This window comes from Chiloscyllium punctatum, chromosome 18 (genome assembly GCF_047496795.1).
Source record: "Chiloscyllium punctatum isolate Juve2018m chromosome 18, sChiPun1.3, whole genome shotgun sequence".
NCBI lineage: Eukaryota > Metazoa > Chordata > Chondrichthyes > Orectolobiformes > Hemiscylliidae > Chiloscyllium > Chiloscyllium punctatum.
This window is the reverse complement of record NC_092756.1, coordinates 77,448,742-77,520,830: the sequence shown is the minus strand read 5'-3', so window position 1 is coordinate 77,520,830 and position 72,089 is coordinate 77,448,742. Positions and strand designations below refer to the sequence as shown.

The 72,089-nt window shown below is 42.7% G+C and overlaps 2 protein-coding genes across 4 annotated transcripts in view; both read right to left on the bottom strand.

Annotated features, from left to right (window-relative positions):
• LOC140489208 (sterol regulatory element-binding protein 2-like) overlaps positions 1-23,552 on the bottom strand; it is a 73,590-nt gene extending 50,038 nt beyond the window's left edge. Inside the window, exons 1-5 of the mRNA XM_072588501.1 lie at positions 23,306-23,552; positions 20,792-21,163; positions 17,956-18,146; positions 10,817-10,960; positions 4,372-4,596 (exon numbers count right to left, since the gene is read on the bottom strand). Of these exons, the coding sequence (XP_072444602.1) occupies positions 4,372-4,596; positions 10,817-10,960; positions 17,956-18,146; positions 20,792-21,163; positions 23,306-23,390 (1,017 nt within the window). The 5' untranslated portion in view covers positions 23,391-23,552. The remainder of the gene's footprint in view (positions 1-4,371; positions 4,597-10,816; positions 10,961-17,955; positions 18,147-20,791; positions 21,164-23,305) is intronic.
• A 15,241-nt stretch (positions 23,553-38,793) lies between these two features.
• LOC140489206 (coiled-coil domain-containing protein 134-like) lies at positions 38,794-67,569 on the bottom strand. 3 transcript variants are annotated; one of them, XM_072588498.1, is made up of 7 exons: positions 67,396-67,569; positions 60,166-60,292; positions 59,807-59,928; positions 57,670-57,754; positions 49,856-50,037; positions 45,069-45,140; positions 38,794-39,384 (listed from the first exon to the last, which is right to left on the bottom strand). In XM_072588498.1, exons 1-7 carry the CDS (start codon positions 67,552-67,554, stop codon positions 39,259-39,261), a joined length of 873 nt encoding a protein of 290 aa, XP_072444599.1. In that variant the 5' UTR covers positions 67,555-67,569; the 3' UTR covers positions 38,794-39,258. The 3 variants fall into 3 exon arrangements, with proteins under 3 accessions (XP_072444599.1, XP_072444600.1, XP_072444601.1); XM_072588499.1 differs by having other exon boundaries at positions 60,166-60,274; XM_072588500.1 differs by having other exon boundaries at positions 60,166-60,274; positions 67,425-67,496.
• Positions 67,570-72,089: the final 4,520 nt, after the last annotated feature.

The window sequence follows — 72,089 nt, the reverse complement described above, 5'->3', positions numbered from 1 at the left end:
ACACTACTAAAAGTAACTTAGCACCATTTCGCTTTCCTTAAAAATGCTTTAACAAAACGATCAAAATTATAGCTGCCGTATAGACAATCACCACTGCAGACTGGTATAGTTAACTTGACCATTCATTTCATTGCCAACTTATTTTTTTAAACAATGAAATTTGTGCTCTCTCCGTGCACTGATGTGTTAATAAATTTAAAAGCCTTGATCATGTAACTTGTATTGATGTTTACATACAGATGGAATGTGGGATAAATCAAAAGAGAAATATTAAAAGCAAGGTTCCACATACCACAAACATAAAAACAGCCATTCCTTTGTATCACTGGGTCAAAATTCTGGAACTGCCTCCATAATCAGCACAGTAGATTCGCATTCACTACAGAATATAGCAAGTCAGGCAAGCGTTCACCAATTTCTCAAGAGCAATAAACACGAGCCTTACCAGTGACATCCACATAGAGTCATAGTCATAGAGATGTACAACAGGGAAAGAGACCCTTCAGTCCAACTTGTCCATGCCCACCAGATATCCTAACCCAATCTAGTCCCACCTGCCAGCACCCGGCCCATATCCCTCCAAACCCTTTCTATTCATATACCTATCCAGATGCCTTTTAAATGTTGTAAATGTACTAGCTTCCACCACTTCCTCTAGCAGCTCTTTCCACACACTTATGAAAAAGTTGCCCCTTAGGTCTCTTTTACATCTTTCCCCTCTCACCCTAAACCTATGCCCTCTAGTTCTGGACTCCCGCCCCCCCTCCAGGGAAAGGACTTTGTCTATTTATCCTATCCATGCCCCTCATAATTTTGTAAACCTCTATAAAGGTCACTCCTCAGCCTCCAATGCTCCAGGGAAAAAAGCCCCAGCCTGTTCAGCCTCTCCCTGTCGTTCAAATCCTCCAACCCTGGCAACATCCTTGTAAATCTTTTCTGAATCCATTCAAGTTTCACAACATCTTTCCGATAGGAAGGAGACCAGAATTGCACGCAATATTCCAACAGTGGCCTAACCAATGTCCTGTACAGCCGCAACATGACCTCCCAACTCCTGTACTCAATACTCTGACCAATAAATGAAAGCATACCAAACGCCTTCTTCACTATCCTATCTACTTGCAACTCCACTTTCAAAGAGCTTTGAACCTGCAGTCAAAGGTCCTTTTTTTTCAGCAACACTCCCGAGGACCTTACCGTTAAGGTATATAAGTCCTGCTAAGATTTGCTTTCCCAAAATGCAGCACTTCACATTTATCTAAATTAAACTCCATCTGCCACTTCTGTAATAGGGACATTTTTCAAGGTGTCACCATCTACTTCCCTACATTCTATATCTTCCATGTCCTTTTCCACAGTAAATACTGATGCAAAATACTCGTTTAGTATACCCCATCTCCTGCGGTTCCCCACAATGGCTGCCTTGCTGATCTTTGAGGAGCCAGATTCTTTCCCTAGTTACCATTTTGTCCTTCATGTATTTGTAAAAACCCTTTGATTCTCCTCAATTCTATTTGCCAAAGCTATCTCATGTCCCCTTTTTGCCCTCCTGATTTCCTTCTTAAGTATAGTCCTACTGTCTTTATACTCTAAGGATTCACTCCATCTATCCTGTCTATACCCGACATATGCTTCCTTCCTTTTCTTAACCAAGCTCTCAATTTCTTTAGTCATCCAGCATTCCCTATAATTACCAGCCTTTCTTTTCACCCTGACAGGAATATACTTTCTCTGGACTCTCGTTATCTCATTTCTGAAGGCTTCCCATTTTCTAGCCGTCCCTTTACCTGCAAATATCTGCCCCCAATCAGCTTTTGAAAGTTCTTGCCAAATACCATCAAAATTGGCCTTTCTCCAAATTTAGAACTTCAACTTTTAGATCTGGTCTATCCTTTTCCATCGCTATTTTAAAACTAATAGAATTATGGTCGCTGGCCCCAAAGTGCTCCCCCACTGACACCTCGGTCACCTGCCCTGCCTTATTTCCCAAGAGTAGGTCAAGTTTTGCACCTTCTCTAGTAGGTACTTCCACATACTGAATCTGAAAATTTCCTCATACACACTTAATTTCCTCTTCATCTAAGCCCTTAACACTACGACAATCACAGTCTACGTTTGGAAAGTTAAAATCCCCTACGATAACCACTATTATTCTTACAGATAACTGAGATCTCCTTACAAGTTTGTTTCTCAATTTCCTGCTGACTATTAGGGGGGGTCTACAATACAAGCCCAATAAGGTGATTATCCCTTTCTTATTTCTCAGTTCCACCCAAATAACTTCCCTGGATGTATTTCCAGGAATATCTTCCTTTAGTACAGCTGTAATGCTATCCCTTATCAAAAAGGCCACTCCCCCTCCACTCTTGCCTCCCTTTCTATCCTTCCTGGAAAACTAAGCTGCCAGTCCTTTCCATCCCTGAGCCATGTTTCTGTATTCGCTACGATATCCCAGTCCCAAGTTCCTAACCATACCCTGAGTTCAATGTCTTCCCTGTTAGGCCTCTTGCATTGAAATAAATGCAGTTTAATTTACCTTGTTCTCTGCTTTGTCCCTGCCTGCCCTGACAGTTTGACTCGCCTTTGTTCTCAACTGTACCAGTCTCAGATTAATCTCTTTCCTCACTATCTCCCTAGAACCATTTTCATGAATCTTCACTGCAATTGCTCTGAAGCCTTTTCACCTTTCCTAAAATGTGGTTCCTGGAAAGGGACATGTTACTCCAGATGAGGCAGAGCCAGTGTTATATAAAAGTTTTTCATAACTTCCCTGATTTTGTACACTCTGCCTCTATTCATAAAGCCCAGGATCTTACGTGCTTTTTAAATTGCTTTCTCAATCTGCAGTTATCTTCAACAATTGTGCACATTCACTCAGGTCTCTGTTTCTAAGTTAAGCAGGCACAGGTCTGCCAATTGCACTTGCCTGTCGGTGTCACTGACAGATTTGGAAATTTGTGCCTTGCGCGCTAAGTCTAGTTAACTAATATAGATTAAGAATAGCAGTGAGCAAGCCCTGTAATTGAACTTTAGGTTTTTATTGCTTGCCTCACTGTCAGAAGTTACTGCCTCTTGCTCAGCACTGATAGGCTACCTGAAATATGCCAAAGAAGCTGTGTGAACATAAATATGAGGGAATATCAATTATAAGTGGATCTGACATGATCACTGCTAACATTGGTCTGGTTATTGCTGAATAGGGCAGGAGGTCAGGCAGCATCCAAGGAGCAGGAGAATCGACGTTTCGGGCATGAGCCCTTCTTCAGGAATGAGGAAAGTGTCGATTCTCCTGCTCCTTGGATGCTGCCTGACCTGCTGCGCTTTTTCAGCAACACATTTTCAGCTCTGATCTCCAGCATCTGCAGTCCTCACTTTCTCCTTATTGCTGAATATACTCGCATACAAGCTTTGATAATTTCTGAATCAAGGTTCGACTTGTCACCTCTAAATGCTGAGGTGAATTACATTATCAATTGTCCTTCAAAAACCAAATAACCTAATCACCAAATATGAAAATTAGAGATTAAACCCCAAACTTCCTGAGTTTTTAAAAAATGCCTACAGCACTCTCTTCCAGATGTCTACTGAAACCAAAAGGATAAATAAACAAATTAATAAATAAAGTTAATTCGAACAATGAATGAAACACAAACCACTGAGTAGAATATGTTGTGAACCAGGCCAGAACCCCTCAAAATATTTTATGAGGATAGCCTAACTCTTTCTTATTTTAACTGCAGCTGTGAAGTGGATATGCCAGGTGTGACACAGCAGGCATTTGGTTTTAAGCAAAAGAGAATTTATTGAAAAACTACAGTTGAAACACAAACAAAAATAAAAAAAATTAGAATAACTTTACTGGAAAACTTAACTGACCCAATATAACAACTTAACTAAGGAACTGTTCCAATCCAGCAACATTCCCTAAACACACCCCTCGGCAAAATGGTAAATTAAAACAGATTCTTATAGGCAGGATGGAACAAAATCCAAAGATATTTCAGAGAGGATGCCAGCGAGGGATCATTCACTGAAGCCTGCAATATTCCTAGACTCCAGCATCTTGTGACTGCCACAACTAAACCAAATCTAGAAAAAAAAACCCGAACTGGGAGAACTAGCCACTCCATTGCCACTGTTAAACTAGGCTCTTCTGAGACCCCTCAGTACCTTTGCCTTTATAAATTCTCCCCAAAAAAACCTCAAGGACAAAATAACCTCGTTAAGGCGACAGCATCATCAAAAATATATCGGACTGTCACTTGCAGTATACTATTTTCTTCCTCGAACTCTTATGAGCAGTGACCTTCAGAAATGTAACACACCATTACACAGAACATTCTGAATGAAAAAAAATTATAGGTGACTTACTTTAGCTTCTGTTCCCATCACAAGATCCTTGAGCTCTATGATCTTATCATTAATGGATGATCGATATCGCTTCTCAATGATATTATGAGTTGTTCTCTTCTCGCCCTCCTTCAGCCCCTCCACTGGGGCTTTTCCATTCCCAACAATTTGCTTGATTGGAACCTTATCAGGCCCAACCATCATTGGCACAGTTGTCAAGATAGTTCCATTACTGCTTACCAATGTCTGAAAGAGAAAACAATAAATAAATTCTCTACTGATCCATTTGTACAAATTTTCCAGGTTTTTTTTGCAAAAAAACTTTTATAAAACCACCACTTCTGGTCTCCATTTTAGGTCTCTCCCACAAAACTTGACATTTCACCCAATAGGCATTTTGATCCCAATCTTTTGCTTTCAGAAAACAATCAGGATGAATAGAAAGGGTAGCTCGAGAAAATATGCTTCCATAGTGCAATCTGACATGGGAAAATATGTTAAAAGGATTTTGAGCTGTGTTGGATCACGAAAGCACTCTGAATAGTGCTCCACCCATTACAAAAGATCAAAAATAGGCAAAGCTACTTTTTTAAAAATTGCTAAATAAAATTCAGTCAGTGTCATACAGGCAGAAGGCACTTGTGCCATTGACCTACCTAAACAAAACCCATTTTCCTGTACTTGGCCCATAGGCTTGAACATCATGACATTCTAGTGCTCAACAAAATACTTTTTAAAAGATTGTGAGGTTTCTTGCCTTTACAACCCCCCACCCCCCCACCAGGCAATGCATTCTGGATTCTCACCATACTCTGGGTAAAAATAGTTTTCCTCAAATACCCTCTAAATCTCCTGGTCTGTATCTTAAAATCATGTGGTCTCATTACTGACCCTTCAATTGAGAGGAACAGCTGTTTTCTATCCAATTTGTCTGTGTTTCTCAATCTTACACACCTCATTCAGGTGCTGCCACACTTTTGCTGCTCTTAAGAAAACAATCCAAGCCACTCCTAGTCTCTCGTACAGTTCCAATCCAGGCAACGTTCTGTTCTATCTCCTCTGCACCCCTCCAAAGCTTAGCAATTCAATTTCTAGCAATTCCATCGACCTACTTGAACCTTCATCGTTTGTATCTAAACAACATTATTGTTAGCTTTTAAGCTTAAAAAAAAAGTTTGCATCCTTTGTTCTCCCAATGCTGCATCATTAATCTACGACAACAAATTATTTTTCCGGATCCTCAACAATATGGAACTCCACAACTCTCAATCTTCCCTAGTTGCTAGAACATTCCACCAAGCTTCTAGTCACGTAATGACTACTTCCTGAGCTTCACAAACTTCTCTTTTAAATTCAGGTCATCTTAGTTCTTTAGTTCAACATCTCAGTGACAAAAAAAAGTGGCTCGGCTCGAAGATGCCACCAGCCTAATGATTTGAAATGTTCAAAAAGGAGGACATTTTAAAAATTACCCCCACCACCAGCATTGAAGTAATACAGTATTGTTTCTTAAACAGCATTAAACTCATCCCTTCAAACACATAACCATTACTATGTAGAAGCATTAGGGCAGTGGATGCAGATGAACACTACCATCTCCAATTCACACATCATTTGGATTTGAACACTTGTATCCAATTCGTTCATCCCCAGGTCAAAATTTCTAGAACACCCTCCATCACCTATGCTGCACAGACTACAGTACTTCAATAGAGGCTGAAAAACTGCAGATACTGGAACCCAAAGTAGACAAGCAGGATGCTGGAAGAACACTGCAAGCCAGGCACCATCAGGTGGTGGAGAACTCAACTTCTCTTGATGCAGCCTGGCTTGCAGTATTCTTCCAGCCTCCCGCTTGTCTACTGCAGTACTTCAATAAGCTGGCTGGTCACCACCTTGAGGACAATTAGAAGTAAACAATAAAATGCTGGGTGGTCCTGAGATTACCACATCCCATGAAAATATATAGAAAAAGAACAAAAAATTTTCCACTTCAAATTTTAACATAGATATATGTGATGGAAATTAATTAATTTCAGCTTCTCCTTTTAAAATGAGATCTTGCCCATGTTCTGACTAGAGGATGATCAGGTTCCATAATGCACCGCTTGCCAGTTAAGGCAGGAAACCTCACAACCTTTAAAGTACTTAGATTATACGCTTCAAGGCTATGGTCTTAGGGCAGTACAGACTTGATGAGCCAAAGGGCCTCTTCTGTACCCTTTAATTTGATGATTCCAGGATTGAGCATAAAATGGCATTGTGGTCCTATTGATACCTCAAAATAAACATTGCAGCTAGCATGACACCCTCAGTGGGCTGTAGTCTTGGGACAAAAGACACATCCAGCATACCTGGTGAAGTGGGAAAAGGAAACTGGGGAGAAACCTAAACAGGTACAACAGTTCGGATGAATGAACAACATGGACAATGTTACAGTCACATGCATTGTGTGGGGCTGAGGTATAAAAGATTCACTAAAAACAAAAAAAAAGGAAGGCAACAGAGAATTGCACACCCTGAAGAAGACCAGATTCCTTCATCTTGCCATCCAAAGATCAGATAACATCCAAACTTTGCACTTATGAACTAGGAATCGCAGAACGATACAGCAGAAGAGCTGATCATTCAGCCCACTGTGACAATGACAGCTGTATGAAAGACCCAATTAGTTCTAGTAGCATAACTGTAATATACTGGAACAGTAATCCAGAGACCTGGATTAATATTCTACCAGCGCAGCTGGAGGAACTTAAAAATGCTATCAATCAATAAATCTGGAATAAAATGCTAATCTTACAGAGTGATTGTAAAAATTATTGAATTGACTAAAAATCAAATCAGGTTCATCAATATCCTTTAGTGAAAGAGATCTGCCTTTACCTGTTCAAATATAATCAGGAATGAAAGACAGAAACTGGTCTTACCAGTGATACACACAACACAAATACAAAAACAAATAATTATCCTAATAAAATGAACATGGTAACCCTCAACAAATATTTATTAGCATAGAAAGTATAGCAAAAAGTATATTTTCTTTAAAAATACTTATTATAGATGTGAGGTTTCGAGCCTTGGGAAAGAAGAAGCAATCAACAGCTTCAAAATGGGGACTCGACAAAGATCTTCAGAGCAAGATGGGTGAGGCAGGAACTAATAAAGAGCTGAACAAGGTCAGAAGAGGAAGAAAATTGTAAAATAATATTTTTTTTAAAACTCAAAAGGAGTCTTTTGGACATGTTATTCATGCAAAATGATTGGCATGCCCAGCCATAGAAGGTAAAATGAGCAAGAGGCCAACTTTCTCTATTTTTAAAATTTAAAATTCAGTCGTCGAGTGAAAAGATAAATAAGGTAGCTCACTCAGCTGACTGAGGGACACTTACCAGTCAATTACCTGAAGCAGGCCTTAAAAGGAGCTGATACTATTGAAGCTCAAGTACTGTTCCTATCCTAGACCCTATCATTCTGACTATCACAGCCTTAAATATATTCAATGACGCAGACTCCACTACTCTCTCTGGGTAAGAGAATTCCACAGGCTAATCACTCAAGAGAAATCAATTTTCATCTCCAATTAAATTGAAGACATCTGATCTTTAAACTCTGGACCCTAATTCCATTTCATGCTACAAGAAGGTCAGCATACATCCTGTCAAGTCCCCTCAGGATCTTATGTGTTTCAATTAAATCACATCATACTCTTCTGAACTCCAGTATGTTAGACCCTCAATATTAACTTTTTCAAAACATGTACAACACAACGCAGAAACACAAAATAGGAGTAGGCCAATAGTCCTTCAATTGTGCTCTGCCATTCAAAATGATCATGGCTGATCATCCAACTTGGTACCATGTCCCCACTTTTTCCCCATATCCTTTGATCCCTCTAGCCCTAAGAACCGTATCTCACTTCTTGAAAACATTCAATGTTAGCAAGATTTGAAAAGATTGCAGCTCAGGTTGAGGTTCTTGATCTGAGTTTGCTCGTTGAGCTGGACAGTTCGATTTCAGATGTCTCATTGCCATTCTAGGTTACATCATCAGTGAGCCTCTGGTGAAGCACTGGTGTTATGTCCTGCTTTCTATTAATGTGCTTAGGTTTCCTTGGATTGGCGATGTCATTTCCAGTTCTTTTTCTCAGAGGTTGGTAGATAGGGTCCAAATTGATCTGTTTGTTGATAGAGTTCCAATTGGACTGCCATGTTTCTAGAAACTCTTGTGCATGCCTTTGGCTTGTCCTCGGATGGATGTGTTGTCCCAAAGTGGTGTCCTTCCTCGTCTGTATGTAAGGATACTAGTGATACTGAGCGAAAGAGGAAAACAACAAACTGCCATTCCTAGATGTCACAGTACAGCAAACAATTAATAGGGAACTTCAAACCAGCGTCTACAGGAAAACAACACATACGGACCAAATACTTAACTATAGAAGCAATCATCGCAACACCCACAAATGAAGCTGCATTAGGTCGTTATTTCAAATGAGCCAACACACACTGCAGCACTGAAGAACCATGAAGAGCAGAAGAAAATTACCTATACAACGTATTTAAGAAGAACAGGTATCTAATAAATGCAGACCACCGATTTCTCAGCAACAAACACAAACAAGCAGACAAAACGTGCCCCGAAACCCTAGCCACTTTACCTTACAACGAAGACATCTGAAATGACTGCCAGACTACTCAGACCTCCCTGCATCTTGGTAGCCCACAAACCAACCAACACACAAACAGTAGCTAATGAACTTAAAAAGACCCTATACAGACAACAAGCAAAAGAAACACTATTTACAAAATGCCGTGCAAGGACTGTAACAAACACTACATTGGACAAACAGGCAGAAAACCAGTCACCAGGATACAATAACATCAACTAGCCAGAAAAAGACATGACCCACAATCACTAGTATCCATACATACAGATGAGGAAAGACACCACTTTGATTAGGATAACACATCCATCTTAGGACAAGCCAAACAGAGACACACACAAGAATTCTAAGAAGCAAAGCATCCCAACCGGAACTCTTCCAACAAACAGATTAATTTGGACCCCATCTACCATCCTCTGAGAAAAAGAACCGGAGGTGACATCACCAACCTAAAGAAACTTAAACACATGAACAGAAAGCAGAATGAAACACCATTGCTTCACCAGAGGCACACTGATGATGTTACCTCGAATGGTGGTGAAACGTCTGAAACCGACCTTCCAGCTCAGCGAGCAAACTCTCATCAAGAACATCTGATGTTTTAGCCTCAACTACTTTATGTAGAAGAGAATTCCACAAGCTCACCACCTTGTACAAAGAAATCCCACCTCATCTCAGTTCTAAATGGCTTCTCCTGTATGTTTAAACCATTGACTCTTGGTTCTGGAATCCCCATTTATTGGGAACATCATTCCTGTGGTTAATCCAGTCTAGACCTATTAAGATTTTACAAGTTTCTACAATAAGCCATCATTTTTCTCAACACTAGTAAATATAGCATTAACCGATCCAGTGCCTCTTCATACATCTGTGCACTCCCTCCATGGGCAGAACATCCATCCTCAAATAAGGAAACTAAAACTGCACACAATTCTCCAGGTATGGTCTCACCTAGGTCCTATACGATTTCAGTAAAACAAGCTCCTGTACTCAAAGCTTCTCACTGAAAGCCAACATACCATTTGTCTTCTTCACCAGCTGCTGCTAATTTTAGCCACTGATATATAAAGTTACATGAGTCTTGTTGCACCTCCCTTTCCCAATCTATTGCCATTCAGATGATAATCTGTCTTCCTATTTTTGCTACCAACATGGATAACTTTACATTTATTTTTCCACACATAATGTCATGCATTTGCCCACTCATTCAATTTGCCTAAATTACAATGAAACATCTCTTCACACTCCTCACATTTCACCCTCCCATCCAGCTTTGTGTCATCTACAAACTTTGAGATATTAGATTTAGTTTCCTCATCTAAATCATTAACATATTGCAAATAGCTGAGATCCAAGCACTGATCCCTGTGGTACTCTACTAGTCACTGTTTGAAAAAAGTTCCATCTATTCCTATTCTTTGTTTCTTGTTTGCCAACCAGTTCCCTATCCATGTTAGTACACTAACTCCAATTCCACGTGCTTTACTGAAATATGAATGAGCTGTCAAAGCTTATGAAGCTGACTAGTCACCTTGTTCACCCAACTGAGACCAATTAACTCAATAACTGGAAAGTGATTCTTCAAATCAGTCCATCGACTACATCACTGGTGACCTCAAGTAGAAAACTTCTTTCCGAACAAATTATTTGGGCCATTGGAACTCCGACATTTAGTTATGGTTCCATATTAGTCAGAATGTAGATATACGTGTTAAAAGTAAGGTTCTAAGGCAAACCATGCATTAAAAGAAACAACCCTTTTATTTGAACTTGCATTAACAACTCATCTCTTTGAGTAGAACATACTGGGACTTGTAAAGCTGTTTGTACTGGAGTGGCCAGTGTTGTGATGGTTGGATTCTGCACTGCTGCGATGACTGGGCTGCGATCAGCTTTCAAAGTTGTTAGGACCAAGGAGTCAGTCTTTATGAGTTGCGGCTGCACCAGTACCTAGAATAGAATAAAAGGGACCCAATTGTCACAAAAATGAAGTCAACAATATGATTAATAACTGAAATACTTGTTCAAAAGTAAAGAGAAATAAAGCTGATTTCACAAATGAGAACAGAATCTAATACCTGGTTTTAAAAAAAAATTAAGTAACCAGTTGCAGTTTAACAGTTAAGTGATGGACTGACTCTTCTTGCCAAATTTAGGACACACTGCCAACTAAGGAAAATTTGATGGACTATTTATTTCGTTATACAGAAAAATATGAAATCCCCTAAGTTGTGGAAGATTTTGAACCTTGTACTCTCTCTATGATAAACTTGTTCGATTCCAAACTCTGCAACAATAAACACAATCAGCTTTGGCAAGTTAAAGGTACTCAGGATTTTACAGGAGACGGATGTGGTTTAAATAGTAAAATTTATTCTGGAGGTGGGAATCCAGCTTTTACGAATTCAAAGTGGCAGAGGTGAGGATTGGGGAAGAGCAGCATTTTAAAACACTACATTTCTGGACACTATAAAAACAGAACCCTGCAGTATATTTTTAAAGACATAATTTGCATTGTGATAAACAGAAAACTGCAGAAGCACTTGCATCACAAACCCTTGTGTCAAGTCTTGAAGATACAATAAAACAGAAAATCAAAGCAGTGTTCACTTATTTTCATCGGCAACAATCTCACATACTAATCAGATAGTCTCGGTTTAAGTTCCACATCAAGACTTCTATTCAAGCAGTCACCAAACTTTTAGTCTCACAGGCTTCAATTTTGCTAGCCAGTTTATTATTACATAACATTTGAACCACCACCTTTTGAATGTGCACATTCACGAGGTCAACTGCATCATCTGGAGAAGAACACAAAAATTAGCAGGCTATTCCACCTATCAAGCTGCTTCCTCTGTTCTTGACTGACAAGGGCAAAGGGAACCGGGGTAAATAGGAAAGTAAAAGCTACAATCTTATCAAATAGCTGAGCAGATTCAACTTCGTAGTCTATAAGACAATTACACAGCTCAACACCAGTTACCTGTTCCCCATTACTCTTGACCCCATGTGGATTAACGAATCAGTCTATCTCAGCCTTGAATATATTCAATTGTCCAACCCCCATTGCTCCCTGTGGCAAGAAATCCACAGAGTACACACTTAAGGGGGAAAGAAACATCTGTCTAAAGTTTTAAGCTGTGCATCACTAGTTCTAGACTTTCTCCACAAGGGGAAACATCATCTCAGCAACCAGTCTAGGTGCATAAGAATCTTTTAGGTTTCAAATAAGATAATCTCTCATTCTTTTAAACTCACAAATACAGCCCAACTTGCTTTACACAACTTTTACAGGAGCCTTTTTCACAACTAAACCACTGGTGAGTTGCAGGAGCAAATTTTTAATCTCAAACATGAATCTCATCAGTTGAACTCTTAACAGTTATTTGAGGTATTAATTTGCATACTCTCTCATCCTAGACAAATCGTCTTGGATTCAAATTCCACTCCAAGACCTAAATTCAAGTTGCCACCAACCATTGCATTTTAGACTAATTAGCAAAACTGAAGCTTTTCATGTGACACTTCAAATATCTTTTGAATGACCACATCCACTACATCTGTACTCCCTACACAAGAACTAGAATTTAGAGCAGGAATAGGACAGACTTAAAAAGTAACAAAAGCTCCATTTGATAAAAAAAGTCACTCAAATATCATTTTGCAAAAGTAAATTTATGAGCTCAGCAGTATCTAATTGTAGATCGTACCTTGGAGCTAAAGGGTTCTTATGGTGCAGTGATAGCATCCCTAGCTCTTAATCTGAGCCTCCTGACTCAATTCCCAACTGCTCCAGAGGTGTGTAATAACATCTTTGAACACCTCTGGTTAGAAACATCTACCCTGTTGCTGATTTTAATGCATCAGATACCTGCTGTTAAAGGCCATCCCCACATTATTCACTACAATATTAAACATCTACAATGTAACAGCAGAGCACCACTGCATGTAAAGAATTTTTATTCTTGGTAGCTGAGCAAACTATAGCATTGTCAAACTAAGGGAAACAGTAATAATTGAAGTATTAAAAGGCAACTGAACTTAATATACACAGAACAACTTAAAGATCTTAAATCAGAAAACAGGTTTCACAGTATTTTGCTTCTCTTCCAAGAAGATCCATCCTAAAACTCTGTTCGCCTCTTATTTTGGTTCGGTCATATGCCATTACTTCCCTTCTTGTGTTTGATCAAGTTTGACCCAAACTTGCTATCAAGTGTTACAAGTGAATGATCATACAAGTGAAGCTTGCTAGGTGTTACAAGTACTGCACTGACGGATCATAATCTCAGTGCCCTTGTTTGGCAGTACACCAGTCTCCTGCCTTCCTCAGAAGTATTCTCAATTAGGCTCTGAAAGCAGGTCAGAATCTATGAGTCGTGCAGCACGTTATTCATCTCCAGACTCCTCAGTTTTCCATTATCTACAAGGCACAAGTCAGGAGTGAGAGATGGAATACAGCATGAGTGCAGCTCAAACAACATTCAAGCAGCTTGATACCATTCAGTACAAAACAACTGACATCACATCCACAAATTTTCAGTCCCTCCACTATCGATGCTCAGCAACAGCAGAGCATACCATCCACAAGATACACCGCAGAAATTCACCAAGTGTCTGAGACAACATCTTCCAAACGTATGACCATCATTGTCTAGAAGGACAAAAAAAGCAGCAGATTCAGGGGAACACCACTAGCTGCAGGTTCCTCTTCAAGAGACAGATCATCTTGACTTGTTGCTGGGTCAAAATCCTGGAACTCCCACACTAACCACATCATGGGTTAGAAAATGGACAGCAGTGGTTCCAGAAGGCAGCTCACAATTTTTTTCCTTTTAAGAGATTCATTTTGTGGTTCTGTATATATTTGTTCAACAATGCTCCTGTGAAGCACCCTGGAACGTTTCAATAGGTTGAGGTTACTCTAAAGGGCAATTCGGAATGCAAACTAAGTTCTGACTCAACCTGAAACATGAAAATTTTTTAAAAATTCCTTGATATGGTCCACCTCAGGATCTCTCTTCTCATCTCCTTAGAGATAAATGATTCTAAATTTCTTTGAACAAGTTGCCATCTTGGGTTATCAATTCATTTCTGTATGCCCAATAGTCTCTTGTATCAACAACTTCATGCTTGAAGCTCTCAGGCCACCGTTTCAGCACTTCTTCCAACTGCACTTAGAGAGCTGCATCATTTTGCATAGATTCCTTGACTAGAGCAAGATGCTTGTCTTTTAGATTCAACATCTCTAGGTTGATAATTTCCACTGCGTGTTCAGTTGTTGCTTCTTGTAGGGTTTTTATGATAATAATAGTTGTCAAGGTCACTGACAGCTAATGGAAAGTGAAACAAGGCAACTGAAACATGGTAATAGAGAAAAACAAAAAACCCATTGGATTCTAGCCACACATTAGTGCCATCAATAGAACTGCTTTTCAAATTAATGTCATCTGCAGTTCATCTGCTACCTCGTACAAGCCTTTATTATCTCTTGGCTGGACTCTTCCATTGTAAGCCTACCTGATCTCCCACATCCTACTATTTGAAGAGTTACGGTCACCAAATCTCTGCTGTTCCTGTCTTAATTTACACCAAATTCCATTCACTTATCACCCGCGTGATTTTTCACATAGTGGCTCCTAGACAAGCTATGTGTTAATTTTGAAATTCTCACCCATTTTCAAATCTGTCCCTGGCCTCATCCCTTCATTTCTCTGGGACATTCTTCAACTCCACAACCCTCCAAGATATCTGCATTGCTCAAATTGTGACCGCTGGGGCAATCCGCTAATTGTTACACCATTGATATCTCAGCTACGTTGGCCCCAAGACTTGGAATCCTCTCCTCAAATTCTGGATTAGAGTGGTGCTGGAAAGGCACAGCAGTTCAGGCAGCATCCAAGGAGCAAGAAAATCAACGTTTTGGGCAAAAGCCCTTCATCAGGAATACAGGCAGAGTGATAAATGAGAGGAGGGTGGGGGTGGGGAGGAAGTAGCATAGAGTACAATAGGTGATTGGGGGTGGGGATGAAGGTGATAGGTCAGGGAGGAGGGTGGGGTGGATAGGTGGAAAAGAAGATAGGTAGGACAAGTCATGGGGACAGTGCTGAGCTGGAAGTTTGGAACTGGGGTGAGGTGGGGGAAGGGGAAATGAGGAAACTGGTGAAGTCCACATTGATGCCCTGGGGTTGAAGTGTTCCGAGGCAGAAGATGAAGTGTTCTTCCTCCAGGCGTCTGGTGGTGAGGGAGCGGTGGTGAAGGAGGCCCAGAACCTCCATGTCCTCGTCTGAATTGGGGGGGGGGGGGGGAAAGAGTTGAAATGTTGGGCCACAGGACGGTGTGGCTGATTGGTGTGGGTGTCCCAGAGATGTTCCCTAAAGCGCTCTGTTAGGAGGCGTCCAGTCTCCCTAGTGTACAGGAGACCGCATCGGGTGCAATGGATACAATACATGATATTGGTGGATGTGCAGGTAAAACTTTGATGGATGTGGAAGGCTCCTTTGTGGCTTTGGATGGAGGTGAGGGCGGAAATATTTCCCTCCCCACCCTTTTCCGCCTTCCACAAAGACCGCTCCCTCCGTGACTACCTGGTCAGGTCCACGCAGGTTTTGCAATTCCTGCGGTGGCAGGTGAAGGTGCCAGGACGGGAGGGTGGGTTGTTGGTGGACAGGAGGATGGACAGCTCAGCACTGTCCCCATGACTTGTCCTACCTGCCTATCTACCTTTCCACCTATCCACTCCACCCTCTTCTTTGGCCTATCACCTTCATCTCCACCCCCACTCACCTACTGTACTCTATGTTACTTTCTCCCCACCCTCCTCTCATTTATTTCTCCACCCTTAAGGCACTCTGCCTGTATTCCTGATGAAGGGCTTTTGCCCAAAACATTGATTTTCCTGCTCCTCGGATGCTGCCTGAACTGCTGTGCTTTTCCAGCACCACTCTAATCCATAATCTGGTTTCCAGCATCTGCAGTCATTGTTTTTACCTTATTTTCTCCTCAAACCTTTTTGCTTCTATACCTTTTCTCCCCCCTCGTAAGAGATTCAGTTTGTGGTTCTGTGCCATATTTTGTTCTATAATGCTCCTGTAAAACACTCTGGGGTGCTTCATTTGGTTTAAAAGTGCTATAAAAGTGGTTAATAAAAATAAATAAAATTCATCCAAAATAAATCTTTGCCCACATAACCAATCACAATTAGCATATCCACGGTCTCATCTATTCTCTTTCTTCACTTCCAAATTGAGCTGAAATATCTTGGTTAAGCACGTCACTTTGATCACACACATTTCTGACTAAGAAGTGCCTTTCACTAGTTAAAGAGAAGCCTGGTAGAGGTTCTTAAGATTATGAAAATATAGACAGGGGAGATGTCCATAAAATGCTTATATAGGAGAAAGTCCAAAAGGGAATTTAGGAAAACCATCTCCACCCAGAGAGTGCTAATAATGTGGAAGTCACTACCACCTGGTGTGGCTGACATGAACTGCATAGGTACATTTAAGAGGAAGCAAACACACAAAAGGGGAAAATGGTAAAGTTAGGACACATTGATTTGGGTGAATAATAAAGTTGGTGGAGCAAGGTCTACCAGCAGACATCTTTGGATCAAGGAATAAGATACATAGGAAGCCACTCAAGTTTCTTGAGACAAAGCTTATTTATTAAGCATCAGGCTTTGAACTACCAGGACAAGAGTGATCTTGCTTATCAGGTTCAGGTCAATCTGGGGTCTCTGTACAGCCAATGTACACTGTACTCTAAACTATGCACTTGAAGTGACACAAACAATGCTGCACATTAGCAAGGAGGCACCTCTCTAGAGACTAAGTAGGGGACTAATCACTTTAAACTCAGCAAATGATGTGGCAATCATTTGACTCCAGGGTTTTGCATTTGCTAAGTAATAAAACTATACTAGTTAGATTAAAGTAGGAAAGATTAAAATAAATTGCATGTACTGGTTTAGCTGAATGGGCTGTTTCTGTGCATTCCATGAATGCCCATTGATATAATACTATACTCAAAAATAAATGCAAGAAACATTTCTACGCAAGTATTAGGTAGGGCTGGATCAGCATTACTCACAAACTCAGTTTTGAAGAATTTGCAGTATTCCTCCAGGGAGCACATTGAAAATCCTATATCTTCTTGATACTACTGCCATCAATATGCTGATAAATTCAGATCTCTCTGCTGTGTCGTGCCCTTGGAATACCATTTAATTTATACAAATCCATTTTGTTGTGCTTATTTAATGACGTAATTTTTCACTTGCCATATTATACGTCTCATGTCACTCATCACCACAATCTTGTTCACTTTTACAATTCCTCTACATTTGATTAATCTGTTCCTCATTGCTTGTAACCTATCCGAGTATGGTTGCAATTGCAAAATTGGGAGAATTTTGTTTCTGAATACATTTTCAAGTCCTCGATATATACTGGCAATACTTCGCTGTGCTTGGTGCAAGAAACTGGTTAACGCCACTTCATTACCTGTGCAAAGCAAGTTGACTTGTTATACTGCTGCACAAAATATGACAAGCTACAAGTATTTCTAAAGCACGATGTTTGATTGACAATTGAATGGCAGCCAAAAATCTCCATTCCACAAAAGGTACTTTCTGGCACTAAAGAATGAGACTTGGTATTTTCAGAATGAAACCATGCTGACAGATAGATTTTTTTCCGAAGGGACTTTACACTGATTCTAGGAGCCAGTATCTCGGCTCTGAAGCCCCTAGATTTTTCTAAGTTTACATCATACATCCTAGGCCAATTGTCTTCCCTGATATTGTACTTCCATAGTTGCATCAGCTCAGAAACCATCATGCTCTACCCTGTTGACCAGAAAATTCCCATTATATAGTGGTCTGAGAGATAGGAGCTACAGAAATTAAAATGAATTTGGTTAATTATAAGTAAATATATACTTACAGGTACTTGCTGCACTTGTGGCGAGAGTGTTTGAACAGTAGTGGTAGTGCCTGGGGTCAGTGTCTGAATGTTGCCCACAGTGGTGGTTGAAGTAAGCATCCTGTGAGTAGCCAGACCCTGTACCTGCTGCTGGAATGCAACTGGCTGGACCTGCGGGGAAGTGACCAGGTTCTGTATCTGAGGTTGAAGAACTGTAAAAATATTGAAGTTAAAATAAGTAAACCTTGGGCTATTAACAGCAGCAAACACATCACTCCTAATGTTTGTCTCCCATGAACTTGAAACAAAACTCTATCCAAAACACAAATCTCTTTAATAAACTTGCAGAATGGGTGCTTGCTGGGCAATTTACTTTCAACTTAGGTATGAGATAGTGAACTTTAGTGGGACGTCGAAGTGTCATATATCCCTTGGAAACTAAGTGTTTAACTGCAACAATGGAACAAAATGAGGTCCACATTCACAAAATACAAAGTAGTAATGCAGGTTAATGATTATTGTTCTCCACCACTTTAACAGATAAATGCTCACCAACTAGGTTGGTGTTGTCTCTTGTATGATGTTAACCAAATCTTAATTTGCTGATCTGAATGCAATGCGAATTCTATGCTTTGAATTTAATGATTGATGACCTGACAGGTGCAGAGAGAGGAGGTTACATTTAGGTTCCATTTTTTTCCCCTGGATTGGGATCAAAATCACCTTGGGAGGATAGAAAACCCACATGTGCTCCTCTTTATCAGGTGCATCCATCACCCTGAGGCCACCTGGGAGGCAAAGGGAAGATCTTAATGATGGTGAAAGAGTTCAACTGAAGAGATGAAGAGATGTTTCCAGTTGTGGCATAAGGTTAAGAAATTCAAGATTTAATGTCTGCCATTAGATGCAATTCTGCAATTGGAAATCATGTATCGAATAATCCAGACTATGTGAAGAATTACATCAGGAACTGATTTAAGACCATCAGTCAGATTCTCTGATGCATTCGCGCATGTTGGAAGCTACATATATTGATATTCAGAACTCGGTTTTAAATGGCCAAAGGTAATTCATACGTACAATGTACCTTTTGTGTGGGAAAAGATGTACCATGGAGACTGCCAATCTTGCTGCATTGCCAAGGCAAACCCTGACCAGAGTCTACCTGCCTAGGTATTGGCAGTTAGTTGTTTTTGTTTCATCTCAACCAACCAATCAGTGCCCCTTCTTATCTTATATAAAGAGGTATCCCCTTGTTTCTTGTGTTTGAATCTAAATGAACGCAAAACAAAAGGCCTCGACTTCTGGTCTCTTTTTAGCAATATTTAAAGTTATGTACTACCAAGTAGTTATTCCAGTGCTAATGAAATATGTAACCAAGGCACAGATGAGAAGGTCCAGGTTTGAACATAATCAACAAAAGTTCAGATGAAGTGGCATAAACACTGTCACAAGAAACCTCAAGAAAGCTTCTGCTACTGAGCAAAGTGAGTAGGGGTGAAAGCCTGAAGGAATGTTCCTTCCAGTCGAACATGTTTTTCTGGGCTTACATACAATGAATAGCCATTATGTGCAGTACACAGTCAGAAGCGCCCTACTCCCCTGTAGAATTTGATTTCAACACAAATACTTACACCATGGTGAAACAGGAGGGGAAAACGTATTCTGCTTCAGTGAAACCACAAAGCTACTTTTCCCCACTTGCACAACACATGACTTCCCCAATTAAATTTAAAGGAAGTGACTCACTTTCAGGTCTGTCATTTTCCGCTCTGTAATCACCTCCAAAAATTTACCAGCGACTCATCACTTTGCCCCTGTTTACTAATCCTATTCTGGTTGACTTCAAAAAGAATGTGTCATCTATAATTAATATATTTTTATTCAACAAGCTTAAAATTAGGCTAAATGTTTTAACATAAAGATCAATAATCCTGTCTTGTTCAAAACAATATTTTTCATAGCTTTCATCAGGAATGCCAAACAAGCTGGGGTTACTTACTCTAGAAAATATAAGATTAAACCTTTTAGTGGGAGATGACGGCATAGCGATAATATCTTTGCACTAATAACAGAGGCCCAGCCTAATGCTTAGGAGACTCAACTTCAAATTCCATCATCACACTGGTGGGTTTGAATTCAAACTGGAGATGAGAGTGCGTCCCAGTAATATTGACTGTATTTATTATTGCAGGCTTTTGCAAAATCTCAACTGATGCACAATGTCCTTTAGGAAAGGAAATCTGCTACCCTTGTCGGGCTTCAGTAATGCCCACAGCAATGCAGCTGATTCCTAACTGCTCTCCAAAAAGACAAGGAGGAATAAGGAACACATACTGGCCTTGCTAGTGATGGCCACATTCTGCAATTTTATTTTTAATATGAGGAGGTGTAGAGAAGATATCTTCCATTTGTACAGCAATCCAAAACTAGGGACCATAAATACAAAGTAATCATTAATAAATCCATCAAGGAATTCAAGATTAAGATTTAGTGATTTATAGAATATTGTCACTTGTACCTAGGTTCTTTGAAAAGTGGATAATGTCACCAGAACTTTCTTTATCCAATGAGTGGTTACAATTTAGAACTCACTGTCATATGGAGTGGTTGAGGAAAATAGTAAAGGCTAAATTAAACATATGCTGGAGAAACAAGAGAGAAAGGAGTTTGCCAATGTGAGAAGAGACTAATGTGAAGTATAAAAACAGAGTATAGACTATTAGGCTGAAAGGCCTACATCTATGATGTAAATAATAAAGTCTACACAAAGTGAAAACTGCCTTCCACCATTTTGTTGATACAATCTAGAACCACACTGATACACCTCCATACCCAAGCTGTAGCACAAGAATACCTGAAAATCCTCCCTGGTTCTGGTAGGTTAGCACTGGTTGTTGAATGAAACGAGTCTGTGTTGGGGTTGAGGTAAAATTTGAAGCTATCATGAATGTTTGTTGCGGTGGTTGTGTCTGTGCTGGTGGACGAGGCTGAAGTGCTGGGGTGGTTCTTTGGGAAGCAGATGGAGTCTGGGACAGTATTGGCGATGTGGACGGCTGAACAGCTTGTTGAGTTAGTTGTTGCTGTTGGTGCTGTACTTGAATTGGTTGCTGCTGCATGGTGATAGGAGTTTGCTCAACCTTGTCACACCCTGTCAGCCCACTGCTGAACTGTTCATCGAATAGGTCGGGAAAGTCTCCGACTTGGCCATTGACAAACTGCAGCATTTCTGTAAAAAGAATAAAGCGAAAGACTAGAATCAGATTCTTTTATATTTAATTTTCAATTTTGTTTAATCTCTTGTTGCATATCAGTGACCTTGAAATGTAAGCAATAACATTGCTGTCGGTTATAACGTGTTTCTTTTTCCTCAATAGTGAGATATCTTTGTAACTTTTTAAATAAAAAGTTTCATCCACATTTTTGTTAACTAAATTTCTTTCAAATGTGTAAAAATGTATACCAGAGTGCAGGGGAGGTGGAATCAATCAACAGATTCAAGAAAAGTAGATAAGCTTCAGATGAAAAGCGGGATAAAGGGTTTTGGGGAGCAGGCAAGAAACTGGAATTGAGATCATAAGATCAACCATGGTCATGTTAAATCACAGAGTGGGGTCAATTCACTGGATTGCTCCTAATTCCTACATTCCCATAGAACGCTTGTCTCAAAGTCAATTAAGAATTTTTGACGCGTAGTTACTGTTGTAATGTAGAAAACACAGCAGCCATCTTGCAAACTACTAGCTCCCACAAATATAATGACCAGGTAATCAGTTTTTTACTGGTAATGAATGAGGAACAAATATTGACCAAAGCACCAGAGAGAATTCTCCTTTCTTCAAAATAGTGTTTTGGAATCTTTTTACATTGACACCATGGTTGCAGCTCCGACAGTTCAGCACTCTCTCAGTAATGCAATACAATGTAAGCCTGTGTTTTGTATGCAAGTCTTGGAGGGAGAGGTGAACCCAGAACCTCATAACTTGAGGCAAGAGTTCAACCAACTGAACTATGGCTGACTATGTAGCCTCTATTAGTGAATGTTCCTCAAAGGCTTCAGAAAACAAATTGCTATAAAATAACTATAATGGAAATCTAATATTGTGGCTGTCAAAACTTCACAGTCAATCAAGTCACCAAGCGATGGAGATAATGGATTTTAGTTTATTGTCAAGAACCAGGAAGGTATAGAAACATTCACTTCTCTTAATTAAAGTACCAAAACGTGGCATACTATCTACCACTGAAATCCACATTCATGCTTTTGTTTCCTTTACATCCAGCTATTCTAATGTTATTAGGTTGGCATATATCTGCATCTTATTCAAAACTTTGCTACCAACTCATACCAAGTGCCATCCATCTATTACTCCTGTGCTCAGTGGCCCAAGTTAGCTCCTTCCTCAAAATTAAGTTCACACTCTCATGCTCAAATTGCAATATAGCCACATCTCTTCTGTAACATCACTCAAAGAATTCTTTGTTTTGCTGACTCCATCATTTTTGAAATTTCCCAAACTCTTTGCCCTAACATTTTCCGCAATCTTCCAGCTGTCCATTTCCCAAGCTTTGGAATTCCTCCCACTTCACTTTTAGATCATCTTTGAACCCTCTTTAATTGGTGTGTGCTCATCATTCCCAATAGCTCTTAGCTTGGTGTCAGTGCAGGTGATCTTTTTGTGAAGTGCCACAATCCATGTTGCGTTTTTCAAAATGGAACTTGAAGTTTACGTTTCAGAGACAGATAATGTTGATAAGGAGGAAGTAGGTAGTCTTGGTGACTCTCTGGAGATGTAGGCTGAAACTCAATCCTGGGCCAAGCGTTCAGCTTCAGTCAGAGAGAGAGAAAAGAAAATGACCAGGTAATGGAATTTAAAAGCAGGATCTAATGGCAATGGCTTTGATGCCCAGTATACTTAATCAGATGAAAAATCTGCTCATACAATACCAGATGTCAGAAAAACAGCAGAGGATATCTTATGTTAAAAGGTAGCATATAAATGCACACTGTTGTGAAAACGAATCAAACAGGCTGTGTTATCATAATATTTTTCAAGTCACTACATTATCATGTGTTTGACGTCACAGATTTTACACACCGATCACTTTATTCATGAAACTACACTCCATGCTACATTTTACTGTCAGTGAAGAGACGGGAAGTTAACAGTCAACAAATATCAGACGAGTATTGATGGTGACTAACAGTAAACAAAGGAAACGATTTACACAAATAAGATTCTACACGTAGGTCAATTCAGTCTATCCCCTAACATTCATACTTTACATTCTCAATGATAATTTCTATATGTTTGTTTTAAACGGACTAACATTTTTTTGGGAGGAAACATGAACTAAAGCATTAACTCACCATCAATATCCCCAAAATTCAGCCCCTCACTGAGCTCACTCAATGAAGGGTCCATATTCTCAAACGATAGATCCTCACTCTCCATTGCTTTAAGACTCCAAAAATTGGAATTCCAACAACAAGAACGTTACAGTTTCTTATATCTCAGGTCATATCCCTGGTACTTTAACCCAACATTTTTATTTATCTTCGCTATTTTACTGCTGCTAGCCCCGCCATCTTGGCCGACCCCATGTCGTTGCGCCACTAACCCCGCCCCACTCCCCTCGTGCTCCGCCCCCCCCTATGTGTTGGTGGTCACGCCCCCTCTAGCACGCGTGTTCCTCGAGCGGTGGCGCGAGCAGCGTCCGTTGGTGTTGGTCGTGAACACGAGAGGCGGGTCGACCAATCGTTGGGCCAGCCGGCCTGATGGGGTGATGCGACGTCAATACCGGCGCAGTCCGTCGCCTTGGTGACTGGCGGCCGCTCGCCTTCCAACTTTTTTCCGCGCGTCCTTAACGCCCAGTAGGTAGGGATGCGTCGTTCTGCCTGGGCCAATACCTGCCAGCGTAAACAGAGCTTGAACGGTGGAGTGAAGTAAAAATTGCAGCATTCAAGGCTAGATCCGCTGGGAGACATTAGAAATTGCTGGGACATCTGAGTGGGCCAGGCAGCATGGCGGGGAGAGTTCAGGACTGAAGTGGACACTGAACCCCATCCGTTGACTCTGCTTCCTCTCCACAAATGCTGCTAGAGCTGCTGAGCTTTTCCAGCAATTTCTGATTTCCTGTAGTTCTCTGTTCTGGGTTGTTTTCCTCAGCAGGAAGGGCTTTTTTTAACTGAGGTGCACAAACTTCTGAGATGCATAAAGCCATAGAGATGTACAGCACTGAGATAGACGCTTGGTCCAACTTGTTCCTGATGAGGGGCTTTTGACCCAAACGTCGATTTTCCTGTTCCTCGGATGCTGCCTGACCTGCTGTGCTTTTCCAGCAACAAACTCTCAACTCAGAGGGATATGTGCCAAATGTTGGCAAATGGGACTAGGTTAGATTGGGATGTTTAGTCAACACGGACAATTTGGACCAAAGGTTCTGTTTCCATTATATATGACTCAATGAACTGTGTCACACACATTTATGTTTCTGTATTATCGGAAAGATTGTTACAAGTGAGAACAAAATCTGGCTTGGACTTTTTTTTATTGAAATGACTATAAGATGACTGCCTCATGGTAGACATCACACAACTACAACAAGCTAAGAGACATTTTCATTTGTATTCATTTGTGGGATGTGATCGTCACTGACTGGCCAGCATTTATTGCCCATCCCTAGTTACCCTTCAGAAGGTGGGGGTGAGCCGCCTTCTTAAACCACTGCAGTCCACCTGCTCTGGATTAATTTACAATGCCATTGGGGAGGGAATTTCAGGATTTTGATCCAGCCACAGTGAAGGAACAGCGATATATTTCCATATCAGGGTAGTGAGTGGCTTGGAGGAGAACTGGAAGGTGGTGGTGTTCCTGTGTATCTGCTTCCCTTGCCCTTCTAGATGGAAGTGGTCGTGGATTTGCGAGATGCTGCCTGAGGATCTTTGGTGAATTTCTGCAATGCATCTTGTAGATAGTACACACTTCTGCTACTGAGCATTAGCAATGTATTGAGTGGATGCAGAGATCATCAGTACAGTATTGAATTCTAACCCAAACATCTACCTTTCCATGCAAAATAATTGTATGCATTATCAATTTTCTTTAGTTCCCAAAATTATCCCAATGCACACAACTGTGTTCCTGCATTAGCAGTTTGTTATTCTCATTCTCTCCACAAGAATTGCACACATTAAATCATGGCAATCTCTTAATCTCAGGACTATGTTCCTTCTCATGGTGTTCTCACTTGTTGTCTTGGTAACTATTGTTCCAATTCTGTTGTTGGGACCTCAGGGACTGATAGTTTGTGGTTCTACAGATGGTCAGTTCACATATTCATTATCTGGGTGTTCACTTTCAATCTATACAGTTGAAGTGAAAACTGCATAGGTCTCAAATTGCCACTTGGGCTGACCTTTATTAGGAGCGTTGGTTTGTATCTTGGCTGGCTCTTTAGTGCTCAACTCTGGCAACAGTTTGGCACATGAAATTTGCCTTTCAGCCATTTTACCTTGGTTTTATCACTTATGCCTGTTACCACTTCAGGCTTCAGTAGCATTATTTTGCTATTCGAAGAGCAGTTTGAATGCAACATTACAATACTTGTTGTACTGCACTACTTTCTATGCCTTCAGTAGGTGTATTTCTCCATTCAAGAATTGCTGTATTTGGAAGCGAGGGTGGGAAAAGAGAGAGGCAGATCTCACATTATTTTTGTTAAAAGAGCTAGTGATTGGAACTAGGTGGATCTCATTGATTATGGAATCTTTGATTGAGGTTGTTACCCTGGGTCACTCAGGGAGCCCTGGCTGACAGATATAAACAGGGGATTTATGGGGAAACAGGACGGCTGTCCTAAAGGTGGCCGGAAGGTTTGTCAGGATGGACCGAGAACCAGAAGGGACATGAGGCGGACCAAGAGTCAAAAGGGGTGTAGGGGCGGTCTGCCTTAGAGTGACTGGAAAGTGGGAGGAACAGGTGGTTTGTTAGGTTGCCAGGGGTGTGTACATTATATGCACTTTTTCTTGTTCGGTTTATCGGGCTGTTTGTATGTAATTGTGTTTACTGTTATCTCCTTGATAAAGTAAGGTGGGATTCCAGGTCTGTCCTTGTTTCCCTGCAAACTGGTTGTACGGTGGGGTTTGGAATCTGGTTTTGCTGTCTCTTTCCCCTGTAAGTTGCTGTTTCTTGTATAAGGCTGTTAATGTTAACTGTTTGTAACTTTCACTGTTTAATAAAATATAAATATAAACAAAAACAAATATAAATAGGGGATTCAGAGAGTCTGTTGACTTTGGGGACTGACTCTGAGCTGGATGGTGACTTGATGAGGGATACTAGTCTCTCTGCAGCTATTTCAAAAAATACATAACCTGTTAAACTATTTTCTTTTCAAATGGATTTTGCTATATTTCAAAATAGCTGCTACTGAAAGCAGAATGAGCTTGTTTATTGCTTTCAGAAATGTCTACTGATAATCAGGACAAAAGTGAACTCATCACTTCTTTATATTTCATAGTGCTTAGAGGACTTACATTTTGAAGGATTGTTGAAATATCTGGAGTAGCTTCTGTAAAATAGGTAATTGAATTACTATGGACATTCCTTTCTGTAAATTGTGTGATTCATGATAACTGCTTGCTTTGTTGTAGATCTTGTTGGGATTGTTTTGAACTGTGACTGGCTTTGAGGGGTGTTTTATTTAGTTAGGGAGAAACCTGCTATGAACAAAATGAGTTAGAGGAAAGTTGCTAAAAGCAAGCTGAAATGTAAATCCTCTTGTTGAGTTCAAGATGAAATTATTTTGAAAGACTGTCTGAAGAAATATCTTAAGATTGTATTTCTGAGCAAGCTGTCACTGAGACTTCAGAAACAGCCGTATGTGATTATGACTTGACCAAATCTGCAGATTCTGAAATATTCTGTGCTTTATCCATTTGCAAGTATTTCTGTTAGAAAGATAATTTCTGCAGAGAAATGTTTTAATTTCTCTTTCTCCTTAAGTGTTTGTGTTTTGAAAATATTTAGCAATATTATACTTCTATGTTACTGACTGTATTGAATACAGGTAAGTCTGGGATAACACACATTTCAGCAGCGCAATCTGGCTATACGTCACTGAAGAATTAGAGAACGGTATTTTTGAGAACGCTTACCTCTGTTTGCATTAGTGCGATTCCAGCAGGGATCAGTTTGCATGCTTTGTTCTGCACACGTGCTGATGTCCACACCGAGATCTGCAAGCTATTCTGTGCATGCATGATGTTGGCGCTGTTCTGCGCATGCATGCTGTTAGCACTGGTCTTCGTGCCATACTGTGCATACACCAATGTCAGCTGCTAACAGAGCAGCTTTCTGTGAGAGGTACTGAGTACAGAAAGCAGCTTTCTTGCAATTTTAAAATGTACTATGTTAAATTTACTTCTGTTTTGTTAATAAATATGATTTCAACATTCATTCAGGCTGTGCTATACTTTGCATTAGACTTTGAGTGATTTTTGAGTGATTTTCTTTGCTCAGCTGCCCCAACCCCACTTTTCCCATAGGCCCCATTATTTCTATTAAGTGATTTTCTATTAAGCGATTTTCTGTTAAGCAAGATTTCGCTGGAACAATATTACGGTGTTATAAGAGAACTACCTGTACACTTTGTTTTGATAATAAACACAATTTTTGATTTATTAAGGATCCTGGTAATTGATTGTGTTGTTTAAAACCTGATATAAATAAACTGTATTTAATTGGTCATCTTGGTAATTAAAATAAAAATACTTTTCCTATGTTGTGGCTCACGAATTAGGGAGAACTACACTGACAATGTATTCCTCCAGCCTCAGTTGTAACAGCTCTTGAAATGACCAACATGCGCCAAATGATCTGCACTGGTTCAAAAAAGCAGTCCAACACCACCTCCTCAAGAACAGCTGGGAACCGGCAACAAATATTAGCCACAGTGATTAAGACTATCTTGTCTTGTGTGTATATTCCAACCAAACTAACAAAAACGACTTAATGATGAAATGTCTAACTTGGCCAATTTTAAACAAAAGAGACCACTGAAACACATTATGGCTTGACTGTGCAAATGAGTCCACAGTTACCAACTACAAAAACACAATGCTCTCTAATGAGGAAACGTAGGAACTACTGTGTTGATATTTTCTAATCAACCTGTCTAGAGATGTTATTATATACCAGTAGAGCAGGTAGTTCTCTCCAGTGGTGAGAAGTAAAAATAATGTTTAAATAAAAAAATTGCAGAGAAAATAAAATAGGGATAGAAATTGTGATTTGAAATTACCAACATAGTACAAGTGTACAAAACCGAAAAAAACAAAAAAGGCTGGAAATCACAGATGGTCAGGCCGCACCCATGGAGAGAAAACAAGCTAATTTTTTGAGTTTAGATAGCTCTTCTTCAGATGTGACGTCATGTGTGGAGGGGGCAGCATTTATCCAATAGTTGGGTGAGGTGGAAGTGGTGGGGTGTGGAGTTAAGATTAAGTGGTTGGAATGTAAGGATGACAGAACAATGGTGTATCTAACTGCCAGACTGGAAAGGACAGACAATCCCACTGGGGTGGGGAGAGGGGAGACAGGATATCATAACAGAGAATGTAACAAGTAAGGCTGACGGAAAAGAATGGAAGTGTGTTCACAATTTGAGTGTTGAAAGTCCAGAAGCGTGTAAAGTGCCTTATCTGAATTTGAGATGTGGTTCCTTCAGTTTGCTATGTGATTCACAGGATCATTGCAGCAAGCTGAGGACACGTGAGCAGGCATGCAAGCAGAACACTGTGTCAAATGACCAGCTATGGAAAGGTCGGGATCATGCTTGCACACAGACCAGAGATGTTCTGCAAAGTGGTTACCAAGTCTGCATTTGGTTTCTCTGAGGTAGAGTAGGCTACATTGGGTGCAGTGAATACAATACACAGATTGGAGGAGGTACAGGTGAAATACTGCTTCACCTGCAAAGGTTGTTTAGGCCCTTGGGTGGTGAGCGGGGAGGAAGTGAAGGGGCAGGTGTTGCACCTTCTGCAGTTAGATGGGAAAGTGCTGTGGAATGAGGGATGGTGGTGCTGGTGGTTGAGGAATGGACTCTGGTCTCCCAGAGGAAACAATCCATACAAAATGCAGATAGGAGGAGTGAGGGGAAGATGCGTTTGGTGGTGGCATTCTGGTAGATTTGTCTGAAATGGCAGAGAATGATCCTTTGAATGCAGAGGCTGGTGGGATGAAAAGTAAAGACAAAGGCGATCTGATCACACTGCTGTGAGTGATGGAAAGGGGCAAGGGCAGAAGCATGAGTAATAGGTCTGATGTGGTTGAGAGTCCTGTCAACCACAGTGGGTTGGAGACCGCGGTTATGGAAGAAGGAAACCATTAGAGGAGCGCTGTTTTGGAAGATGGCATCATCCAAATAGATATGGCGCAGGCAAATGAAGTGGGAGAATGGCATTGAGTCCTTGCAGCATGTGTGGTGTGAAGAGCTGCAGTGGATGGCAGTGGGCAGTTTATTCCCAAAATGGAGATGGAGGGGTCAAGGAAAAGAAGGAAATTGTTGGAAATGGATGATGTGAAAGCTATAGAGGGGTGAAAATTGGTGGGAAAATGAGCAAGTTTTTCAAGGTCCTGGTGGAAGCATAACGCGGCTCCGAAATAGTCATTGATGTACTGAAAAAAATGTTGTGGAAGAGGTCAGTGTAGGACTAGATTAGATTAGACGAGATTCCCTAGTATGGAAACAGACCCTTCGGCCCAACCAGTCCACATTGGCCCTCCGAAAAATAACCCACCCAGACCCATTTCCCTCTGACTAATGCACCTAGCACTATGGGCAATTTAGCATAGCCAATTCACCTGACCTGCGCACCTTTGGATTGTGGGGGGAAACCAGAGCACCCAGAGGAAACCCACAGACGCAGGGAGAATGTGCAAACTCTGCACAGAGAGTCGCCTGAGGCTGGAATCGAACCTGGGACCCTAGTGCTGTGAGGCAGCAGTGCTAACCACTGAGCCACCGTGCTGCCCACGCGCCCATTAGAATAAGGATTGTACCACATACCCCGTAAAGAGGTAGGCATAACTGGGAAATATGTGGGTACCCATAGCCACTCCTTTGACTTGGCAGAAGTGAGATCACTTCAAGGAGAAATTGTTCAGTGAGAGAACATGTTCAACCAAGCAGAGGAGAATGGTGGGATGGGGATTGTGCAGGTCCCTGGTTGAGGAAGAAGCCAAGAACTCTCAGACCAGCCTAGTGGGGAATGGAGGTACAGAGGGATTGGACATTATGCACTGGAGGCAGTTATGGCCAAGGAACTGGCAATGGTCAATATGGTGGAGGGCATCAGAGGAATCGCGGATATGGGTGGACAGTCTGTGGATTTTGGGAAGGAGGTAGAAACAGGCTATCCGGGTTGAAGACAGTAAGGTTGGAGGCAGAGGGGAGAAGATCTCTGGAGGTAATGAGATTGGTGACAGACCTGGCAACAATGGCTTGATGGTCACATGTGGGGTCATGGTCTGTGGGACATGGGAAGAAGTGGTCAAGAAATGGCATTGACCCTCTGCAAGGTAAAAATCACTGTGCCAGACTATAATGGCACCACCAAAGTTAGGATTGGACCTGAACAAGTGTATTGCAGCAATTTCAGAAGGGGACAGGTTAAAGTGAGTGAGAGGAGCAGAGACAGCCTATGTCATATTGGCAATTTCCAGTGTACAGGGCATTTGACCACATCTGACCTATCACCCGTGCTTCTAACCTTGCTGTTTACCATCACTCACAACAGTGTGATCGGGTGCCCCTTGTCCTCACTTTTCATTCCAACTGGCCTCCGTATTCAAAGGATTGTTCTCCGCCATTCCAGACAACTCCAACAGAATGCCACCACCAAACACATCTTCCCCTCATGCCCCATCTGCATTTCACAGGGACGGTTCCCTCCTGGACACCTTAGTCCTTTCTTTGAACACCAGCACCACCCTCCCTTCCCAAGGCACCTTGTCATGTAATTTGAGAAGATGTAACACCTGCCCCTTTACCTCCTCCCTTCTCACAATGCAAGGGCCTAAACAGTCATTTTAACCCAGCATCCTTGGCATACTGCAGCACTCCAGTGAATCATTCTAGACTTAATATTGAGTTCAACACCTTCAATTTGTGAACCCATTCCCATTCCTTTCCTTTCGATTTACTTGTTCCATTCTCTGTTACCATGTCCTCTCTCCTCTCCCCCAACTCCAGTGGGACTATGTTCTTTCCAGTCTGGCAGTTAAACACACCATTGTTTTGTCATTCTCACATTCCGATCATTTAATCTGAATTGTTAAAATCCTTACTCGCCCATCACTTCCCCCCCCCCCCAACTATTGCATAAATGCTGCACCCTCCACACTTCACATCAACTCTGAAGAGTCATCTAGTCTTGAAATGTTAGCTTGCTTTCTCTCCGTGAATGCGGCCTGACCCACTGATCTCCAGTATCTCTTATTTTCAGTACAGATTCCAGAATCTGCAGTAATTTGCTCCTACTGAGTGTACAAGTTGTAAAGTATGTCATTGAAAGATGGGATGCAGTCATTTGAGCTTGTATGGAGCTTCATAGGAACTGTACAAAGGAGGAAAGTTATGCGTGGAGGAACAGGCCCTTCAGCCCTCCAAGCCTGCACCAATCCAGATCCTCTCTCTAAACCTGTTGCCTATTTTCCAAGGATCTGTATCCCTCTGCTCCCTGCCCATTCACGTATCTGTCTAGATACATCTTAAATGACGCTATTGTGCCCACCTCTACCACCTCTGCTGGCAACATGTTCCAGGTCCCCACCACTCTCTGTGTAAAGAACTTTCCATGTATATTTCCCTCAAACTTTTCCCCTCTCACCTTGAACTCATGACCCTTAGTAACTGAGTCCCTCACTCTGGGAAAAAGCTTCTTGCTATCCACCCTATCTATACCTCTCATGATTTTGTCGATCTCAATCAGGTCCCCCCTCAACCTCTGTCTTTCTAAAGAAAATAATCCTAATCTACTCAACCTGTCTTCATAGCTGGCATCCTCTATACCTGGCAACATCCTAGTGAACCTCCTTTGCACCATGTCCAAAGCATCCGCATCCTTTCGGTAATGCGGCGAACAGAACTGTATGCAGTATTCAAATGTGACCGAACCAAAGTCCTATACAACTGTAATATGACTTGCTAACTCTTATACTCAATACCTCATCCAATGAAGGAAAGCATGCCATATGCCGTCTTGACCACTCTATCAACCTGCATTGCCACCTTAAGGGTACAATGGACCTGAACATCCAGATCTCTGTACATCAATTTTCCCCAGGGCTTTTCCACTTACCATATAGTTCACTCTAGAATTGGATATTGCAAAATGTATCACCTTGCATTTGCCCGGATTGAACTCCATCTGCCATTTCTCAGCCCAACTCTCCAAATTATCTATATTCTGCTGCATTCTCTGACAGTCCCGTTCACTCCCCCCACTCCACCAATCTGTCATCTGCAAACTTGCTAATCAGACCACCTATATCTTCCTGCAGATTATTTATGCATATCACAAACAACAGTGATCCCAGCATGGATCCCTGTGGAACACCACTGGTTACAGTTCTTCATTTTGAGAAACTCTCGTCCACTACTACTCTGTCTCCTGTTGTCCAGCCAGTTCTCTATCCATCTAGATTGTACATCCTGGACCCATGTGACTTCACTTTCTCCATCAGCCTACCATCGGGAACCTTATCAAATAAATGCCTTACTGAAGTCCATGGATATGACATCTAAAGCCCTTCCCTCAATCAACTTTGTCACTTCCTCAAATAATTCTATTAAATTGGTAAGACATGACCTTCCCTGCACAAAACCATGCTGCCTACCACTGATTAGTCCATTTTCTTCCAAATGTAAATTGATCCTATCCCGAGTATCTTCTTCAGCAGCTTCCCTACCACTGGCACCACCTGGATTATCCTTGCTACCCTTCTTAAACAAGGGGACAACATTAGCAATTCTCCAGTGTTCTGGGACCTCATCTGTGTTCAAGGTTGATATAAAGATATGTTAAGACCCCAGCTATTTCCTCCCTCACTTCCCTCAGTAATGTGCGATAGATCCCATCCAGACCTGGGGACTTGTCCACCTTAATGCCTTTTTGAATACCCAAAAATTCCTCCCTCCTTATGCTGACTTGTCGTCATGTCCCTCTCCTCGGTGAATGCCAATGCAAAGTACTCAGTAAGAATCTCACCCATTTTCTCTGACTCCACGCATAACTTTCCTCCTTTGTCCTTGAGTAGGCCAACTCTTTCTCTAGTTACCCTCTTGCTCCTTATATATGAATAAAAGACTTGGGGATTTTTCTTAACCCCGTTTGCTAAAAGTACTTCATGACCTCTTTTGGCCCTCTTAATTTCTCGTTTCAGATTGGTCCTACTTTCCCGATATTCTTCCAAAGCTTTTTTCTGTTTTCAGTCATCTCGATCTTCTGTCTGCTTCCTTTTTCCACTTAACTAGTCTTGCAATTTTACCTGTCATTCATGATTCCCCAAACTTACCATTTCTATCCCTCATTTTCACAGGGACCTGTCTGTCCTGCACTCTAATCAATCTCTCTTTAAAAGCCTCCCACACGTCAAGTGTGAATTTACTCTCAAACAGCTGCTCTCAATCCACATTTCCCAGCTCCTGCCGAATTTTGCTATACTTGGCCTTCCCCCAATTAGCATTCTTCCTTTAGGACCACTCTCGTCTTTGTCCATGCATATTCTAAAACTTTGGGAATAGTGATCACAATTCCATAAGTAATCTCCCACTGAAATTTTAACCACCTGGCCAAGCTCATTCCCCAATACCAGGTCCAGTATGGCCCCTTCCCGAGTTGGACTATTTACAGGCTGCTCTATAAAACACTCCTGGATGTTCTTTACAAATTCTGCTCCATCTGAAACCTCTAACCCTAAGTGAATCCCAGTCAATGTTTGGAAAATTAAAAGTCGCCAATCACCACCACCCTGTTGCTCCTATATCTTTCCATCGTTTGTCTACATATTTGTACCTCTACCTCATGCTCGCTGTTGGGAGGCCTGTAATATGGCCCCAACATTGTTACCACACCCTTCCTATTTCTGAGCTCAGCCCATATTGCCTCACTGCTCGAAGCCTCCGTAGTGCCCTCCTTCAGCATAGCTGTGATATCCTCTCTGACCAGGAATGCAACTCCTCCACCCCTTTTACCTCCCTCTCTATCCCACCTGAAGCATCCAAATCCTGAGATATTTAGTTGCCAATCTTGCCCTTCTCTCAACCAAGTCTCAGTAATAGCAATAACATCATACTCCCAGGTACTAATGCAAGCCCTAAGTGAATCTGCCTTACCTACAACACTTCTTGCATTAAAACAAATGCACCTCAGACCACCTATCCTTTTGCGTTCATCATCTGCTACCTGTCTACTCTTCTGCTTAGTCACACTGACTTCATTATCTAGTTCCTTAGATACTATGTCTTTACTGGATTAGTGGTGCTGGAAGAGCACAGCAGTTCAATTGTTTTTACTATGTCTTTACTGTCCACTAACTTCCTCATTTAGTTCCCATCCCCTGCCACATTGGTTTAAACTAATGGCTCAAACCAGTCAGCCAAAGGTTCAAATGGAAACAAGAGGGAGAATAAATTCTACTAACATTAATGGCCGTTGGTTACTAGCTCAATGACAATTTTTTTTGTATATATCTTTAAAATTATATGCATGCAAAGCAAGTGAACAAATTACTTGCAGCTAATCAGTAGTTTATATTCAGTTTTATCTCTGCTTTTTTACCCAATATTTATTAAGTCTAGAATCTCACAGATTTTAATTTACATATTTATCAGCACCCTCCCAGAACAGTACCCTTCAAAATCTTTTCAAGAATTAACCTTTCAGGTCCGGCAAATCTTCTTCAGAACTTACATTTGGACGTTTTAAAGAAAGGTCGCTGGTCCAGAAACATTGATTCTGCTTTCTCTCCATAGATGCTTCCAGACCTGCTGAATTTTTCCAGCTATTTCTGTTTTTGTTTCTCATTTCCAGCATCTGCAGTTTTTAGTTTTTGTTTGTCCTTCAAAATCTTTGCTATTTTAAAAATTTGTATTATTCTTCTTCCCAAAATACAAGATTCCACATTTTCCTTCCACATTTTCCTTCCTTGAAAACTCTATCTAATATGCTAGCTTGCCAAATCCTCCTGTGATGTTTCTTAACAGTTTTCTTTCAGTAAATTTCGTGAAAATGTTTGTTTTCTTTCTTTTGCTCAACTCCAAAGTACAATGATCCCAATATTGAACCCTCACCAACTGAATGAATCTAAATTCATGTCAGTTGGCTGTGTTGGTTATGGTTCAGTTGGTAATACACACATCTCTGAATCACAAAGCTAAAGGTTCAAACCACACCTGAGGGCGTGAGTACACATATCAAAAGTGATACACCTTATGAGATACTGAATGAACACTATGTGTCAAGGTGTTATCTCTCAGATGAGATGTTAAACTGTGGATGCATCCATCTATTCAAGAGGATGTTAAAGATCCCACAGCACAGTTATGAAGAACAGGAGAAGTCTCCTGAACATCACAAAAAACTGATTACTCGGGCTTTATTGCATTGCTATTTGTGGGAATTTATTCTTGCAAATTAGCTGTCATATCAAATAATCCTATTAAAAGAACTTCATTGGTAGCAAAGATTTTTCAGGTGGTCGGGGAAGATGCTGTACAAATGTGAGATTTTGTTTTCTCCTAAACACAAATCATGCCAATCCTTGCTGACCTACACTGGCTCACAGTCTGGTCCTCCATTTTAAAATGGGTACCCTTGTTTTCAAGGACAGACAGATGAAACTGTAGAACTGGTAATGGCAAGAGACCCTCCAAAACACTCTAGAATGGTATGTTCTTCAATTAATTTAATTTTTAAATGGAAAGTAAAGTATACTAAAATATTGCAATCTTTCTCAAATGAAGCATCTTGTGACAACGTCAAAATCATTCTGTTCTCATGCACAAAAAACACATAATTCCAGGACGATACAAGCTATGGCTGGTTAACAGTAGATTCATCTCTTAATTCAGCAAAGGGGACAGTTAGTTAGATGGTTAGCATGCAGTTCAGAATAATGCAAACATGGATCCAACCTATGTTGGGACTGAGCTGAATTTGAGGCCCACCTCCTTGCCTTACCATGTGCTGATTTCAGAGTGGTTGTCTTCCAGAGGAGGCCAGGTAATGGCCTAATCATATTATTACTACAGTATTAATCTGGAGGCCCAAGTAATGTTCTGGGGACATGACAGATGTGGAATTTGAACTCAATAAAAAGCTGGGATTAAGACTTTAATGACGACCATGAAACCATTACTGATAATCAGAAAAAAAAACTAATCTTCTTTATGGAAGGAAATCTACTGTCCTTACTTTGTTTGACCTACATGTTTCTTCAGACCCACAGCAATGTGGTTGACTTTCAACTGTACTCTGGGAAAATTAGGGATGGGGAAAATTAGGGATGGGGAATACAGAGGAAACTCAATTATCCGACATTCAATTATCCAAATTCTGGAGTATCTGGACAAGATCACAAGGTGCCGACGTTTGGCTAAACTATGTTATCCAGCATTCGATTATCCAATCATTCGATTATCCGAACAAAGTCCTCCCACCCAAGGCGTTCCTCTGTAAATACTGGCCTGGCCAGTGACATCCACATCCCATGAATCGATTTTAAAAAAAAACTCAATGGAGACATTTGATATAGTCTATAGACTGTACCGAATTACGTTCCAAACTCAGCAGGTCTTCTCTCTGGCCAGATGCTCTGGGTTTGAGTACTCCCCCACCCCCCCCACCCCTCCCCCCTCCCCAGTATTTAACAGCCAGGGAAGGTGCATTCATAACACAGCAAAACAGGTTGGGAACCTTCTCAACAGCATACCAGTGGCAAGTGGTGAGAGCAGGAGAACTCCTTGGTTAGCCATATACACTAATGGGAAGAACATTGAAGCCTGAACCATCACCACCTATAGGTCCAGATTATAAAACACAGGTAAAAATACACATTGCACAGCAACTCTGACCCCCTCAGTGAACTGCAACACACCACCACCAACTCAGCAAAGGGAAGCAAATAAGATACCATGAAACCGCTTAGTTGAGGTGGTTGGGAAAAAGAATGGAAGTTCCTGGACCTATAGTTGGTTTATTTGGAGCAGGTACTGAGGTTCATAGATTTTCACAAAATTTCCTAAAATACCATGGAATTTACAGCACACTGATACACCATTCAACACAACTGGTCCAGGCTAATACTGGATTAGTGGTGCTGGAAGAGCACAGCAGTTCAGGTAGCATCCAACGAGCAGCGAAATCGACATTTCGGGCAAAAGCCCTTCATCAGGAATAAAGCTTTATTCCTGATGAAGGGCTTTTGCCCGAAACGTCGATTTCGCTGCTCGTTGGATGCTGCCTGAACTGCTGTGCTCTTCCAGCACCACTAATCCAGTATTTGGTTTTCAGCATCTGCAGTCATTGTTTTTACCTGGTCCAGGCTAATGCCTATGGAGAAACCAGACTTCTCTTGTATCCTTGTTCGTCTCTTAGGCTGCTCTCAACTCCCGCATGTTTGATCATTTCCAGCTCTGCCTCTCTACTTTGCTCAACACCTCTTGCTTATATGTTGTCTTTCTGGCTCAACGTGAATAAAAGACTTTGTACTTGCCAGTGTCTCCAGCTTAACTATTTGCTCATACACTTAACGTCAAGGCTGACTAGCATCACTTCTGTAGCATCTCCTCTTGTCCCTGACTCAACCCATGGCTAATGAAATACACAGCTCATATAGTTCCAGAGGATATTTTTGGTAAAGTGCTACCTAAATTCAGGATGCTGTTTAATTATCTCCTCCAGGAAAAACAAAACAACCTGCAAACTAAACAAAACCTCATAAAGGTTAAGCTATCTTTTCCTATGAGAAATCACTATTTATATCAATTTCTGTTTCTATTCTCACCATATTCCCAGGGGAACCTAACAGGAAGTTTGGTAGTTGGCACAGGGTGGCAGGACTCAGAATGGAGCTTGAAAAGAAAGGGGTGAAAATATCTGTGCAAAACATCTGAATAAAAATATAGATGACTTTTGCATCACCAAAATGGGTCAATCTAGAAATTCCACTCCTCTGAATCACAGTACACCTGACTTCTTGACACTTCCACGTTCTGCTGATTGTAATCGGGCACCTCAAATAGTGGCGTCTAAATGCTTATACCGATAATTTACATTCACACGGCATTTTTAATATGGTAAAATGTCTCAAGACATGCCACAGTTGTGTTATCCATCAAAACTTAAGATCACTTTACACAAAGATTACAGCGCAGGTAGGTTTTAAGGAGTGATGTTAAGGAAGAAAGGCATAGAGCCTTCAGAAAAGATTTAGAGTTTATGATCTAGGCAGATGAAAGTACTAGTGGTGGAGCAAAGAAACTTGGGGATGTGCAGAAATACCGCAGATGACAGTGTTAGAGAGGGATGAACTGATTGAAAACGAGAATGATTTGTACCACACATTTAGGTGCTTTGCAAAGTCAGAAAGCAGTTCAGATAAAGCAAGAGATGAAAATAAAATTGCAGGGAAAATATTCTAATTTGCTTCAAATATCTCATTAGTGTAAATCCATTTGTCACTTCACAGTATCTATACAGCTGGGGTTTTCTGTTTGCTAGATTTTTGAGATTTCATTTCATTCATTTAAATTGGCACAATGTCTCAGGCTGGGTGAGCAGAGGAACTGAAATCTCAAGCAAGAGGTATAATTGTTTATGTATTGCAGATGTTTGCAGGAGTCTAAACCAGTTGTTAGGGAAAAAAAAACTTGTATTCAGACCTTGCATTTTATTGTGAAAATGGAAAAGTCCAACTTATAATATGACGGCCATGCTGTTCCCTATAATTGCTGTTTGATGATGATGGAACAATCAAAACACGTTACATCACATTCTGAGATTCATACCAGCGTTTCAGGGATTAAAGTCACAGATGCCATCTGTTTTAATTGCATAAACCAAAACAATTGTTGTCTTTATGGTACTTCCCTTTTAAAGGAAAGAAAGCAGCTCTAGTGAGAGCAAACCTGTACAGGTTACTGCCATCCTGAGGGGATTTCATTCAAAATGTATATAGGTATTTGTGCCAGTGAAAGGGTTCAAGCAGCTCCATCCAACAGCAAAAATGGTCCCACTGACAGACAGTCTTCTCAAGGTCACAACTCGGATCGTGTCTTTGTAATCCTGGGTCCTTTTCGAAGCTCCTTCCTCTTGTCTTCTTTTCGTCGTCTTTTCTCCTCGTCTTTCAAAGCCTTGTGAAAAGCATCATTGTTGTGGAGAAACTGTCAAATAGAAATTACAGTGGATCAACAATGGCTACTAAACAGTGGGAGGAATTATACCAGCTTAGAAGATCAGAGCTACATTCAAATATTCAAGTTCCATTCCAAACTTGAACATCAAACCCATGCTGAAGAATGAAGGGTACAGCAAGGGGGATGAAAACAGAGCAGGGAGAAGGAGGGCTTTCTGCTTGAGCTGTACAAAGAGCACAGAAACATTCAAGATCAATGGGAGGTAAAATTTGTTCCTAGACAGTCGAAGTGTGGCTTAACCAAAGTTTACAAGTTTAGCATCACTCTCCTGCTTTTCAATTCTATCCTTCTAGAAACTAACTTTGTCATTCCTTTTCATGATTTCTGAATGCGCCACTTACATGTACATGTACACTGTCAACATAATGGACATAGATAAATATTCATGCACAAAAGTGATCCCTGGTCATATTCCATATACCTGAGGAATTGAACATTCCATGTAAGACAGGGAAGGCCTCGACAACTGGCTGTCATACAAATCACAACAGAGAGATAGGCCATTCAGCCCAGATAGCCTAAATTATATCCCCTCAAGCTTTCTGCTAATCTACTTAATATGTCTCACCCTATCAATTGATCCTTTTATAGAAGGTCCAGAACAAGGCTATACAGTTCAAAACAAAAGGGTCTTGCACTTAAGACGGAAGAAAGAATTTTTTCCCTCAGGATTGAGTGTCTTTGGAACTTCCTTCATCTCTTCATTTATTTTCCAGATCATTGAACCTTTTCTTAAGGCAAAAGTAGTTGGATTCTTGACTAATATGAAGTCAAAGGGTATCTGGAGATAGATAGAAATGTGGATTGGAGGCCAGAATCATATCAGCCTTGAATCACAAAGCCGAATGGCCTATTCCTGATCCTAATTTATACGTTTGATATATCCTTTTATTCCTTGCTGTCATATCTTGTGCTGCTCTAGTATTCACCTCAACAACTTTTGTAGTAGTAGATTCCACATTCTCACCACTTTGAGACCCTGAAGACAGCAATGATGCTTTCCAATATTAACCAGCTTTATTTTTGATTGAAGGAAGAATGTTACAGAGTCTCACAGCATAGAAACAGGCCCTTTGGCCCACCAGATCTATGCCGACCAACAAGCAAGAAACTATACTAATCCCATTTACCTGTACTTGGTCTCTAGCCTACTATGCGCTGGCATTTTAAGTACTCATTCAGATGCTTCTTAAATGTTGTGAGAGGATAGGTCTCTGCTCAATATTTCTGCCACCGTCTGGGTGAAAAAAAATTCTCTCTCAGATCTCTTCTAAACCACTTTCTATTCATCTTAAATTTATGCCCTCTAGTCCTTGACACGTCTGCCATAGGGAAAAGACTCTCACAGTCTACTCTATCTAGACCTCGCATATTTGTTTTGTACCTCAGTCAGCAACCCCCTCAGCTTCCTCTACTCCAGGGAAACAAACGCAACTATCCAGTCTCTCTTCATATTTGAAACATCCTGGTGAATCTCCTCTGCACCTTCTCCTATCATATCCTTCCAATAGTGTTGGCCAGGACTCCAGCAGCATCCATGCTTTCCCTTAATAGCATCATGTGATCTTTGAATGTCCAATTAAAATTTAAGAACAGATTTAAAACCAATAAGTGTCTCATTGTTGTCACTGTTCTAATGTAGGAAACATGGCCGTCACGTTTATACAGAAATATCACACAAATAGCAATTCCACAATGACCAGACAATCTCAGTGATGTTGATTAAGGAATAAATATTGATCAGGACATCAGGGATAACTCCTTTGTTCTTTGTCAAAATAATGCCATTGGCTTTTTTATGTATTGTGAGACAGCAGACTTGGTTTTAGCTTAATATCTCATCTGAAGTAGAAGTAGTCTTAGACTCCCTCAGTGCTGTATTGGAATGTCAGCCTGGATTATTTCTTTACTCACATCAGGCAACAGTGTACAATATCTGGCATTTATAAACTGAGCCATATAGAGTCTAAAACTAGGGAATTACTGATGAAACTTCACAGAACATGTTTCACCACAACCAGAATATTGTGTCTAATTGTAGGCATTACTTGAGAAGGGTGTGAATGATTTAGAGAGGTTCAAGAATATATTTATGAGAATAGAACCAGGAATGAGGGACTGCAGATACAAAGAAAGGCTGGAGAAGTTGGGGCAAAAACCAAAGGCAATGTGAGGTTAAAAGGTTTTACTCAACGAATGGGTTGTGTAATGATTGTGACGATGTCAGCCAGATGGACCTCATACAATATGAGTTCCCTGATTGGGCTGTTAACAGGATTCAATTGGGGAGTCCTGGCTGACAGATATAAACAGGTATGACACAGGTTTTGTTCATTCTGACTCTGAGGAAGCCGGACCAGTTTCAAGTACAGGCAGCATCCAAGTAGCTTCAAAATCGACGTTTCGGGCAAAAGCCCTTCATGAAGGGCTTTTGCCCGAAACGTCGATTTCGAAGCTACTTGGATGCTGCCTGAACTGCTGTGCTCTTCCAGCACCACTAATCCAGAATCTGGTTTCCAGCATCTGCAGTCATTGTTTTTACCAGTTTCAAGTACAATGCACATGTAAGTAAAGGGTAACTTGGTGATGAGATTCTGGCCTCTGTGGCATCATTTTTGTTCAAATCGGGAATTCATTGTCTGACAGTGCGGTGGAGCAGGCTCGGCCTTGATTTTCAAAACAGATTCAGATAAGGAAAAGGAAAAATTAAAAGGAAAAATTTCCAAGGCTAATAGGAAAATGATAAGAGGTGGGATTGAGTTACTCTTGCAGAGACCTTGCACGGCCAAATAGTTTCCTTCTGTGCAGAATGTTTCTTCTGAACACTCAGTGACTTTAGATCTGTAGACTGGGGCCAAAATCCACAACTTTTACTTTGAGATGAGACTGATACCAACTGAATCAAGACTAACACTACAGTAGAACAAAGAACTCTTTAAAAAAAACTTTTAAATGATTTTAGGTTTTCTAACAGTTTAAAACATGAAAGCTAAATGTTTTGCCAAAATACAGAGGCATGGGATTGAGGGCGATTTAACAGTTTGCATCAGATATTGGCTAGTTGAAAGAAGATAGAGGGTGGTGGTGGATGAGTAATATTCATCCTGGAATTCAGTTACTAATGGTGTACCGCAACGATCTGTTTTGGTTCCACTTCTGTTTGTCATTTTTATAAATGACCATGATGAGGGCATAGAAGGGTAGGTTAGTAAATTTGCAGACGACATTAAGGTCACTACAGTTGTGCATAGTGCTGAAGGATGTTGTAGTTTACAGAGAGACATAGGTAAGCTGCAGAGCTTGGCAAATGGAGTTTAATGCAGAAAAGTGTGAGGTGATTCATTTTGGAAGGAGTAACAGCAATGCAGAGTACTGGGCAAATGTTAAGATTCTTGGTAATGTAGCTTAGAGATCTCCGTGTCTATGTACATAGATCCCTCAAAGTTGGCACCCAGGTTGTTAGACTATTAAGAAAGCATATGGTGTGTTAGCTTTTATTAGTAAAGGGATCGAGTTTTGGAACCATGAGGTCATGTTGCAGCTGTACAAAACTCTGGTGCAGCCGCACTTAGAATATTGTGTACAATTCTGTTTGCAAGAATAAGGAAGGAGCTTTGGAAAGGATACAGAGGAGATTTACTGGGATGTTGCCTGGTATGGAGGGAACATCTTACGAGGAAAGGTTGAGGGACTTGAGGCTGTTTTCGTTAGAGAGAAGAAGGTTGAGAGGTGACTTAATTGAGTCATATAAGATAATCAGAGGGTTAGATGGGTGGACAATGAGAGCCTTTTTCCTTGGATGGTGATGGCTAGCACAATGAGGCATAGCTTCAAATTGAGGGGTGATAGATATAGGACAGAGGTGGTTTCTTTACTCAGAGTAGTAGAGGTGTGGAATGCACTGCCTGCAACAGTTGCCAACTGTATGGGCATTTAAATGGTCGTTAGATGGCATACAGACGAGGATGGAATAGTGTAGGTTAGATGGGCTTCAGATTGGTTTCACAGGGCGATGCAATATCGAGGCTGAAGGACCTGTACTGCGCTGTTATGTTCTATAGCGCATAGTTGGGCAATCAATGCTTATATACATTATATGGTGATAGTATCAGAAACCCAAGTACAGACTACCTGTATGTCACAGAGGTTTCTTGGCACGGAAAGAGGCCCTTCAGTACATTATGTCCACACTGGTCAAACATTTATCTATGCTAATCCTATTTTCCAGCACTTGACCCACAGCCTTGTAAGCTTTGGCATTTCAAGTGTTCATCTAGTTAGTTCTTTAATATCTCGAGAGTTCCAACAATAACCACCCTTTCAGGCAGTGAGTTCCAGATATGCACAATTCTCCAGGTGTACAAAAAAGCTCTCAAATTCTCGCTAAACCTCCAGTTCCTTACCTAAAAACTGTGGCCCCTGTTATTGATCCCTCTACTAAGGGGAAAGCTTTCTCCCTATTTACTAAGTCTATGCCTCTCAGAACTTTGTACGTTTCATCAGGTTCTTCCTCAGGCTTTTCTACACGAAGTAAAATAACCCCAGTCTGTCTTTTCTCTATCAGGTAAGTATCCAAATGCCTTCTAAACCGCCTTGTCTACTTGTCCTGCAGCCTTCAAGGATCTATGGATATGTACACCTTGCTCTCTTTGATCTTCCACATGACCATTTCCAGGATTTTGCCATTCATCATGTACTCCCTTGCAGCTTTAGTCCTCTCAAAATGCATCACCTCACACTTTTCAGGATTAAACTCTATTTGCCAAAGTTCAGCCATTTGACCACCCCATCTACATTGTCCTGTAACCTATACCTTTCCTCTTTGCTATTTACCACACCACCACTGCGTCAACTGGAAACTTGGTAATCTTACTCCTACATTGACGAGATTATTAATGTACACTATAAACAGCAAGGAACTCAGCACCGAGCCCTATGGTATGCCACTGAACATGGGCTTCCAGTCATAAAAACAACCTTCGACGACCATTCTCTGTTTCCTGCCACTAAGCCAATTTTAGATCTAATTTGCCGAATTACATTGCTCTTAGCTTCTTCATTAGTCTTCTATGTAAAAAGTATTACTTAAGCCCAAATAGATGACATTAATTGTACTATCCTCAATGTCACAACTAGTCACTGACTCAAAACATTCAATCAAATTTATTGGATATGCACTACCTCCCCATCCTTAATTAATCCATGCCTCACCATGTGGAGATTAATTCTGTCCCTCAGAAGTTTTTCCAATAGATTCCCTACACAGATTTTAGACTGACTGTAGTTTTGTGCCACTCTTCTTGAATAGCAGTATCATATTAGCTGACCTTCAGTCCTCTGGCACCTCTCCTGTGGCCAAAGATGATTTTAAAATTCATGTCAGAGCCACTGATATCTCCTCCCTTGCCTCCCACAGGAGTTTGGGATGCATCTTATCTGGGCCTGGAGATTTATCCAGTTCCAAACCTGCCAGCTCCCCATTCTTCTCAATGCTAACTTGTTCCAGTTTATCACTGTCCCCTTCCCTGATTTCCAGACCCACATCATCCTACACTACTGACAAATGTGTCTTCTTTCAGTAATACTTAAATTCTGTTTTACCAACCGACAAAATGAAAGGTTTTCTTTAAATTGGGAGGGTATTTACTTACATCTTCATTTTCATTTTTAAATGGGTTTTTATAGTCTGGAGATTTTTCACTGATCCCAAGTTCCTGTGACATCTGTGTTGAAAAAAGAAACATAAGATATCATACAAATTCAGCACTTTTATCTCTGCATACTAAACATTGAACATCACAAAATCAATAAGATTCCAAGGGCTAGAGTTTCTAACCTGCCTGTGATGCAAATTAATTGAAATAGGCAGCAATTAGCATCTGAAAGAGTCGATATTTCTTTCATCAGGATAGAGTCAGAAATATTCAACCTCAGACTTCCATCAAATAGCCTGTATCTCTCTTCAAAAGATTGTTCAAGGAATTTTTGGCTGGGCCCACATTTGCTGCACAACCTTAATAACCTTGGGAAGGTGATGGTGAGCTGCCTTCTTGAACCACTGCAGCTCATGTGGTGTAGATACCCCAACAATGCTGTTAAAAATACATTTTCAGGACTTTGACCCAGTGACAGTGAAATAATTGATAGACTTCTGGGTCCAAGTCTCTAATCCATATGTTCTCCAACCTTCTATGAAGTCTCTACCTGACATTCGAACACATCATTCCCTCTAATCCACTTATTGCAATCAGTTCTCATTTCACGAATCAACGGCAATGTTGCTGATACTGAAATCCGAATAAAAAGAAAATATTTTAACTTCTATTCAAGAAAGTGTGGAAGATCTGACCTAGTAATATAACACCAATTGTGAATGAGTTCACAGAAACAGTAATCAATGGGCATGTGGGAAAGGTTTCAGTTAATAAAGGACATCCAGCATGAATGTGCAAAAGGCTTCACTAATCCTCTTTTTTGACAAAGTAACAGAAGTGAATGAAGGAATATAATGGATGTTGTCTTTATGGATTTTAATAAAACCTTTGATGAAGTACCACATCAAACCTGACACATGGAATGGTATGGTGAGTGTCAGTTTGGTTTATGGAAGGAAAACAATGAGTTATACCAAATGGTTATTTTTCAGACTAAAGAATGGTAAACATTGGCAGTCACCAAGGGTTGATGGTGGGTCCATGCTCTCTATAAGTTACTCTGTATTCCAATATTCAAGTCAAGTTTTAAAATTTGCTCCCAAAGATGATGGAATGACAAATAGTGAGGATGATAAGTGGTTGGAACAGGAGACAGTAGGCTAGCAGAATGGGCAGACAAGGCTCATAGAATTTAATGTGTGTGAGAGATGATGCATTTTGGTGAAAGGATGGGGAGAGGTAATTCGCACTTAGTGGCACAGACTGAAGGAACAGAGGGACCCAGGACGCACATTCATCCATTTTTGAAGATGTCAGGTCATATTCAGAGAGTGATTAGCACAGCATATGGGATCCTGGGTACCATAATTAGAGGACTTGATTACTAAAACAGGATGCTGAATACTGAACCTTTACACAGTCCTGGTTAGGTCAGAACTAAAGTATTGCGTCCAGCTCTCATCACACTTTGGGAAGAATGTCAAAAGGGTTGCAGAAGAATGGTTCCAGGGATGGGGGATTTTAGCAAAAAAAAAATCACTGCTGCTTGGTCAAAATCTTGGGAGGTCCTTCCTATTATGGCATAATGGGTCTACCTACAGCACATGGACTATAGCTGTTCAAGAAGGCAGCTCACCATTACCTTTTTAAGAGCAACTAGGGATGGGAAAAATGTGGCCCCACCCAGCAAGGCCCAAGTCACACAAGTGTTGAAAGAAAACTGGTGCTGTTCTTCCTGATGCAAAGGGGATTGAAGGAAGATTTGATGTAGTTATATAGGATTTAAGTTAACAGGCATCTTTGAGTTGGGAAGTAGCAGTGCACTTTTAAAAATATACACCTTAGTGGAATCTGAGTACTGAGTTTTGTATTATCTGATTTGTTAAAAAACAACAATTCAATACAGTTATAAAAACAGAAAGTGTTGGAGAAACTTTGAAGATCTGGTGGCATCTGTGGAGAGAAACACAGAGATAACACGGAGTTCAATATGGATTGCAGATTATTGGACTTGAAAGGTTAACTCATCATCTATGAAGTGAAGAGTTTGTTTTTACAACACTTTTTCAACAGTGGAAATGGTATTTAACCTAGAAAATGCAGTGTGAAGCATGTTACGATGACTAACACAAAATATATTTAACATTTATTGGGAATAAACAAAAATCGACATACAGGGAAAAGCATCGAGGTGCACAGATCACTTAGGGTCCACTACCAATATAGAAAAGCACGAGTCATCACGTCATTTGGTTATATTAACAGAGCCACAGAAAAGGCACCACTGTGTCCTTCTATTGATCCTTGATTAGATAACATTTAACGTCAAGATGTGCTGATTCTCTGCACGTCTTGAAATGAAGCAAGGACAGAGATTACCAGTTCATGTAAGTATGGTCAAATATATAGTTTCCTGAGATGGTTTCAAGTACCTGAGGGAATCTGAGGCATGAGTTTTAGTTTAAAAAAAAAATGTTTTTGGTGTCGCTTTCTTGCCTCGCCTGGAAAATATATGGCTGCAGATGGAGAAAAGGGTGTGCAGTCATGATGAAAAATGGATTGAGTCTAGGTCAGTCTTGCTGGACCATGTGATCTTTCTCCGACTGTATTTTTGTATATGACTCACCATTGCTATCAATTTGATGATACAGCATGGAATGGACTGCCTAATGCACTTGATGAATAAAAGATATATTAATATATGTCTCTTTAAAAATAAGGATGTCTTATCAAACGCAACATAAAGTTTTGGCTTTACTTCAGGGTGAAAGTTTGGTAAGAATACATTGCATTTATATAGCACCTTTAGTGCGACAAATGATTGTAAGGTGCTATATCGGAATATTATCAAACAAAATTCAACAATGAGTTGCATAAGGATGGATAACAAAAACTTTTGTCATAGTTTTAATAAGTATTTTAAAGAAAGACAGACAATTTTATTTCAGGAATTCCAAAGGCTTTATGTTTTTGATGTAGAGTGATGAAAATTGAAGATGCACAACAGGCAGTAAATTGGAGAAGCTCAGATATCTCAGATAGCTATGGGACCTGAGGAGATTAAAGAGAAAGGGAGCAGTGAGTCCTTGGACAGGTATGTAAATCGGGTTGACAATTTTAAATTTAAATAAAATCTACCTCTGCCAGATCAGGAGCCAATGCAGATTCAGCAAGCACAGGGCATAATGCAATTAAAATACTTTTCGAAGTATTCAAATTCACAGAGATACGTAATACGTAATATTGAGACTATAAGGTTCTCCATTAATGACCAGCGAAAATGCTTGCATAAACTACCTCCAAAAAAACACTGTAGAAAATCAAAATATCCTACATGGGCACATCATCACCTACAAATTCTCCTCCAAGTCACTCACCATCCTGAGTTAGAAATACCTTGCTGTTCTCTTCATTGTCGCTAAGTCAAAATCCTGGAATTCCTTCCCTAACAGCGTTGTGGGTTAAACCCACAGCAGGTGGACTGTAGCTGTTCATGAAACACCTTCTCAAGGACAATAAGGGCCAGGCAATAAATGCTGGCCACCTGGCGGCACCAACATCCTACAAATCAACTTTTAAACACTAGACTAAACAATGGGTCTTTTAATCAGAAAATTATAAAAAGCATAAAGTTTGTTCATGTATTCTGTCAATGTGAACTTAGTATAAGCTGGCTGGACACAGAGTTGATTTTTTAAATGCAGTGTCAATGCAAGGTTGACATTACTACTACGAAAGAACTGAAATTTTACAAAGCTAATACTTTGATTTCTTTTTCCCCCTTCTTTCTCTCTCTCTCTTTCGACTCCTCACAGACAGATACAGAATGTTCTAAAAGTAGTTGAAGCATGACAGAAGGACATAAAAATAAAGCAAACAAAGCACTGGACATCATTTTTAGGTATCGGAATTGAGAAGCAAAGAACTTGCATTAAACTTGTGCATTAACTTACTGGTCACATTTTACAAGCATAGAAGGTGGTACAACAAAAGATTCAGGAGGCTGGATTTGAAAGATGATCATTTTCAAATCTGACAGGCTAAGGCACGTTTCTCCAGAAGAGATGGCTGAAATGAGCAGGTAGAAGTTAGTAAGATTAAAAAAAGGGATTTTATTGGAGGACACAGAGAATCATAAACATATCCAAACTTGATATGACTCTTTCAAATGAAAAGTCATTGGACTCAGAATGTTAACTTCCTCTGTCCACAGATGCTGCCAAACTTGCTGAGTTTCAATAATAAATTTGAGATGTTTTCCAATACATTGAGTAGGGATTTCAGTTGAACTTTCTTTACCCAGATTAGTTAGAATAGAGAGCTCACTATCATACGGGAGGTTCGGGTTAATTTTACTGATGCATTTAGGTCAACATGAGAAGCAGAGAGAAATGGAAAGGATGTGATGAATGAGAGTGACAGGAGGCTCATGTGGAGCTTTAATTCTGCATGGTATAGCTTAGCAGAATTGTCCGTGTCTTTGGTGTAGACCCAGTGTCGCACATCACTTCACAAAGCAGCAGTTAGGCCAGTGCGTTAGTCACAGAGGTCTATAACACAGAAGAAGTCCTTCAGCTCATCGCGTCTTGGATATCTGCCTCCTGCATTGCTGTCCTGAGGAGGTGAGGGTATTGCTTCTTCGTCAGACTGGCAGAAGAAGACTGTGAAACCATTTCACAGACTTCTTGATATTGAATCTTGACATGACACGTTAAGTTTTATTCCTAGATCAATAGCTCTTTACTTCAGTGATGAAAAAGTGGTCTAACCCTTATCTCTCTCACCAAGTTAAGAAGCTGTGTGTGTGGCCCTCCATCGAAGACTCCCGTTTGATTACAAAAGCTGATTCCCCACCGGATTAAGTGGTTCCAGTTTGAATTGTGATCAAAGTAATGGTGGACAATCTTGGGAAAACGCAGAGTCACATCTCCAAAGAAGGCTGTATTTTCGACAATATGGGAATAAGCTGAAATATAAGGCAGGATTGGCACATTATGGGCAGAAAACTCATTGTTACCATTAAAAAAAACACATCTATCTCAGAAACAGATATATCAAAAGGGCAGAATATTCCAGCGGAAGAGACCATTAGACCCACGATCCTAATTCTTATGTTATACTCGATTTTTATAGTTTTCCATTCTTTCTGAAAGTGTTAACATGATGGGATATTGATATAAAAGATCCCATTGCACTATATTCAAGAAGAGCAGAGGAAATCTGCCTAGTATCCTGGCCAAGATTTGTCCTGCATTCAATATCAATGAAACAGATTTTTGATGACCTCTCTTTGGTGTTTGGGGCATCTTGCTGTATGCAAATAGTTGTTCCATTTTGTACACCATTCTGAAATCATGAGGCTGAGGCATGACACCCAGAAGTTTATAAAATCATGAGGGGCATGGATAGGGAAAATAGACAAGGTCTTTTCCCTGGGTTAGGGGAGTCCAGAACTGGAGAGCATAGGTTTAGGGTGAGAGGAGAAAAACAAGGGACCAAAGAAGCATCTTTTACATGCAGTGTATGGAATGAGCTGCCACAGAAGTGGTGGAGGCTGGTACAATTACAACATTTAAAAGGCATCTGGATGGGTAAATGATTAGGAAGGGTTTAGAGGGATATAGGTAAAAACAATGACTGCAGATGCTGGAAACCAGATTCTGGATTAGTGGTGCTGGAAGAGCACAGCAGTTCAGGCAGCATCCGAGGAGCAGTAAAATCGACGTTTTGGGCAAAAGCCCTTCACATAGGTCAAGTGCTGGCAAATGGGACTAGATTAGTTTAGGATATCTGGTTGGCATGGACAGGTTGGACTGAAGGGTCTGTTTCTGTGCTGTACATCTCTATGACAGCACAAAAACACTTGTTTATAACCCTCACTATTGAATCTTGTACCACTACTGTTCTCCCTCTCTTTGTGCTCTCCCCTTGTGCAGCTGAGCTCTGACTGCATTTTTCAGAGGAACCGTTACTGTCATGATTTTCCAATGCAGAAAATCTCTTCTTGCATGAGATGCACTCTGGAGCTTTCCTGACTACATGCCTGCTTCCTTTCTTCGAAATCATGGTCACACATTTGCTCACTGATTGCTCTTCCTTATGTTGTGGTGCGTCCACATCTAAAAATGAGATATCCAAGTAACTATTAACCAAACGGATGCACTGTTGTGTTTCCAGCAAATGGTCATCCAGTCTGCCTGGAGCATCTAAAATTTTCCACATACCTCAGTCTGTACAATACATTGGACTGAGCTCAAAATGTGTTGCTGGAAAAACGCAGGTCAGGCAGCATCCAAGGAGCAGGAGAATCGATGTTTCGGGCATGAGCCCTTCTTCAGGGACTGAGCTCCCTTGCCATGTCTTGCCCTAGTCTTAAACTTATTTCGCTTGTTTTAGTTTTATTCTCTGTCCCTTAGCCCACTTTAGCTTACTTCTATTACTTTACTATATCACTCCCGACTTACAAGTAATTGTGTGCTTTAATAATCCATTTATGTAACTGATAGCAATTTACAAATACCAGCAACTGAACTTACAGACTTAGTATGATATCTGTCATTCCTAGATGTCACAGTAGAACGAACAGCCAATGGGGAACTTCAAACCAGCGTCTACAGGAAAACAACATATACGGACCAAATATTGAACTACAAAAGCAATCATCCCAACATCCACAAACAAAGCTGCAGTAGAACATTATTTCAATGAGCCACCACACACTGCAGCACAGACGAACTACACAGAGCTGAGGAAAATCACCTATACAGTGTTTTCAAACAGAACGAATACCCAATGAGCACAGTCTGCCGATTTCTTAGCAACAAACCCAAACAAGCAGATAAAACATGTCCAGAAACCCTAGCCACTCTCCCCTACATCAAAGACATCTCAGAAATGACTGCCAGACTACTCAGACCCCTTGGCATCATGGTTGCCCACAAACCCACCAACACACGAAAACAGCAGCTAATGAACTTGAAAGACCTTACGCAGACAACAAGCAAAACTAATGTCATTTACAAAATACCTTGCAAGAACTGTAACAAATACTACATTGGACAAACAGGCAGAAAACCAGCCACCAGGATACATGAACATCAACTAGCCACAAAATGACAGGACCCACTCTCACTAGTATCCTTACATAAGGATGACGAAGGACACTATTTTGATTGGGACAACACATCCATCCTGGGACAAGTCAAACACAGACATGCACGAGAATTCCTAGAAGCATGGCATTCCAAACGGAATGCTATCAACAAACACATTGACTTGCATCCCATTTACCACCCCCTGAGAAAAGGAACACAAAATGACATCACCATAGTAAATGATGTCACCATAGGAAATGACATCACCAATCCAAGGAAACTCAAACATATAAATAGAAAGCAAGCTACACCACCAGTGCTTCACTGAGAGGCTAACTGAAGATGTTACCCAGTATGGTGGCGAAACATCTGAAAACGAACCTTCCAGCTCAGCGAGCAAACCTACATCCAGAACCGCAACCTGAGCTACAAATCTTCTCAAAACTCGCTATTTTATCTCGTTGGTTCTTTTCAAAAGAACTGACTGCCAGGCACTCTTCCCAGACTGCTTTACTTACAGAGTCATAGAGATGTACAGTATGGAAACACACCCTTCGGTCAAACTCGTCCAAGTCAACCAGATATCCCAACCTAATGTAGTTCCACCTGCCAGCACCCGGCCCAGATCCCTCCAAACCCTTCCAATTTATATACCCATCTAGATGCCTTTTAAATGTTGCAACTGTACTAGCCTCCATCACTTCCTCTGGCAGCTCATTCCATACATGCACCAACCTTTGTGTGAAAAAGTTGCCCCTTAGGTCTCTTTTATATCTTTCCCCTCTCACCCTAAACATATGCCCTTTAGTTCTGGACTCCCTCACCCCAGGAAAAAGACCTTTTACATTTACCCTTTCCATTCCCTTCATGATTTTGTCAATCTCTATAAGGTCACCCCTCAGTGTACGTGGTCCAGGGAAAACAGCCCCAGCCTATCCAACCGCTCCCTATAGCTCAGATCCTCCAACCCTGGCAACATCCTAGTAAATCTTTTCTGAACCCTTTCAAGTTTCACAACATCCTTCCGATAGGAAGGAGACCAGAATTGCACGCAATATTCCAAAAGCGGCCTAACCAATGTCATATACAGCTGCAACATGACCTCCCACCTCCTGTACTCAATACTCTGACCAATAAAGGAAAACATACCAAATGCCTTCACTATTCGATCTACCTGCGACTCCACTTTCAAGGAGTTATGAACCTGCACTCCAAGGTCTTCTTATTCAGCAACATTCCCTCGGACCTTCCCATTAAGTGTTTATGTCCTGCTAAGATTTGCTTTCCCACAATGCAACACCCTGCATTTATCTAAATTAAACTCCATCTGCCACTCCTTATCCCATTGGCCCATCTGATCAAAATCCCATTGTAGTCTGAGGTAACACTATACCTCCAGATTTAGAGTCATCTGCAAACTTACTAACCATACCTCCTATGTTCACATCCAAATCATTTATGTAAATGACAAAAAGTAGTGGTCCCAGCACCGAGCCTTGTGGCACTCCACTGGTCACAGGCCTCCAGTCTGAAAAACAACCCTCCACCACCACCCTCTGTCTTCTACCTTTGAGCAAGTACTGTATCCAAATGGCTAGTTCTCCCTGTATTTCGTGAGATCTAACCTTGCTAACCAGTCTACCATGGGGAACCTTGTTGAATGCCTTACTGAAGTCCATATAGATCATGTTCACTGCTCTGCCCTCATCAATCTTCTTTGTTACTTCTTCAAAAAACTCAATCAAGTTTGTGAGGCATGATTTCCCACACACAAAGCCATGTTGACTATCCCTAATCAGTCCTTGCCTTTCCAAATACATGTACATCCTATCCCTCAGGACTCACTCCAACAACTTGCCCACCACCGAAGTCAAGCTCACTGGTCTATAGTTCTCTGGCTTGTCCTTACCACCATTTTTAAATAGTGGCACCATGTTAACCAACCTTGAAACTTCTGGCACCTCACCTGTGACTATCGATGATACAAATATATCAGCAAGAGGCCCAGCAATCACTTCCCTAGCTTCCCATACAGTTCTAGGGTACACCTGATCAGATCCTGGGGATTTATCTATCTTTTATGTGTTTCGAGACATCCATCACTTCCTCATCTGTTAAATGGACATTTTTCAAGATGTCACCATCTATTTCCCTACATTCTATATCTTCCATGTCCTTTTCCACAGTAAACACTGATGCAAAATACTCATTTAGTGTCTCCCCCATCTCCTGCAACTCCACACAAAAACTGCCTTGCTGGTCTTTGAGGGGGCCCTATTCTCTCTCTCGTTACCCTTTTGTCCTTAAAGTATTTGTAAAAACCCCTTTGGATTCTCCTTAATCCTATTTGCCCAAGCTATCTCATGTCCCCTTTCTGCCCTCCTGATTTCTCTCCTAAGTATACTCCTACTGCCTTTATAGCTTTCTAAGGATTCAACTTGATCTATCCTGTCTATATCTGACATATGTTCCCTTCTTTTTTTTAAACAAAATCCTCAATTTCTTTAGTCATCCAGCATTCCTTATACCTACCAGCCTTTCCTTTCACTCGAATAGGAATATACTGTCTCTGGACTCCCATTATCTCATTTCTGGAGGCTTCCCATTTTCCAGCCGTCCGGCAAACATCTTCCCCCAATCAGCTTTTGAAAGTTCTTGCCTAATTCTGTCAAAATTAGCCTTCCTCCAATTTAGAACTTCAACTTTTAGATCTGGTCTATTCTTTTCAATGATTATTTTAAAACTAATAGAATTATGGTCACTGGCCACAAAGTGCTCCCCCACTGACACCTCAGTCACCTGCCCTGCCTTGTTTCCCAAGAGTAGGTCAAGGTTTGCACCTTCTCTAGTAGGTACTTCCACATACTGAATCAGAAAATTTTCTTGTACACACTTAACAAATTCCTCTCCATCTGAACCCTTGACATTATGGCAGTCCCAGTCTATGTTTGAAAAGTTAAAATTCCCTACCATAACCACCTATTATTCTTACAGATAACTGAAATCTCCTTACAAGTTTGTTTCTCAACTTCCCGCTATTTGGGGGGTCTATAATACAATCACAATTAGGTGATTATCTCTTTCTTATTTCTCAGTTCCACCCAAATAACTTCTCTGGATATATTTCCGTGAATATCCTCCCCAAGTACAGCTGTAATACTATCCTTAATCAAAAATGCCACTCCCTCTCCTCTCTTGCCTCCCTTTCTGTCCTTCCCTGTAGCATTTGTATCCTGAAACATTAAACTGCTAGTCCTGTCCATCCCTGAGCCACATGTCTGTAATTGCTATGATATCCCAGTCCCATGTTCCTAACCATGCCCTGAGTTCATCTGCCTTCCCTGTTAGGCCTCTTGCACTGAAATAAATGCAGTTTAATTTATCAGTCCTACCTTGTTCTCTGCTTTGTCCCTGCCTGCCCTGACTGTTTGACTCACTTCTCTTCTCAACTGTACCAGTCTCAGACTGATCTCTTTCCTCGCTATCTCATGGGATCCCCCCCACCCTTAATAGTTTAAATCCTGCTGAGCAACTCTAGCAAATCTCCCTGCCAGTATATTAGTCCCCTTCCAATTCAGGTGTAATTGACCCTTCTTGTCCAGTATACTTCTGCCCAGAAGAGATTCCAATGATCCAAAAATGTGAATCCTTCTCCAAAGCACCAGTTCCTCAGGTACACATTCATCTGCTCTATCCTCCTTTTCCTATCCTCACTAGCTCATAGCACCAGGAGTAATCAGGTATGACTACCCTCAAGGACCTCCTTTTTAAATTCCTACCTAACTTCTTGCATTCTCCCTTCAGAATCTCATCCTTTTCCTTTCCTATGTCGTTGGTTCCAATGTGTACAATGACCTCCTGCTGGTCCCTCTCCCCTTTCAGAACATTTTGCACCCTCTCTGAGACATCCTTGATTGTGGCACCTGGGAGGCAACACAACATTCTGATTTTTCGCTGCTGGCGACAGAAACATTTGTTTGTGTCTCTGACTAGACAGTCCCCTGACACAATCAATCGCTTGGAACCCGATGTACCCCTCATTACCTTAGAGCCTGTCTCGAAACCAGAAACTTGGCTGTTTGGCTACATTTCCCGGGGAGTCCATCACTCCCTACATTTTCCAGAACAGCATATTTGTTTGAAATGGGGATGGCCACAGAAGATTCCTGCACCACCTGCCTACCTCTCACCTGTCCTGAAGTTAACCCATCTACCTGACAGTATCTGCAGCTTTCCTCCCTACCTATAACTGCCATCCATCACACCTTATTGCTCTTGTAAATTCCTCATTGCCTCTAACGGTCCCCACAACCGATCCACTTGATCTGATAGGATTCACAACCAATGGCATTTGTTGCAATATAATGCTCAATAACACGTAAACTCTCCCTAAACTCCTATATCCGACAAGAAGAGTATATCACTCTACTAAGGGCCATTTTTGCTTCTTCCAATGTACAGACCCAGAAAATAGCACTGTCTTATCCCTCTATAAAATACTGCTCCAGGCTAACTTAATACTTATGATTTCAGAGACATATCTCAATAAAACATACAACCAATAAAGAACCCACTCTACTCACTCTTGTAGATTTACAGCAAGACGATACTTAAAACTATTCACTTATCTGTTTCTTTTATTGTGAGGTGTGTCTCAAAATGTCTGAACAGGTGGAATATATAAAGGTTTTTGGGACCTGTTGTGGCACAATGGTAGTGTCTTTATCGCTGGCCCAGAAGATCTCACAACACCGGCAAACAGGTTGGCTTTTAAAAAGACACAAAATTGGAGGGTCTTTTGGTGCAATGATAATGTCCTACCTCTGGGCAAAAAGGCCTGGGTTCAAGTGCTATTCACCTTGAAGTGTGTCTGAACAGGGTGACTGAAATAAATCAAGAATCATTTTCCACCAAAGCGGAGGGCTGGCTTTAGTGAGAGAAACGTAACTGCCACTGATGGAGTATGAGATCTTCTCTAAGGAAAACAGATGAGCTTCTACTTCTCCCCTTGGAATTATGTGGACGTTTACCACATTAGCAGCATGGAATAGAGTGAATGAAAAGGAAGGGTTTCTCCAAATAAACATATACGCCAACCTAATTTTTTTTTGCACTAGCTTAGGAAATCCTGTATTCCACTCCTCTCGTCACTGACCTCCCAAAGGGAAGCAATTTTATTCTTCCATTCCCTCTCACAAAATTCAAATTTTGAAATCTTTGACTAAATCTGGTTTTAGCCTGTTCTGCTCCAAGTGAAATAGTCCACACTAATCAAGAGGACAGACAGTGCTTTGGTTTGAAAGATGGGATCACTGTCAGTGCAACAACTTGTGTTGGAAGTGTCAGCTGAGAATACATACCGAAGGCTGTGGGCTGGATTTGAACCCATAACCCATTGACTCAAAAATGAGACGTCTACCACTAAGTCCTTACTGAGAGCCAAGCAGAACAAGGGACAAAATAAATGTATATAAAATGAAGAAAAAGTTTCATCCTATAGTCACCATCTTTGAGTTTCTCGTCATGAGGCAGTGGGCCATCTGCTTGCACATCAGCACCAGTCAGTATTGTCTTGGAGTCTTCTAGTACCTACAATGAATGAATATCAAACTGTTTCACTTTAAATTTCATATTTTCTAACGCATTCCGGAAAAAGCACAGATTCAGCTCTAAAATCAAACTGTTTAGTTTCTGGTATTGCTGGATTCTCTTTTCTGGTATTGAGTGCTAAGAAACTGGCTTAAAGAGGCCATTGCGTCTGTCACTGTGAGGGACCTGCATAAAGATATGCAGCTGATCCTGAAGTCATGTGGGCTCCTAACTCAGAATAGGTTGGTAATAATTCAGCTTTTAAACTTGACAAGAAACTTGGACTTACCTTCTAGAACAGTCTCCACCAAGCTTCACAACTACAGGAAGGGTATGTAAAACTTGGCACTCTTGGAAATAAAATCCTTCCTGGATTTCAAATCTTCTTGGATTTTGGACAACTAAGTTAAGCGGGGTCAAGGGTTGTTCAAGAAATACAGAGCACAGGAAGGAGAATGAAGAGCTACACTAAATAAAGCAGGGAAGCTGATAACTAATCTGACGCAGCATTTACAATCTGTACCTCGCCAAATTGTCACAGTATTTGGACAGTATGAATTTCATTGAACCAAACACAGTTGAAAAATGTAATATTACCAGTGGATTATTTCAAAAATGTTTGACTTTCAAGGGTTAGATCACTTTGTACCTGCTCAATTGATAATAACTTGTGTAGCAACTTTAATGTAGATTCCAAAGATTCAATAGCAGAATGTTATCAAACAAAATTTGATTCAACCAAAGGGGGAAATGGAGGTGTAATGATAATGTCATAGACACTAATGATTTGGGAACATGGATTCCGACTAGAGTGGATGGAATTTAAATTCAATTAAATTTAAGTTAATTTGGCCGCACAGTGGCACAGTGATTCACACTGCTGCCTCACAGCGTCAGAAACCCGGGTTCAATTCCCGCCTCAGGCAACTGTCTGTGTGGAGTTTGCACATTCTCCCTGTGTCTGCGTGGGTTTCCTCCGGGTGCTCTGGTTTCCTCCCATAGTCCAAAAATGTGCAGGTGAGGTGAATTGGCCATGCTAAATTGTCCGTAGTGTTAGGTGAAGGAGTAAATGCAGGGGAATGAGTCTGGGTGGGTTGCTCTTTGGAGGGTCGGTGTGGACTTGTTGGGCCAAAGGGCCTGTTTCCACACTGTAAGTAATCTAATCTAATAATAAATCTGGATTATAAAACTTAACTCTCAGTAATGGTGATCAAGACACCAAGGTGTTGTTGAAAACCTATCTTGTTCTCTAATATACTATAAGGAAGGAAATCTGCCCACCTTACCCAGTCTGGCCTACAAGTGATTTCACATCCACCTCAACATGAGTATCTATTAACCACCCTCTGAAATGCCCTAACAAACCACTCAGTTCAAGGGATTTGGGATGGACAACATATACTGGCCTTAGAGGAATACAAAGTCATTGGAATATACTAGGACAAGTAGATTTTAAGGATCATCTTCAAAGGAAAGATTTCAGGAGGTAACTCTAGAGCTACGGGTCATGTTGAAAACAAGGCTGGAAATGGTACAATGGTTACAAGGGCAGAGTTGGAAAGGAGCAGAGATCTGGAAGCAAAATGCGAGTAAAGGCAAAATTTGAAAGTAAAAATGAATATTTAAAATATTGAGGTATTGCTGAAAGTCAGTTAGCATAAAAATAGACAAACAATAGTGGAAATTTGGACACAGGTAGCAGAGTTTTGAAGGAGCTTAAGTTTATTTGTGTAATAAAAAGGAAGTTCAGTCAGGAAAGTATAAGAACAGTCAAGTCTAGAAGTGACAAAGACATGGTTAAAGGCTTCCAAAGCAGGGACAGGCCAGAAATTTTCAACATTACAGAGTGAGAATAGGAAGTCTTGGTGATAGAGCAGATATATGGTCAGAAGCTTATCTTGGGGTCAAACAGGACAGCAGGTTTGCAAACAGTTTGGTTCAGCCAGTGGTTAGGCCAACAGTGGTCAAGGTGAGCAATGAAGCTGGTGAGTAATGAACACAGCTTGTGGGTGGACAGAGGGCCCTGTACCCTGATCAAATCTTTATGCTTACCTTGAACAATCCTTTCAACATGATATCTATAATCTTGTACTGCTGATTAATGTCATTTAATTCAATCATGTTCTTCAAAGCATGCATCTGGTCCTTGCGTTTTGTTTCAAACAGTTTTCTATCTAAACAGTAGTATTGTTGAGGAAAGTATGCAGTGCCACAGTTTAGAGATTGTTCTGTAAGATTTTGTTCACAGTCTAATGAATGCACTGAAAAGGCAATCCCAACAAACAAATTCAGTTCCACCAACCCTCTCAAAGCAGGGTTCTTTTTGCCATGTCAGGCTAAACATTTGAAAGGAGATCATAGGATTTTAGATTTGGTTTTCAATGAAACCAGATCTGTGCAGTAAAGGATACAGATTTCTAGACTTGGGTCCAAGTTTTGCTTCTGACCATTGGAAGATTTCAATGTATTTAAGTACATGCTCATCACAATCACACAGAGCTGTAGGACATCCATGATCCACTGTAAAGACAAATCAACCTGTCAAATAGCAGTGAAACAAATGTATATGTTGTTCAAACGTATTCAATCTTGCAGCATATCCTCAACATAATGCACAAATTCGAATCATGAAACTGTTTATTCACTGGAAAAAGGATGGAAGTTCAAAATCTGAGTTTTAGAAATTTGGGGTGAACTGTCTTCCATTGCTTCAAGTTGTCAAACAAACCCAACAGCTACAACATAGGTATGGTTGCTGATAAAATTATCTCAGCACTATCTCACCCATAAATAATTCACAGGCATGGCTAATGTGACACCGGATTTGCCACAGGTCCTTATTTCATTTAACATACGAACCAGGAGAAGGAGTAGACAGCTCATCCCCTCAAGCTTACTCCACCACAGGATGATATCTCTGATCATGGCTGATCCCAGCCTCAACTCTACTTGCCTGCCTGCTCTTCATAACTCTTCAACTCGTGACCAAATAAAACACCAGCTATCCCCTCCTCAAATTTATTCTATATCCCAGCATTCACCACATTCTGGAGGAGTGAATTCCACAGATTCACAACCCTTTCAGAGAAGCAATTTCTTATCTCTCTTAAATCTACTGCCCCTTATTTTAAAACCCTGACTTCTCATTCTAGATTGTTCCTCAAGGAAGCATCCCTTCTATTGTCTGCTTTGTTAATCTACTTTAGCATCTTATATATCTCAATTAGGTCTCCTCTCATTCATCTAAACTCAAGTATCAGCCAATACTGCTCCATCTTTCTTCATAAGATAGATCTCTCATCTCTAGAATAAATTTAGTGAACCTCCTTCCTGCTGTCACCAAATACAATTACATCCCTCCTCTAGTAAAGGAACGAAAGCTGTACTCAATACTCCAGATGCAGTCTCAGAAATGCCTTGTACAGTTGCAGCAACACTTTCCTACTTTTATACTCTGTTCCTTCAGCAATAAATGTCAAAGCTCCATTTGCCTTCCTTGTTACCTTCTGTACCTGCATGCTAGTTTTCTGCAATTCATGCATGAGAATGTCCAGAACCCTTTGTACCAAAGCACTCTGAAGTTTATCTCCACTTAAATAATAAGTTGCCTTTCCACTTTTCTAATACACCAAACAACTCCACTATCCTATGGTTGACTACTTCAACTCCCCCTCCCTCTCCGCCAAGGACATACAAGTTCTGGGTCTCCTCCACTGCCAAATCCAAGCCACCCGACGCCGAGAGGAAGAATGCCTCATCCTCCACCTTGGGACCCTGTAACCACATGGCATCAACATCGATTTCACCGGTTTCCTCATCCCTCCTCCCCACAACTTATCCCAGACCCAACCCTCCAACTCAGCACCGCCCTCTTAAACTGTCCTACCTGTCCACCTTCCTTCTCGCCTATCGGCTACACCCTCCTCTCCAAACTATTACCATTACCCCCACCTCCATCTACCTGTCGCCTTCCCAGCTACCTTCCCCCAGCCCCAGCCCCCGCCCCAGCCCTCCTACTTAGCTCTAACTCCCCCACCCACATTCCTGATGAAGGGCTTATATTGATTCTCCTACGCCTCAGATGCTACCTGACCTGCTGTGCTTTTCCAGCGCCACACGTTATGACTCGGACTGTCCAGCATTTGCAGTCCTCACTTTCTCCTGATCAAAATGAATAACCTCACACATATCCATGTTAAACTCCAACTGCCATATTTTGGCCCATTCACCAAACTATCCATATCCATTTGCATACTTCTTCATTTACTTTCTCATCTATTTTTGTGTCATCTACAAATTTGGCTGCATTACTTTCTAACCCCACATCCAAGTCACTCATGTAGACATAAATAGTTGGAGCCCAAGGAGCCATCCTAGGAACGGGGGTGGGAGAAAGATGAGGAGGTTTTTATTCCACTCGGACAGTTGTGAATAATTGGAACTCTCTTCCCTCCTGGGGTGGGGAACAATAGATGTAGTTCAATTCTTGATTAACAGAATGTTGAGGAGTATTAGAGGTAAGTGAGAATGTCAAGTTAGTCTCGATTAATCAGTTTATTATCTAAAACTTCAATTAAATCTTTTGAATGTCCAGATTCACCACATCAACTGCATCATCTACAGAAGGACAAAAGAATTAGGAGTAGGCCATTCAGAAACTCGTGCTTGTTCCAACACTTCAGATTGACAAGGGAGTCAAGGGTATGGGGATGGTTGAGGCCACAATCCGATCAGCCATGATCTCATCAAATCCTGCAGCAGGCTTGAAGGGCGAAATGGACTACTCTGGCTCCTAATTTGCATGTTTAGGTAAAGGAAGTCCCTCTGTTGATGTACTTACGCACCATCTAAACGTTGCACTGGAGATATCCTTACACAGCACCTTCCAAACCTAAGATTACTACAATCTAGGGCGGAATGGCCTAGATGTTCCACAGCTTTGAACCCATGGTCATTATCGCATGAGGAAACAACTTTCATCGTCCACTTATAGCAGCAGAGGAAACAGATGCAGGAGTAGGTCATTCAGACCCTTGAATCTGCTCTACCCTTCAATCGGATTATGGCTGATCATCAATGCCATTTCCCCCCATCATCCCCATATGTTTACTATCTAGAAATCTAACAATCTCTGAATTGAACATACTCAATGACTAAGCCTTCATAGCTCTCTGGAGTTATGAATTCAAAGCTTCACCACCTTCTGCATGAAGAAATCCCTCCTGATCTCAGTTCTAAATGTCTGCCCCTTATGCTGAGATTGTGTTCCCTGCTTATAGCCTGGGGAAGTATCCTTCCCACATATACCCTGTTGAGACCTGTAAGAATGTTGTACATTTCAGTAAGATTACGTCTCATTTTCTTCTCCATTCTGGAGAACATGGGCCAAGGCTGTTCAACCTCACCTCACCAATCACTTATGGAGCAGGTGGCTGTGTGTCATTGCTCTTTGCAGATTCAATTGAGGAACATCTCAATGACAGAATTCCATTTGGCCCACTGAGTTTGCACTGACCCCTCAAAGACTATCCCACCATATTCCCACAACTCTGCATTTACCTGAACTAAGGTTGTACAATCGTGACACTACAGGGCAATTTAGCATGGCCAACCCACCTAACGTGCACATGTTTGGACTGTGTGAGCACTCAGAGGAAACAGCAGATCATGTGCAAACTTGACACTGTCTGGAATTGAACCCGGGTCCCTGGAGGCAACAGTGCGAACCACTGAGACGCGGTGCTGCCCCTGTGGAGGTTAAACACTTCTGCTGTTTTTTCTTAAGCTGTACATGGGGCCTTGATTCGAGCTGTCTTACAATGAGTTGACAGCAGCTACACAAACACTGGCTGCCGAGTCCAGAATAGTCGGCATGATTTTGGGATATCCCTTCCGCCCGCTGAAAGGCCAGTTTGGCATCAGCAACAGATTTATTCCAGAACCTGGACCATCATCAGTTCAATGCTGAATGAAACAGTGTGGGAGTTTAGACGGAGGTAGGTAGAGGTAGAGGCTGCAGTGTGGGCTAACAGCAATCACTGACCCATACCAACCGATAAACACACCACCACCTTCACCCCCCCACCCCTTCACCTTTACCAACCCCTCTCCTTCACCACCCCACACACTTCACCCCCCCACCCCCTCTCCTTCACCACCCCACTCCCTCTCCTTTACCCCAACCCCTACCCCCTTCACCCCCACCCCCTCTCCTTCCACTCCTACCCCCTTCACACCCTCACCCCCACCACTCTCCTTCACCCCCTCACCCCACCCCATCTCCTTCACCCCCACCCCCTTCACACCCTCACCCCACCCTCTCTCCTTCACCCCCACCCACTTCTCCCCCAACCCCACCTCCTTCTCCCCCCACCCCCTTACCCCACTCCCTTCTCCCCCTACCCACTTCTCACCCCACCCCCACCTCCCCCCTTCCCACTTCTCCCCCACCCCCTTCTCCCCCTACCCACTTCTTCCCCCATCCCCTTCTCACCCCACCCCCTTCACCACCACCCCTTCTCCTCCCCCACCCCACCCCCTTCACCCCCACCCCTTCTCCTCCCCCACCCCACCCCCTTCACCCCCAACCCTTCTCCTCCCCCACCCCACCCCCTTCACCCCCACCCCTTCTCCTCCCCCACCCCACCCCCTTCACCCCCACCCCTTCTCCCCCCCTTCACCCCCACCCCTTCTCTCCCCCCCACCCCACCCCCTTCACCCCCACCCCTTCTCTCCCCCACCCCACCCTCTTCACCCCCACCCCTTCTCTCCCCCCACCCCACCCCCTTCACCCCCACCCCTTCTCTCCCCCCACCCCACCCCCTTCACCCCCACCCCTTCTCTCCCCCCACCCCATTCACCACCACCCCTTCTCTCCCCCCCCACCCCACCCCTTCACCACCACCCCTTCTCCCCCCCCACCCCACCCCCTTCACCACCACCTCTTCTTCCCCACCCCACCCCCTTCACCACCACCTCTTCTTCCCCACCCCACCCCACCCCCTTCACCACCACCCCTTCTCCCCCCCACCCCGCCCCCTTCACCACCACCCCTTCTCCCCCCCACCCCACCCCCTTCACCACCACCCCTTCTCCCCCCCAACCCGCCCCCTTCACCACCACCCCTTCTCCCCCCCCACCCCCTTCACCACCACACCTTCTCCCCCCCCACCCCGCCCCCTTCACCACCACCCCTTCTCCCCCCCCACCCCGCCCCCTTCACCACCACCCCTTCTCACCCCCACCCCTACCCCTTCTCCCCCCACCCCTACCCCTTCTCCCCCCCACCCCTACCCCTCCTCCCCCCCACCCCTACCCCTTCTCCCCCCCACCCCTACCCCTTCTCCCCCCACCCCCACCCCCTCTCCCCCCACCCCCACCCCTTCTCCCCCCACCCCCACCTCTTCTCCCCCCCACCCCGACCCCCTTCACCCCCACCCCTTCTCCCCCCCACCCCACCCCTTCACCCCCACCCCTCCCCCTTCACCCCCACCCCAAACCCCCTTCACCCCCACCCCCTTCACCCCCCACCCCTTCACCCCCCCACCCCCTTCTCTCCCCCACCCCCTTCTCCCCCACCACCCCCACCCCCTTCACCCCCACCCCCTTCACCCCCACTACCCCCCCACTCCCTTCACCCCCACTACACCCCCACCCTCTTCACCCCCCCACCACCCCTTCTCCCCCCCCCACCCACCACCCCTTCTCCCCCCCACCCCACCCCCTTCGCCTCCAACCCTTCTCTCCCCCCCCCCACCCCACTCCCTTCGCCACCTCCCCTTCTCCACCCCCACCCCTACCCCTTCTCCCCCCCCACACCCCCACGCCTTCTCCCCCCCACCCCCACGCTTTCTCCACCCCCACCCCTTCTCCCCCCACACCCCCACGCTTTCTCCACCCCCACCCCTTCTCCCCCCACACCCCCATGCCTTCTCCACCTCCACCCCATCTCCCCCGACACCCCCACGCCTTCTCCACCCCCCCCACCCCTTCTCCCCCCACCCCCACCCCTTCTCCCCCCACCCCCACCCCTTCTCCCACCCACCCCCACCCCTTCTCCCCCCCACCCCCACCCCTTCTCCCCCCCCACCCCCTCTCCCCCACCCCTTCTCCCCCCCACCCCAACCCCTTCTCCCCCTCACCCCTTCTCCCCCCCACCCCAACCCCTTCTCCCCCTCACCCCTTCTCCCCCCCACCCCCTCACCCCTTCTCCCCCCCACCCCCTCACCCCTTCTCCCTCCCACCCCTTCTCCCCCCCACCCCCTCCAACCCCTTCTCCCCCCCACCCCTTCTCCCCCCCACCCCCTCACCCCTTCTCCCCCCCACCCCCTCACCCCTTCTCCCTCCCACCCCTTCTCCCCCCCACCCCCTCACCCCTTCTCCCCCCCACCCCCTCACCCCTTCTCCCCCCCACCCCAACCCCTTCTCCCCCCCACCCCTCTCCCCCCCACCCCTTCTCCCCCCCACCCCTTCTCCCCCCCACCCCTTCTTCCCTCGACCCCTTCTCCCCCCCACTCCCACCCCTTCTCCCCCCCACCCCTACCCTACCCCTTCTCCCCCCCACCCCTACCCTACCCCTTCTCCCCCCCACCCCTTCTCCTCCCCACCCCTTCTCCTCCCCCCATCCCCACCCCTTCTCCCCCCCACCCCTACCCCTTCTCCCCCCCCACCCCTACCCCTTCTCCCCCCCCACCCCTACCCCTTCTCCCCCCCCACCCCTACCCCTTCTCCCCCCCACCCCCACCCCTTCTCCCCCCCCACCCCTACCCCTTCTCCCCCCCACCCCCACCCTTTCTCCCCCCCACCCCCACCCTTTCTCCCCCCCACCCCTTCTCCCCCCACCCCTTTTCCCCCCCCACCCCTACCCCTTCTCCCCCCCCACCCCTACCCCTTCTCCCCCCACCCCTTCTCCCCCCCATCCCCACCCCCACCCCTTCTCCCCCCCATCCCCACCCCCACCCCTTCTCCCCCCCCACCCCCACTCCTTTTCCCCCCCCACCCCCACTCCTTTTCCCCCCCCACCCCCACTCCTTTTCCCCCCCCACCCCTACCCCTTCTCGCCCCCCACCCCTACCCCTTCTCCCCCCCACCCCCACCCCTTCTCCCCCCCACCCCCACCCCTTCTCCCCCCCCACCCCTACCCCTTCTCCCCCCCACCCCTACCCCTTCTCCCCCCCACCCCTTCTCCCCCCCCACCCCTACCCCTTCTCCCCCCCCACCCCTACCCCTTCTCCCCCCCACCCCTACCCCTTCTCCCCCCCACCCCTTCTCCCCCCCCCACCCCCACCCCTTCTCCCCCCCCACCCCCACCCCTTCTCCCCCCCACCCCAACCCCTACCCCTTCTGCCCCACCCCACCCCCTTCACCCCCCCCCATCCCCACCCCCTTCACCCCCCCCCCCATCCCCACCCCCTTCACCCCCCCCCATCCCCACCCCCTTCACCCCCCCCCCCATCCCCACCCCCTTCACCCCCCTTCATCCCCTCCCCCCCATCCCCACTGAGGCGGCCACCTCCTGCTTGAGCTGAATCATCCCAGAGCCATTCGACCTGAGCAGCCGCCCCCTGAACCTAACTTTCCAATTAGATCCAGGGCACATCGTGCAAAAAGGCAAATGTAATTATTCGAAGCGGTGGGCCTACCGAATCGTAAAGTATAACTGTGAAAGAACCTTTTATCAACCATATCCGGGAGCGCCCAAGTGGAGCTCCTCTCAGCTCGGTGCCTGCCGCGCGACTGATTCTGCGCATGCGCAACCCTCTTGAGGCTTCTGACCAATCAGCCGTCCTGTAGTTGCGCATGCGCGTGACTCGCCCCCGCTTGCTACTTTCTGATCTGCGAAGTTACAAATCACACAATCACCTGATGAAGGAGCGTCGCTCCGAAATCTAGTGCTTCCAATTAAACCTGCTGGACTAAAACCTGGTGTTGTGTGATACACCCCAGTCCAACACCAGCATCTCCAAATCATGATCTGCGAAGGAATGTACCGATGTTTCCTGGAGAAGGAACAAGTGAGCCACTTCCCTGGGTGAAAGTGAGGACTGCAGATGCTGGAGATCAGAGTCAAGATTAGAGTGGAGCTGGAAAAACACAGAAGGTCAGGCAGCATCCGAGGAGCAGGAAAATCGACTTTTCGGGTTGATTGTACTTCCACATAAACCTGTTGGACTATAAACTGGCATTGTGTGATGTTCAACTTTGTCCATCCCAGTCCAACACTAGCCTCCACAGTATGTTTCCAAGTCAGGATCGTGAGTGACTTTGAGGGGAGCTTGCAGGATGTTGTATAGGCATGTACCTACTGCCTCAGTAGCAGAAGGGCATAACATCTCTAAGATGGAATTCACCAAGGCTCCTAAGATAACATCTTCTAAACCCACAATCACTGCCATCTCGAAGAACAAGGGTAGCAGATTCATGGGAACACAATCACTTGTACATTGCTCTCCGAGTCACTCACCCTCCTGATATTGCTGTTCATTCAGGGTCACTAGGAAAAAAAATCCTGGAATTCCCTTCCTAACAGCATTGTGGGTCTACCTATAGGCAGGGTGGCACAGTGTAGCATGCTGCCTTACAGCACCATTGATCTGGATTCAATTCCACCCTTGGACAACTGTGAGGATTTCACACAAGCTCCCTTCTGTGTGCGTGGGTTTACTTTGGGTGCTCCAGTTTCCTCCCACAGTCCAAACATGTGCAGATTTGATCAATTTACCATACTAAAATGCCCATCGTGTCTAAGAATGTGCAGGCTACGTGGGTTTTGGGATAGATCCCATCAGGACCTGAGGAAGTATCTACCTAAATGTTTTTCAAGACACCCAACACCTCCTTCTTAATATTGACATGCCCCAGAATATAGATACCTCACCCTAATGTCACCATCATCCATGTCCTCCTTGGTGAATACTGATGCAAAGTAATCATTAAGGAACACACGCATTTTCTCTAGATCTATACATAAAATCCCTCCTTATCTGAGAGTGGACCCAACCTTCCCCTAGCTACTCTCTTGCTCCTAATATACGAATGCTTTAGGATTGACCTTAATCCTAGTTGCCAAGGTCATTTTATGGCCCATCTTTTCCCTCTTAATTCCTTGTTTAAGTTCTTTCCTGCTTCCTTGATATTTGTCAAAGTCCCTGTCCAATTTCAGTTTCCTAAACCTTGCATATTCTTCCTATTTTTCTTCAATAAACTTTCAGTATCTCATCATCCAGGGCTCCTGAATCTTGCCATCCTTATCTTTCATCCTGACAGGAGCATGCTGGTCCTGACCTCAGGACCATTAGTGTCTGCAAGGGTCAGTACTTTATTGTTTGTAAATTATAAAAATGATTTGGAAGAAAATATAGGTAGTCGGGTTAGTACGTTTGTAGATGACACGGAAGTTGGTACAATTGTAGACGGTGAGGAAGATTCTTTGGTGCGAGGTTACACAGGAACGCAGCCGTCCTGTTACACCAGGAATACCTGTACAAAGATCTACATCAAGGCCCCAGCAACCACCTCTCCTTCTGAGGAGAGAGTTTCTTAGGACAGATCCCATCAGACCCTGAGGACTTATCTACCTTAATGCAGCAGGATATACATCAATGGAAAGTTGTGTTGAGAAATAGAAGATGGGAGTTTAATCCAAACAAGTGTGAGGTGATGCATTTTGGGAGATCAATTGCAAGAGGAAAGTATACATCACATGTCAGGACTCTTAGGAATATGGAGAGACAGGGGAATCTTGGAGTACAAGCCCATTATCTCCCTGAAAGTTGAAACACAAGTGGATAAGGTGGTAAAGAAAACTTATGGCAAGCTTGCCTTCTTCAGTCAAGGCACTGAGTATAAAAATTGGCAAGTCATGTTTAGGTGTATAAAACTTTAGTCAGACAACATTTGGAATATTATGTTCAGTTCTGGTCGCAACACTGTAAGAAGGATGTGGAGTTTTGGAGAGGGTGGAATAAACGTTTACCAGGATGTTGCCTGGATTGGAGTGTATTAACTATAAGGAGAGGTTGGAAAAACTTGAATTGTTTTCGCAAGAGCGTTGGAGGCTGAGGAATGACCTGATAGAAGAATATAAAATTATAAGAGGGATGGATATTGGACTTTTGTCCCCCAGGGTGGAAATGTCAAATAGTAGGGGACCTAAGTTTAAAGTGAGAGAGGCAAAGATGTATGAGGCAAACTTTCTTATACAGCGGGTGGTAGGTGCCTGGAATATACAGCCACGTAAGGTCTTAGAAGCAGATACAACAGTAATATTTAAGAGGCATTCGAACAAACATGAAACAGGCAGGGAATAGAGGGATACAGACCACGTGCAGAGAGATCGGATTTGAAAATAAAACGTAAAAAAGTTTGTCACCAAGTTATCCTTTATTTACACAGGAACAGTACTTGTTTATAGTACAGCCTCACCGTCAGGCGCCAGCTGTCAATATCCCTGACACAACTTTTTTTATGTCAGCCAGGGCTTCCTGATTGGTTGAGATTTACAGTCCCAAGCGTGGGACGGTGCGGTGGCTCATGGTTAACATTAATGCCTCACAGCGCCAGGAACCTGGATTTGATTCCAGCCTCGGGCAACTGTCTGTGTGGAATTTGCACATTCTCCCTGTCTGGGTTTCCTTCGGGTGCTCTGGTTTCCTCCCACAGTCCAAAGATGTACAGGCCAGTGAATTGACCATTTTAAATTGACTAATGCACCTCACACTATGGGCAGAGGGAAATGGGTCTGGGTGGTTACTCTTCGGAGGGTTGGTGTGGACTCGTTGGGCCAAAGGGCCTGTTTCCGCATTGCAGGGTATCTAATCAGGGAATTCATATTCTGAGGTCCAGCTGGCTGACCTTGTACACTCACTGCATCCTGGCTGTTCTCTTGGTCATATTAAAGGTTAATTAGATTTACCTTAGCACCATCATTCCTGTTTTCATGAACTCTGCAATAGAAACCAATAAGGTCATTCTTATAGACCATCACCTACACCTCACTGTGCAAAAGGATTGGTGTATGGTGGGATGTGATGAGATGATTAAGTCCCAGTGGCTTCTCGTGTTGAAGCTTAGTTTATTTAGAGCAGATTTATTTCAACAGCATAAATCCTAAAATACACTAACATAGGAATATTAGGTATACAGCATAACTAAATTCTGGCCTTTTTAAAATAGTAACTCCCACAGACTGTTCAAGTAATAAAACTAACCAAGAGAAGAGCATGGATAACCAAGCACAGAAAAGCTCACAACAAAGAGCTCCAGAAAGAGATGTAGTTGAATTTTCTAACTGCAAGGGGAATAAAAAAGACCTCAATGAGGAAATTTTATCCAATCACCTGAAACCAGTGCTGTCTCCCATTTTCAGACACATACCCAAAACCTGCTGCCTAGTCTCTCACCGGTGGTCGTCCAGCAAGTTCATCCTAATGTATCCCTCAAAACAAAAACTCTGGAGTGAAGAAGCATTGGTCAGTCAGTCAAACAGGCTCTCTCTCTCGCATCCGCAATACCTTGCTCTGCAATAAAACAGAGCACTCAAAAGAATTTTGGGAAGAAGTTGCATCATTTAGTCTATATTTCCATGATTTTTCTCTGTGATGGCTGATAGGAGTCCCTTCAGGATTAAGCTTCACATCTGAGAAAATCCAGGTCAATCTTGGAAGTTTGGCAATCCAAGTGCATCCCACTGGAGGTAGGAAATACTGCCAGGCCCTGTACATGTATCTGCATTCTCCATTGCTATCAAAGCTTTGAATGCTCACCACAATCGTTGCAAGTTGTAGTGATGGCCTGTCCCACATGTCTCAATATCAGCGAAGCTGCCATCACCAAAAAAGTAAGACTTCCTATTTAAATTGTTATTGGCAGTGGTTTCTGGATTAATAAACTTGCATAAACTGGATTGAGCTGTGAATGGGTAAACCAATAAATCAAAGACAGTAGTCAGTACAATAGCAAAACCATTTCATGCCTCTTAGTGGGCAAAAAAGTGTGCGCAGGTAAGGACCCGCAATGAACAGTAGGTAAATTGATGTTTCGGGCAAAAGCCCTTCATCAGGAATGGCCATCAGGATTTTTCTGCTCCTCCGATGCTGCCTGACCTGCTGCGTTTTTCCAGCACCACTCTGATCTAAATTCTGGTTTCCAGTATCTGCAGTCCTCACTTTTGCCCACAATGAACAGAGAAGGCAAGGGACAGGAACAAACTAAAAGATTGAGATCAATAAAAAGGAACAATGGAAAATCAGTAAGTGAAGAATTTGAACCCATACAGTGTGGAAACAGGCCATTCTGCCCAACAAGTCCACACTGACTCTCCGAAGAGGATCCCACC

What these genes read in the sequence shown, in the direction of transcription:
- LOC140489206 (XM_072588498.1), bottom strand. Translation starts at nt 67,554, where the DNA reads ATGCGCAACTACAGGACGGCTGATTGGTCAGAAGCCTCAAGAGGGTTG. An exon ending in TGTTGAAAGGATTGTTCAAG is followed by an intron (nt 57,755 to 59,806) that starts GTAAGCATAAAG and finishes CATTCATTGTAG; the next exon opens with GTACTAGAAGACTCCAAGAC. An exon ending in TGACGAGAAACTCAAAGATG is followed by an intron (nt 50,038 to 57,669) that starts GTGACTATAGGA and finishes CTTATATTTCAG; the next exon opens with CTTATTCCCATATTGTCGAA.